Below are 72089 nucleotides of genomic sequence, written 5' to 3'. Positions count from 1 at the left end.
TTTACGGGGGGTCGACGCTCAGCAATACTCCACGCCAACACGGTCTCAGTATTGCTTGTCAATATGTTCGAGGGTCATACACACTCTCACTCTATTTTCGTGATATCGTTTCAGCACAAAAATTCTCTTTTCCTTGGACCATCAGCTCTAGGTTGGCTGTTATTTGGCATTAACGTACATAATTAATATTTCTTCGCTCTCTTCTGTTTCTTTATTGTCTCATATGATTCTTGATCATTATACATAACCAATCAAGAATATCCTCAGCCTGTTTTTACCAACCCTCATAGATATTATCTCTCTCCGGTCACCGAGTCTCTGCCTTCCCCCAGTTAATCTTGCATGTTTCATACAAGTAGGTCGCTCATAGTACATAACCTAATGGAATTCGTAAAAAAAATAATCCGCAATTATTTAGAAAAAGAAGGTGCAGATCACATGCTACTGATCACACGTTTCTATTCACTTGGGATGAAATATTATTATATTATTGTATCTCGGAAAATAACAAAGTATGAAATATACAAAAGCGACACATAATTGTATCCACATCCATACAAACATCTACAATTAAACTTAGACAAAATTAAAAAATAAATTTACCTGTGTGCATAAATTTACTTACCTACCTACAGTACACGTGGATACACATGCAGATACAAGCATAAACATAAACGAAACTAATATCCCCATCATAAGGACCATAGAGGAAGCAATATTGAAAATAACGAGCAACACATGAGACACATTTGTGGTACCTTGAGTAAACTGGTGAGTAACAAAGATGACACTTCCTTATATAGTCAGTTGTATGATTATCGACCTGGATTGACTGACTGACTCACCGAGATATTTTTTCCCCCGCCGAAGTCGATCACTACACACTGACGTAGTTAACGACTAACTCTCAGGAAGGTTGTTTAGTATCACTGACCTGCCATACCGGTATTATAAAGATGATGCAAGTAAATAATGTACTGTACTTTAACCTTGTCCTTTAACTATAATCACAAATACACCGTAATATTATATTTTTTTCTGAACTAGCGTCACAAAGATTATATTCTTTTTCTCTTGGATGATGTTAGGTGAACGTATCTTCCCCGGAAATAGCATCAGCGTAATTGTGAGGTTATTTCGGGAGTTATTGTTGCACTTCAGCTTGCTGTAATTCAGTCAAAGAAATATGATCTTATGTTTTCGGTTACGTGGAAATTACAACCTAAACTTTGGATCGTTAAATCTAGATTCTTCTGACAGTAATACCGGGAAGAGAAATGAGATAATTCCGTGTTGACATTCCTCCAAGTAGCTAGATCGACCCCAGTACATCCAGCTGTAAATCGGTACTTAACAATACAGATCGAAAAATGAAGGTGATCTAGTCAGTGTCGGTAACTCAGTCGTCTTCTTGTGTACAAAAAGTCATAATGTACTGTACTGAACACACTTATTTCTTGTTTCAGAATACTGCTTTTTCAGACTATTATTTCCGATGATAATAATTCAATATAGTCATTTCTTATGACCCCAGTACAGTAATTGGTTTTGGTTAATATAAAGTACAATTCGACTTTCAATTTGAATCATCAGTATAGGAATAATTTACTCTTTAATGGTGGGGTAAAATTGCATCAGAAACAAACTGGGGTGGAGGCTAACGATGACGGTGAGTTGAAGTAAGCAAGAGCTGTAGAAGTTCGCCACAGTGGTGGACATCGGTAACCTGAATATAATACTGTAATAAGCAGAGCCTTATCCTTCTATGTTAATGACGTTAATGTGAAAAATCTCGAGTGAGCGAAATACTAGGCAAACACTGAATGAATGATTCAGTACACAGCCGCGCTTGACTTAGTTATATAAGTTGTTATTGACAAAAAGAATCACTGATAAGAGGACCTGTAAAAGGAGCCTAACAAAATTTAACCTAATCTAACTTTGCCTAACATAGTATAATTTAACTTAACTTAAACGACCCCGAGCTCAATCTAATCAAAGCGAAATTAACTTAACATACCATAACATAACCAATGCCTAAACTAACCTAACCGAACTTAACCAACCACTCACCTAATCTAACTTCCCCAACCAACCACTAACCTAATCTAACTTCCCCAACCTAACCTAACCTATCATAACCCTACCAATTCTTAACCTAATATAACTTGCCTAACCAAACCCTAACCTAGCATAACCCCTACTGTAATTTGTTCTAATCTAACCAAGTCATTATCATTTACTGAGGTCATACACAATAAGGCGACAGAGTACAGGAATCTACTGAAATATGACGATCAAATCATTTATTATTCCTCTATGTAATCTCAGTCAAAATCAGTTAACTGAGAAAGAGATCGCGATTGCATGTTCTCCGGCCACACTAAACTACACACATTGACGATAAGGACTTGCTGTACTTGACTTATCTCCCCGTTACTCTCCACCAGCATCTCTTTCCAGTCTCTGCGCTCGTAGGCCATCTCTCTTACCCCTCAGGTCTCTCTCCAGCAAATCCATTCATCTTGTCCTCGGTCTTCCCAAGGGTCTCCTCCGATGCATCTGCTATCTCGACGCCCATCTGAGTCCTCTATACTCCTCCATCCTCTCCACATTCTCAAATCATATACACGTTAATATATATGAAATAAATCGAATTAATTAGTACCGGCGGATGACTGTGCCGCACTGTCTGATAAATCATCCACAATCTGCTTTCCTTATAACCACTGCATGACTGAACCAAATGCTCCGATAAACACTGTGCTTCATTACTGCTCTATTGATTTACTGAAATTTCAAGAAGTATATCAAAATTATATTATAATTAAATAACCATGAAAGTGTTTCCCCAGAGAAAATTATTCTATTCAAGGTGAAAATGATTAGGGAGTGAATTTGGTTGTCATTGAGGACGTGACTGCAAGGTGCAGTGTTGGATCAGGACGGGTGGCACATTCACATCCACAGAAAGACGACTGCCAAATCTGTAAGTCTTTGTTTGGCAGTAAGTTCTTCACAGTTTTCTCTTTGGTTATTGTCTGTTTGTTCGTTGGTATATTATATTTATTCTTTCCATCAAGATCTGGGAGGTAGGCAAACAGTACGAATGGTTCAGTCATAACTCACTCTACCATACTCACACTTGTACTTATCACACACCTGCTACACCTTCATTTTCTACTTTTCAATATTACACGTGATGTTGACATATTCCTTAATGTTATAAATTCTGATTCCTTACAACACATTGCGAATAAATAAGTAGAATCCCGAGACAAAATGGTAAACACATTAATCTTTGGTTAAATTCCAACTGGAGCCAAACGGGTAGTCGGTGACAAAGCGCATTAAATATAGTGAACTCACTCGCTGATCCCTGACCTCTGACCTATAGTAACGGGGTCACCATCCTATATCTGCAGCTCAGATGATAATCCAGTAAACTTGATATTAAAAATAATCGTTTGCCAGCACTCTTTGCTGCTTGTGAATTACGACTGTTCAAATGAACTTAACGAAAATTTAAATAAAAAGGGAGCTACGTAATCATGCACAGAGGCTGCCAAAAATAGGAAAGAAATTGGAAATTTCTTTACAGTGGTGACTGGCCAAATGGGCCAGTTATTAGGATAGTTGCCTCGTCCTACTGGGCCACAATTCTATGGTTAGGTTAGGCTAAGTTAGATTTGGGGCTATATATGGTACGATTCTATATCACCAGCGCGTGTTGCAACAAGCGATGTTGACAAAACTTCAGCTTTCTCAACTACATATCAGTGACAGATTGCCTTTTCATCAGTCACTATTACCAGCTGACACTCAAAGAACTCCAATTTGGGTGTTTCCTCTGCGTCGTGCTTTAGTGTGTGGGGCGGACTCTTCCTTCATGGAAAAGTTGACAGGCAACCACTACAAAAACACTAACATCTTTTAAAGATTTCCATATATTGTTTGCTGTACAGAGAACAGGATTTACAGTATGTACTGTATCACTCACCAGGGTTAGGGGTGATTGGTCAACAAAGGAGGCACTCTCATTGGTGTACAATCCAGCCAATAGGAGCCTCTGGACTTTTTATTTGGAAAATCTTGTGAGCTAATAATAATTTTTTATAATTAGTATAGCGAGCCCAAATGTACTCCTAACCACCCAACACTCCTCCCTCCACTAAATCCCTTATTCACCCCAACCATCCTCCCTCCACTAAATCCCTTATTCACCCCAACCATCCTCCCTTCACTAAATCCCTCTTTCACCCCCAACTATTCTCCCTTCACTAAATCCCTCATTCACCCCAACCATCCTCCCTCTACTAAATCCCTCTTTCACCTCCAACCATCCTCCCTTCACTAAATCATCCTCCCTCTACTAAATCCCCACCCCAACCATCCTCCCTTCACTAAATCCCCCTTTCACCCCAACCATCCTCCCTTCACTAAATCACCCTTTCACCCCAACCATCCTCCCTTCACTAAATCACCCTTTCACCCCAACCATCCTCCCTCTACTAAATCCCCCTTTCATCCCAACTATCCTCCCGCCACTCACTTCCTCCTACCATCCTTTTCTCGACCCCTCTCTCCCCCACTTCAACCACACTCCGACCACTCACTCCCTCTCCCATCCCAACAACTCACTCCCCTACCCGACTTAACTCGGTGATCCACTCCAACGTGATTGAAAACAGAGTGATTAGTACCAATCAAGTGGCACTGGAAAGGGATTTGAATGAAAGGAAAAACTGAAAAGGTATGAAACGTTTGGGAGGTGTGTTGAAAGGAAGATTCTGACGTGAATTTTTGGGGGTAAATTTCGTTAGTATTTCATTTTTTTTTTTTTAAGAATTTCCCACCCGTGTGCGGGGTGAACGGCATCTATGCTGTAGGCTGATTGTTGACATATACTACAGGATAAAATGCTGAAGTATACTGCAGGGCTGAATGTTGATATATACACTGTAGGGCTGAATGTTACAAGGAATTTATTCATATGTAACAAAAACGTATTGCCTATAGACTACTTATATATAAGAATTTAGTACCAGTACGTAGAAAACTAAATATAAAATCCTATTGCAAAAATAACATAATCCATGAGATTTTACAAAACAAATAAACAATACACTACAAACAAAAAGGCTGAAGCCGGTCAAATAAGTTCTCTGAGACCCAACAAGTCTAGGGTAAGGTTAACCGGTCTGGTAATAATGTAAAGGCTACTGGAGACGAGGAGTGGTTGAAGGGGGTAGGATATGAGGCTTTTACACCGTTACCAGATCCTTTGCACTACTCTATATTTGTTGGGTCTCTGCGAACTTATTTGGCCGGGTGTACGCACGCGCATGCACATACACAATACTACTACTTTGCTGTCACTCGGAATCCAGTATGACGATCATCTATCTATGATACAAAGATATGCATTACTAAGGATGTCACCTTCTTTCGTGAATGGACGAGTTCACGGTTCTGGGCAAACACAAGAAATACAGAGAAATCCATGACCTACCCCAGACAAGAAGCCTATTCCACCTTGAATTCCCACAGAAACTCACCATCCAGATATCCGGAGGTGCTTTAGGATTATGCGGGGCAAGTTGCTACAAGGTTTATTTTCAATTTAATTTTATTACGTGGAATTATACAAAATAATTTCTACACATTAGCTGTGATGGTAGATGTGTGAAAAAATTCTTAAGAAGAATACGGCAAGCAAAAACAGCATTTAATAATCTAAAAGACCTAATGAAAAGGTTGCGGAAAAGCTTTATATGGCAAGAACTGTTGCATGGGTCAGAAAGGAGAAATTTTTTGTAGACACCAAAAAAAGGCTGGAGGCCTTTGAAATGTGGTGTTATAGGCGAATGCTAAAAATAAGTTACAGTGACAAGTAAAACAAATTAAGAATTACTAAGGTTTATAAAAACTTCAAGAGAAGTAGTTGAAATGTACAGATTATGAAAACTAAAATAGATACTTTGGACATATAATTGGGAATGTGAGGATAATAACAGAAATATTAATGGGAAAAAGTTGAGTGGAGGCAGGCCAGCGAAGTGTGAGACTGTGATGGATAAATTAAATTAAGAATTTGGTCCCCAGAGAGATACAAAATTTTGGAGGATTAAAAAAACAAAACAAAAAAACAACAACAACGACAACACGAAAATGTTTAGCTTTGAGTACTATGGACTATGGTCGCCAGCCCCCAGAAATGAAGACGGTACTCTGATATGCCACACACAAGTACCAGCACAGTCCCGGACGAAAGTTCTTAATACAGTCAAGGTGGATGGTGCAAAGTCCTCCCCCACCCTTACTGGACAGCGGGTCGTTTTCAGTGATGCCACCCGTGAAAAAACAAGATTTACCAGATTCGTGCCTGAATCTTTCCAGATCGCTAAAAGAAATTCGAGGTATGACAAATATATATGAAATTACAAATATTTTTGTTTAATCAATAAAATTTTACAAAATGTGCAAAATGTATTAAATATACACGAAAATAAAAGATAATCAAATGCAAGAAGTCACTTGGTATTCTACAAGTACATTACAAAAAAAAGCGAAATCTATTCGTTGGACAGTTTGAGACGAGTCAAGAGACTAAACTAAAATTCTATCTGAGTAAATCAAAGCTTACCAAAATACTTAGCAAACTAAATGACAAAAGAACATTGTCATATCCAAGTTAACGATGATTCTTAAATATAAACAAAATAATTTCTTTTAGATTATTTCAATGTATGAGAGTTTTTATCAAATTTCTTTCAAGCTTTCATGGTTAAAGTAAAATTGTCAAGATCTAGCAACAAATTTCAAGCAGTGGCCCCACTGGTCGCTGTCCGGTCATAACCCCAACACACAAACCAGCACCGTAGCTGGATTGGTTACTGAATAAATAATTTTCGCGACAACATGTGTTAGGCATCATTGTTTTGCCTTTTTGAACTGCAAATAATTACAAAGATATTGAGTATAACTAATAATAAAACATGGTCATGCTGCTTTAGCTATATTTTTCCATCCAGCCCTAATCAATGATGCTGTGACCTACCTTTAGTTGCGACACACTTTAACATTAATCGTGTTGCTCATATGTCACCTATACTCCCATTATCCATTGCAGTGATAAATCAAGGTTACATGCGGTAGACTCTATGATAAGGCCATTATCACGGAGGGTGATAGAGCATTCTCTTAGGAACCATATTATCCCATTCATGCTTAATTTTTTGGCTACATTTCTTGGAGGATATAATCGTTGCGAATCCCCAGCCAACAACAGGTAGGAGGTAGTAAGCAGTTACCAAACAGGGAGGTACTACCGCCTGGGAAGATATTGGAAGCATAATGTGTTGTCTAATGGTAGACCCTGCTGCCATATGGCATCACGAAAATTGTGATCAAGTCCCAGGTTGCTTATCTGACTTTCTGCCTTATTTACACACAATTGCAGGGTCTCAATTGTTTCTCTTACTTGGACAACACAACATACTTAATGTATATCGTTTCTCACTCTTGATTTAATTTTTTTCGTTTTTGTATTTATTATTATTATTATAATTATTATTATATTTTCGCCTACTAGGCCCTGATGTGAGTCAGTGACCTGTGCTCGGGTGGGCTAATGCCCGTAAAAAAACCTACTCTCTCCACTGTGTCTTCTGTATTGTAACGTATATATCATGATTATCAAATAATACAAAACTTGATTGGGTAAATTATTTCGAGAATTTATTAAAGAAAACAATTGCATCTTTTACCAGTCCTTATTGAGAAATGGAAGTATCGAGAGCTGAATGTTGAACTGCTTGGGTGCTTGTTTGTGTGGTGTGGTGTGGACGATCAGCTACCGGCCGTCTAGTAAGGGTGGGGGCGGACTTTACACTCTCCACCTTGACTGCATCAAGAACTTTCGTCCTGGAATGAACATGAAAAGGAAGTGGGAACTTTGTCCACAAGTATACCAATAAGTTGTAATTTACTCTCGCTCTTTATTATACCATATGCTACACTGATCATTTAATTCGGAATATGTTTTCTCTCGAGCCCTTTCCGGAGAGTTTAAAGCTCTGAAAAGATTCAACCGAGTAATTACTGTACCGACGAAATATTAATTTTCCGGCAAAATAAGCAGTTTAAATTACAATGGGAGAGAGAGAGAGAGAGAGAGAGAGAGAGAGAGAGAGAGAGAGAGAGAATTAATTTGATCATCTTATGCTGAACCAGAATTTATAAATATAGAAATACTTTTAGTAGATAAACTCTAATCTTGTTTTAATTTACTTTACATAAAAAATTTATACAGCTGATAATGAATACATGAGGGCCCCCTAGAGCTCCTGGCATAGGGCCCCCTAATCTTAACTAGGCCCTCTGTGTGTGTGTGTGTGTGTGTGTCCCATTGAGAAAAATTACATAATATTATCGTTTCTGAGTTTTATGTTGCAAATAAACGTTTAATAACACGGTCACTGAACCTACTAACAGGTACCGGGCTCCTCCATATTCCCGCCTCACAGTAATTGGGCTTTCTACCACGTAAAAAAAAAATCCAATTCGCCTTTCAATGATGCGGGTTAAATTTAGTTTAATTTAATGATTATTTCTCACTTTTAAATCGACTAAACTGCTAGCGCCGATTGTCTATCATCCTATTCTCACTGTGTAATTAGTTATGAGCTTCGAACGTCCTAATTAACTAATTCTGACATTTGCAGGTGCTACCAGGCAATTAATTTTGCACATTAGACTGAGTTTCACGTTACATCCTCCTGATCAGAGTAGTAAATGGGAGGTATATTGACCTGGGCTAAAGTTATTGGTTTATCAATCTTTACAATGGTTTATTTTCTTTGTTTAAATAGATAACGCTAATAACAATAACAATAACAATAACAATAATAATAATAATAATAATAATAATAATAATAATGGGAGTGTTAGGTGTCTTTATGCCATACACCTGACGGGTAGCATATTGTGTACAAGAGAAATCGAAAGAGAGATTGGGAGAACAAAAGCGAGAGAGAAAGAGAGAGATAGCAGAGCGGATAACAGGTACAACCAAGCAAATGATCATACAAGCTTGAAATTTTGTATGAACATTCAATGTGGGTTACTTATTAAATCAATCTGATTGAACATTTAAAATTCCAAGATGGCGGCCATTCTCAAAAATGGCCGTCAAATTTGCCTAACCGAAATCTTATTTTAACATATAATAACTTCTTGGGCAATCAGTTCGCATAAGATGTCTATTCTTATGTTTTAAAGCGTGCTGGGGCAGATTATGATTGTTTTGGAACCCTCAAATATGTCTTTTATGCATAAAGTAACGGTTCTACACATACTTTTACATCTTTTCATAAAAAGTGTAAGCGATTCTTAGTTAAACAATGAGAAACATGTTTATATCTTGTTCATATCCTTGGTAGATATTGTTATAAGAATTCTTTCATATTTACAGTTGCTGCCATGCGCATCCACACAGAGCTGTACAAGTGAGACCAGAGCGGATACATTTACATCGCTGTTCACAGTCTTTCTTCTAAGACCACTTTGTCAGTTCTTGGCAGCTCGCTACCATTGGTGGAAAGTCTGTCCAGTGTATTCGCTACATATATCTTTTCTCTTTCAAACGCCAGTTAGCAGGACTTGGAATGTCCGGTTGGGCTACTGTTGCCTGCCCCCAAATCATCCCACCTTGATAGGCTGCAGACTTTGCATGTTCCATTAAGGCAGACCGTGTTGGTGGAATTGCATTATATGATCACTATCTGCGAGCAAATAAATCACGTCTGGCACCATTGACACATAAAGCTGGACTGGACCTGTCATACACCCCACCAAAAACCTTTCCAGGACACGGTGATTTTCTTCACTAACTGATGTAGGACACTGACTGAGTTTGCTGAAGGTACTGGAGACCTTGTTAAACTCATTTCAAGTTTACCATGCAATCTTTTTACCTTTACCACGGAAGGCTGACACAACATCACAACCATTGAATTCATAGACAAATGTGATTCCTGTGGTTTTTTCAGGCCTTATGTCTACTGCAGATGGTGTAAAAAGATGCTTTCTCAAAACACGTTGAGCAGATATTTCTAGAACCCTACCATAGGAAATGCAAACACCATGCTCATGGAGCATGCCAATTAGCAATCTTTTCCTCGTCCTTAGAAACACAGACATGGCAAGATACACAGCAAATGGAGTTTCGCAATCTTTACGCCCGTAATATTAAACAACATCTTCCTTTGAAGAGGGTCGTCGTGTTTCAACCCGAGTTTTAAACTAAATGAGTCCCGAGGGACACCGCAGTACAATACTTAACGGGGTGGTGTGGCGGTAAAATTAACTAATTCCAATAAAATTAATTTAAAATATTGGAATTGGTTAATTTTACAGCCACACCACCCCGTTAAGTACTGTACTGCGGTGTCCCTCGGGACTCATTTAGTTTAAAACTTGGGTTGAAACACGACGACCCTCTTCAAAGGAAGATGTTGTTTAATAATACGGGAGTAAGAGTGTCTGTGAGACTGTGCTCCTGCCTTGTATTTAGCAAAACAGTTGTACTGCAACAGCTGTGTCGTAGCAAGATTTGACTTGGATGTTCCATGTTGAATTTGTAATTTAATGTCTGCGCCATGTTCAATCATACATTTGAATTGGAGAAGAGATAAAGGAACCGCCGCTTCAATACTTCTAACATCAAGTATGGTTAGAAATTTTGACTTGTTTTTGAGCATATCCTGCCGTATTATTGTTGCAGCCTTGGCCAAATAAACAGCTTCACTGTATTTGCCAACCTCAGTCAAGATGGAGCCTACATCCTCTTGGAATACTAGCAAAACATCTTTTCCTTAAATGTGAGCTTCCAGTTGAGGAATATGTGAAACCAATTGGTCCTTAGATCTAGTAGAAGGAACTTCAGGTGATTCGACACCAATTTGTTCGAGTCTTTGCTTGTACAGTAAGACTGAGTCTGCTAGTCTAATTTTTTTTTGTCGATTAGAATCTTCACATGCAGTTTTTGTCTCATTGTCGTATGTCACCAATTCAGAGAAAGTCAGTGGGAATGCATCTTTTTAGTCAAGGTTCTTTGTATTTTTCTCATATTCCTATGCACTAAGATAAGCTCTTTCTCTATTGTATAGTGCAGCTAAGCAAGCAGGGTGATATTTTGAATCTTGTGCCACTACATCTCCTGCACTAAGTTTTAGCAAGGAGTCTTTTGTCACTGAGTGTCTTTGCACATTCATCGATTCTGTTTTTGAGTTTCATTGTCATTGCTTGTCTGAGAGCACTCTCTGGTGCTGGCTTGTCACACAAAAAGCATTCTGTTGTGGTTTTAGTGTCACTTGGCTTTTGTGGTACCTTACATCTGCAATCTCCACACTGCCAACTACAGAGGTAGTATTTTTTGGGGCTCTTTGCAACACTGAGCTGTTAAACCTAAATCTACAGCTGTCATGAGAGTTAATATTATTTTTCCTCAATGTCTCTGCAATACCATTTCCATCATTTAGTCTTTCCATATCAAGCCTCATTCGAAGGACATTGATTGATTGAAAAGAAGAATATTCTTGACTAATTTGCTGTAGCCATCTTCCTCTCTTCTAGTAGGGTTAGTATTGTGAGATCTAAGTTCTTCTTTCTTATCATCTTGGCCCAGTTTGTTTTCCTTTCAGGATTACTTTTAGGACCAATACTTATCGCCATTGTGGTACAGAGCCGAGGGTTTATCATTTTACTACTCTGTATCATATGTACTTTCCTGTATGGGATACAAATAGATTCAAGCAATTGTTCATCCAGTGTTATTTAAGTCCCGTAGGATCTGTTGATCTGGATAACTTTAACCCCATTATCTTTGGCTCGGCTTTCCCGCGTTGGCACATCCTGTCAATTCAGGTGCGGCTATCTAACCTTATTTGGGGCTGCTTAGGTAACATTTGGGACACTAAATAAATAAATAAATAAATAAATAAATAAATAAATAAATAAATATATATATATATATATATATATATATATATATATATAAATAAATAAATAAATAAATAAATAAATAAATAAATAAATATAATATATATATATATATATATATATATATATATATATATATATATATATATATATATCACTCTTTACTATGACTTTCGTATTTAGGTGACGCTGAACCCCATGCTGAGTTTCACAGCAGTGTTGTCACCAGTGTGCCCTGGTAGTACATTGACATTCAGTCTTTATAAGCATGTTTCCTTTGGATGCTCTCCAGTTCAGAGTTTTCAACACAAAATTCAGATTCTACATACTAAAGAATATGGAAATCAACACTGAATCATCTGAATTGATGAACAAAATTTATATGCCCAAAAGGAAAATCTGACATCCACATGTGGCGGCCATCTTGGAAAATGACCGCCATCTTGGAACTTTGAGTGTCCAATTGGATATATATGACAATTATATTGAATCTTCAAGTCAATTTTCAAACTTGTTTCACTAATTGCAAGATTCCCTCAAAAATGTACACTTAGCCGCTCTGCTAAGAGTTCTTGCTGTATCAACAACTAAAAAAGTCAGCCGAATAAAATATCCAAGACATTTTTTTTAGAAGTTTATAGCTGCTGTAAGACCTACAACGCACAAACTGTAATTAAATGACCGGACTTAAAGTTGTTTACAAAAAGCATTATTAACTATACAAAGGTCTTTAAGAGGTTTATTAATTGTCTTTTATAGAGAAAAAACCTTTTCTATAATCAATTACGTATATCCATGCGCCATAACACGGTGGTGTTGTTTTACTACAGAAAACTACTGACTTATCGAGAACAAAGAGAACTTGGTAAATTGATAAATGAAAGAAACTTTTAACCTTTATTCGTAAGATGGAACATCTTCCTCAGAAGCACCGTCTACACGTATTGTGTTTTTAAAGGAATTTTGAAGGTGGACACAAAGGACTGGTTCTAAGGTTTGTACACGTACGTAGGCGTGTGTGTGTGTGCGTGTGTGTGTGTGTGTGTGTGTGTGTGTGTGTGTGTGTGTGTGTGTGTGATAAGAAATGAAAAGGAAGAAGCAAGAGGAAAGAAGCAAGAAGAAAGAAAAATGAGGAATAAAGAAGAGAGAAGAAAGAAGAGAATAATAGGAGATGAGAAGAAAAGAAGGAAGGAAAATATAGAAGAAAGAAAATTAAAGAAATAAAAAAGAAAGAAAATAAGAAAGAATGGAAGAAAGAAAGAAGAAAATAAGAATGAAAGGAAGAAAGAAAGAAGGAAAAACAAAATACCACCATTTGATAGAAACGATCACAAAGTGAATATAAGAACTACATATTGCATGGAAGACACTGTATCGACTCCATGATAATACTAATGGCAGTTAATAAGGTAAAGGTGATCATAAGTGTGAGCTACCTGACATACACTCAAACCATGCAGGATCCGTCGAGTGATTGTGCGTTTCATAATTGGAAAACACTGGTAGCTATTCGTCACATAGTTAATCACGTGCATGCACACACAAATACACAGACTTACTTGTACACATACACACTCCTCTCTCTCTCTCAGTAACTATGTCCATATATCGACTCTAATGACGTGCATTCCTTTCCCTACACTCTCCTTCCATTCTCACCCACACTCACTATTTTCGTCTCTTGTAAACCCTCCTCCTCCTCCTCCTCTCCCTCCCACACATACTTAGGGTGCATCTCAACTTACAATTGTTAACTCCCATTACTTCTTTCCACGTCTCTAACAACTTATTCACCTTCTCCCTCATTTCTCTACCCTTTACCACACTCCTCCACCTTCTTTTACATTCCTTCAATGTCCCATAACCCTGCATCCTCTTCCTCACTCTCCACCTCTCCTACACTCCTCCACCTTCTACCATACTCCCTTACCATTTACTCTCTCTCTCTCCGTCACATACTGTACCTCACCTTACCACACAGACACACCCTTCTCCCCAGCGTCTGAGTTTTTGAGAAATATCCTAAATAAACATTACTCTTAAAGGGGGTTACATGAGTGAATTATTGCTCTAATATTTTAGATTCTCATTTCCCGAGGTCAGTGGGAAGGGGAAGTGAGAGGAGAAGGTGAAAGAGAGGGCTTATCCATCAGGTTTGTGTGTGGTGTTCGTCGGTTCTGTGGTGGGATGATTGACTGATACGAATTTGGAAAGACAAAGCATTATGTCAAGTGCTTGGAGAGATCAAGTATTTGATTACATTAGGAATTCTGTTATAATGGCTCCATCTAGTGTGATGTGGCATTAGTTAATTTTTCTATCAGTAACATATAGATAATGGCTCTTTGTTCTCCTCTCAGTCTGGCACGAAGGGGTCTCTCTCTCTCTTTCTCTCTCTCTAAATCTCTTATAAACATTCACATGCAAAAATCTTGTCCTTTCTCAGGCGCGCGCACGCTCGCACGCACGTACTCGCACACACACACACGCACGTAATCTTCTTTCTCTTTCCATACACTCTCACCAGCTCACTCCCATACAACACGTCACCCCTCTTCCACCTAACCTTCTATCAACATAAAACATAAAAACTTAAAACTTAAAACTAAAAACTTAAAACTTAAAACTTAAAACTTAAAACTAAAACTAAAACTAAAACTTAAAACTTAAAACTTAAAACTTAAAACTTAAAAACTTAAACTAAAACTAAAACTAAAACTAAAAAACTAAGTAAAAGTAAAAAGTAAAAGTAAAAATAAAGTAAAAAGTAAAGTAAAGAGTAAAATTAGAGAATTGAAGGAAAGTAAAGTAAAAGTAAAAGTAGTGGTAATGGTAATGGTAATGAGTAATAGTGTGTGTGTGTGAAGTAATGAAGTGTGTGGGTGGTGGTGGTGTGGTGGTGTGGTGTGTGTGTGTGTGTGTGTGTGTGTGTGTGTGTGTGTGTGTGTGTGTGTGTGTTGTGTGATGTGTGTGTGTGTGTGTGTGTGTGTGTGTGTGTGTGTGTGTATGTGTATATCATCACCGTGTTGGACCTACGTGACTGCTATCAACCATTAATGGCCACCCTAGTACCGCCACATTCAAGAATGATTCACTGAATTAATTACATCCCGGCCTACACGCTGCCAGAGTATCACATGATTAATGACATAGGGAGCCGTGACCACCACAGCTTAATACATGGGAGATGCATGTATGGGTTGACACACCCTCGCTGACGGTGAGGGTGTGACACGTGTATAGTAATGACCAGCGTTATTAAACATGGATGTTGTCTGTACAGGGAACGACCATAAGTTAAATGTGGGAGAGGGTGAATATGGTTTTATCTACCACAGGTTAAACACTTGATAGCTTAGGGGCTGTCATAGTAGACCTATACAGAAGCATATGAACATTGTAGCTCTTTCCGATATTAAAGTTGTGCTACGGGGATCTTTTTATAGTTAGTTAATTGTTTATATAAATCCGTCAATGACTACACTTATTTAAGACACCCCAGTCGACGTGAACAAAATATATATATATATATATATATATATATATATATATATATATATATATATATATATATATATATATATATATATATATATATATATATATATACACAAATAATACCTAATTAGTTGGGAATCGAGCCCCATGACTCTGCATGTGAACAAGGATCGCTACCACCGCGCCACATGACCAGCAAAGCAATCCTAGTCTTAGTTTTATTTCACACAAAGCCTGAACCGATGGTTCCTGAACTTTTTAACTTCATGGGCAGTGAAATTAAAAATAAATTGTTGACCGTCAATTGTAAATTTTTATATGCATACTTTACATAGTCCATATACAATAGACCATCGGTATTTCGCGAGACTGGGACCGAAAATTACAGCGAAATTTCGTTTTTACGACCTAATATTCAGCATACTATAATAGGAAAAATGGGGTACGGGCCCGGAGCCCCCACAATATACCAATAACAACACTTATTTAATCCATAATCAGCACCTAAAGAAGACATTACTGAAAATGCTACTCAAATACGAGGAAATTATTTATATTATATATAAAATAAGCAACGATAAAATAAAAATCCGACGGACCTGTAAAACTTAAGCGCGGGACTAGCACCGGCCCGCGGACCACAGGGAACCACTGGCATAGACAACTACTAATGGCAGGATAACGAGTATGGAAGGACTACCACAGCTAAATATTGAGAGTTTGGTTAAGGTAATGGAGAACAGACTAATATGAAACTAGTCACAAATAAGTAGGTATCATTTTTCAGTCAATAACATGGTGTACAGCATATAATGGAGATGACTAAGACAGCATGGAACGACTCCTATAAGTCGATGTAGTGGTGGTGGTTGGGGGTGGTAGTGGTAGTCGTGGTGGGGGTTGTGGTTAGATGGAAGAGAGCTTGGCAGGGATGGGGGGGACATTTGTGATTAATGAAGGAGTTTGGTAAGTATAGAGGAGTTGTCGTCTCAAGGTAGGAGTTCGGAAGGAGTGGGAGGGAAAGGGTGGGGCAAGGGAAGGGTGTGGCAAGGGAAGGTGGGGCAAGAGGGAGGGAGGGTGGGACAAGGGGAGGGAAGGGGAAGGGGAAGGGGAGGGAAGGGAAGGGGTAGGGGAAGGGGAGGGAAGGGGAGGGGAGAAATGTTTCGTTGCCTCAATTATTTCAAACTATTTTGGAGTATAGATAAACGTAGGGCTGTTTATAAGGAATTTTGTGAGCATCTCTCTCTCTCTCTCTCTCTCTCTCTCTCTCTCTCTCTCTCTCTCTCTCTCTCTCTCTACACACACTATTCAACGTCCTCACAGACCAGCGGTTAATCAAATGAAGCCCGCTGTGTATCTAATTACTTCCCAGAAGACAGAGCACCACCTGTCTAGTCCCATGAATTAGCAGGTGAATGAGAGAAGACCAACATTTAACACCATCCAGAGCACTGAGGTCAAGACTCCTCCATCCACTCCCCTTCTGTCTAAACACTGAGATGATAGGGGACAGTGTTTCTCGGTGGCTGTTCTTGTAGGTGACGTGTGTAGTCCTCCAATCATGACCAGAGAGAGAGAGAGAGAGAGAGAGAGAGAGAGAGAGAGAGAGACTTTCTTCGCAGTATATGAGAGTCAATCAATCAAGACGTCAAAATGATAGTATCAATCATTACCCAAAACCTCATTTATTTTTCTACTCACCGGAAAAACAACATACTATAAACAAACTTCGAATTATGTTTGCGACACCTGTGATAGTGGAGGAATGAATCGTTCCGTTTTATTTTTTTGTAATCCATTAAATATTTACTAACCACATGAATCCAATGAGGTAATCCCATTAAGTATGATGTCTTGACTTCTTTAGTAAGATGATTTAACTTTTAGAGGAAGATTTCTTAACCCCTGAGTACAATGACTTAACCCACTGAGTACGATAAATTATGCCCTTGAATACAAGAGCTTGATCCCTTGTGCATGGTTTTGCAACCCACCTAATATGATGACCAATTTCCTTGAGTACGACGACACTGTACACAGGAGATTATGTCACGATACTTGAGGATTAAAACCTCATGTCTGTAAATTAATGAACAATACATTTACAGTACAGTACTTACAGTATATTAAATTTTCATAATATACAGTAATTTGATAATTGTGCATTATAATTCTTTCGCTACCATTTTCGTTTGGAATGAACAGAGGAGATCAATAAGCTTTAAATTTTAAAAGATGGAGATAATGACAGATAGAGAAAGGGTGTAAAAAAAGTAAGGTGTCAATAGGAGGAGAGGTCAAATGAAGGGAAGTGCCCAATAGACACTCTCTCATATCTCTAACTTGTAAACAGAACATAAAGAGTGAATCCTTTAATCAATCTTCACTTGACAACATAAATATAATAGTGACATGTATTCAGCAACCTATTTATTTATTTATTTATTTAAAGCTTATATACTTATAACACAAGGCTGAAGGATTACAGAGAAATGGGACTTAACCTACATATACTTTAGCTTGATGCTGTACACAGGCCGGGTGACGGAGGCTTCAACACAACACCCACACAATATCCACGAAATGCAGACTGCCGGAGCCAGCAACTATTTTTCTCTGCCTGGGTCAAGGAAGTATTGGAAAAGCAAATTGGAATTGATATTGGCGTTGGAGGAAGTCCGGAAGAGAAATATTCTGTTTCTAGGTATTTTCTCACCCAAATTTCATATATATATATATATATATATATATATATATATATATATATATATATATAAGAAGAGAACCAGGGAAAACACAAACCTCTTGACTAATTTGGGTTTCTTTAATCACTAACGTTTATCAGAGCCTAGAAAACAAAGTTTTAAAAAAGTAAAAAAAAAATACAGGTGATATACAATAAAAACGTAACTTTATACCAAAATTTACATTCCACAAAATTAAAAAAAAAGAGCATTCTAATTTAAAACCGATAAAAATGACGAGACCTACGTACAAAGCTAAAATCAGAAAAAAATGTGAAATAAAAATATACAGGGGGAATTACCTTAATTTAGACGAGCCTTAGTGCAAAAAACACAACAATTCACAGGAAGCCATATCACAAATGGATGGCTTTACTTTATACGATGCAAGGCTTCCATAATGAGGAGGTCCGTCTCACAGTTGCTCCTGCCAAGAACTGAGAAATCAGACGGTGAAAACAGGTGGTCATGTTGCTGGGCGTGGTTACGGATAGCTGAATGTGGTGGTTGTGTGATTTACTGTGGCCTGTTCAGACGGAACGGCCCAAGTGCTCATGGATGCGAGTTATCAAATGTCTTTTTGTTTTACCTATATATGTTGCCCTACAGGTAGCACACGTAAATTGATAAACAACTGAGGATTGCAGGTGTGTGGGTATGGTGTCTTAATTTTAAAGAATTTTTTAATGAAACTCTGGGTTTTGAAGACTAGTCGAAGAGAAATTTGTGGATAGAATTCATTGAAAAGCTTCTTAAGTTTGTTTCTAAGGGTGAAACTGAGTGGGCATGTATATATATATATATATATATATATATATATATATATATATATATATATATATATATATATATATATATATATATATATATATATATATATATATATATATATGCTGATAACCACAAAGAAACAAGAAAACACGAAGTTCCCAAGCGCTTTCGTGTAATTCACATCTTGAGGGGTGAGTACAGACTAAGGAGAAATACTTGAAAAGGCTAATATATACACTCTTTCAAAGTTTAGCCTAGCTTCTTTTAATCTTAAGAGTAAACTGAGTTACCTTCATTCACGCTGAAGACTGAACTTAGTGTGCCGAATGAATTAACATACAAAGGTTTAAAAATACAGTAGAGGTTAAATAATCTCCTGTTATTTAGTGCATGCAAATTTAGGCTACTTGAGTCAACATGGGGAGTAATCCTTCGTGATGAATAAGTTCTTCCTGTTGTAATTTTATTCCTTGCTTGAACCTTTATAACACTACCAGGTATCTGAGTATACTACCTTATTCTGGAAATTAAAAGAATAATGTAATATACTCAAATATCTGATCGTGTTGTAAAAAAATATACACCATTCTTCTCTAACATCTCTCTCTCCCCTTTTTTGAGTCTTCTATATCCCTGATCTTCCTTATATAAACGAGGAATTAGAGTCTAGATTGTTTTCTAACTCACTGCCTCATTCAAGCCGTGGAACTGAACCATTTGAACCTTCTTGTTTTATGAAATTTCATGTATCATTCAGAAATTTTTAACTCGGTGTTCGTAGTTCACACAATGTTCTACACCCTCAGAGTGGGTTTGGTACTTCAGGGCGCTGTACTTTGAACTACTACTAACCCTAGACCGAAAAAATCGATATAATAGCATTCACTGAAACATGGATCAACCTAGACTCACGTGAGTTGCCGATCGAATACCAAATTGTTCCATACCGATAGGCAGACCAGGAAAGGAGGCGGAGTAGCAATCTATGTTAGGGATAATCTGAAGTGTGAAATAAATAAGGAAATAAAAACTGAGCGGAATACAGAACCAATTTAGATAGAATTAATCGACGGTAGGGAAAAATTAATCACAGGAGTAATATATAGACCTCCCAATCTTGATAGAGTCAATGAACGACTTATCTAGGATGAAATGAGCAGGGCTTCCATACACAACAAAGTCTGTATAGTAGGCGACTTTAACCTTGGCCAAATAGATTGGACTGACCTTACGGGTGACTCAGAATCAGAGGATTTTCTCGAGACGATCCAGGACTGTTTCCTAAGTCAACATATAACCGAACCCACCCGGGGTAATAATATACTCGATTTAGTTCTGTCGAACAGAGAAAACCTCATTAGCAAAGTCGAGGTAGGGAACGAACTTGCAAACAGCAATCACAAAGAAATCAAATTCCAGTTAGATTTTCAGGGCAGAAGTAAGGAAAATTCCACTAAAGTACCAGATTTCAGAAGGGCAAACTTTGACAGTTTAAAGAGGCAGCTGAGAGAGGGGGTGTCGCGCTTGGCCGTGAACCTGACAGATGACTCCGACGTGATAACGAGATCTGAGATTGCCGAGTTCCACGACAATTTAAATAATGAGTTACTTAATGCACAAAGGCAGAACATACCATACAAAAACCTCAGATCAGACAACAATGACCCTAAGTGGATAAATATTTATTTACGAACATCATTGGCCAAAGGAAGGCTATAGGTGGAAGAAAAAAGCGTGGTGAAATTTACCTCCGGGATTATTATAGGGTATTGGCGAGTAGGGTTAAAACCGAGATAAGGAAAGCCAAGAAGAATAATGAGATAAGGATAGCAAGGGAGGCGAAGACAAACCCCAAAGGATTCTACCACCTGTATCAAACTAAAACACGAGAAAAGATTGGACCAATACGGTCAGATACCGACGAGCTCACTGATAACGACGGAGAAATGAGCAATAATTTGAATAAATATTTTTCAACAGTTTTCACCACCGAAAATTTAAACATGATACCCGAGGCACCGACTCTATTCAGAGATAGTGAAGAAAACAAATTAAGTGAGATAGTAGTGACTAGTAACGAATGTTAGTAAGCAAATAGACAAACTAAAGCCTAATAAGTCACCTGGTCCCGATGAGATATTTGCCAGAGTATTAAAGGAATGTAAGGAAGAGCTTAGTATGCCCTTAGCAAAGTTGTTTAACATGTCCTTAAAAACAGGTGTAGTACCAGAATCCTGCAGGATAGCGAATGTAATACCGATTTTCAAGAAGGGGGATAGATCACTATCCTCTAACTACCTCCCAATCAGTCTTACATCAATAGTAGGCAAATTACTGGAAGCAATCATTTCAAACTCTATTCGAAATCACCTGGAGAAGCACCAATTGATCAATGATTCCCAGCATGGCTTCACAAGCGGACGTTCTTGTCTAACTAATCTATTAACATTCATTTCATCAGTTTTCGAATCGGTGGACGAGGGGCACAATTATGATGTGTTATATCTCGACTTTAGCAAAGCCTTCGACAGAGTCCCCCACGAAAGACTAATTAGAAAGGTAGAAGCACATTGCATCAAAGGTAATATCCTTAAATGGAGCATTAACGGCACTAAGTCCCATTGGAGCAACGTCACAAGTGGAGTTCCCCAAGGCTCAGTTCTTGGACCATTATTATTTATTATATACATAAACGACATAGATATCGGCATAGACAGCAACATAAGTAAATTTGCTGATGACACTAAAATAGGACGTGTTATTAAATCTGACGAGGACTCCGCAAAACTACAGGAAGATCTAAACAAATTTTTCGAATGGTCTGAAAAATGGCAGATGAAATTCAACGTGGACAAATGTAAAGTACTCAGTATAGGAGATGTAAACAGGGAAACCAGATACCAGATGAACAACGATGCCATAGAGAAATCCGACTGCGAGAGAGATTTAGGAGTAATGATAAGTAGGAACCTCAAGCCAAGTAAACAATGTGTTTTTGCTTGTAACAAGGCTAATAAAGTTCTTGGGTTCATATAAAGGAGTGTTAGTTATAAGACTAGCGAGGTCATCCTCAAACTGTATCTTGCGCTTGTAAGACCACACCTGGATTACGCAGTTCATTTCTGGTCACCGTATTACAGAATGGATATAGAATTCTTGGAAAGAATTCAGAGGAAAATGATAAGACTAATCCCGGGCATTAGGATCCTTGAGTATAGAGACAGGTTAAAGCATCTTAATTTGCACTCCCTCGAGAGACGTAGAGCGAGGGGCGACCTGATAGAGGTGTATAAGTGGAAGTCAGGGCTAAACAAAGGGGACATCACAAAGGTACTCAAACTATCCAACCAGGAGCGAACTCGTAACAATGGTTTTAAATTAGACAAATTTAGATTTAGGTGTGAAGTAGGTAAACACTTGTTTGGAAACAGAGTAGTGGATGAATGGAACAAGTTACCAAATATCATCATCAACTCGAATACGCTGAATAGCTTAAAACATAGGTTGGATGCTTATATGAGCAATAGGGGTTGGGTGTAAACGGGACTGCCCAGTATGGGCCAATAGGCCCGCTGCAGTTTCCTCCATTCTTATGTTCTTAAGTCTAATTATACCAAGTCAACCCACTTTGCGTAGAATATTTGTCATTCGCTGCGCATGACGTCATGTGGCTGGCAGCCCTGGGGTTTTAGTGGGGGGGGGGTCCTGGGTTGGACCTCACTCAATTACCAGCTGGCTGTTGTGGTGTGAAGGTCTATGACAAAGCCTGATAAATGCTCCGTATTTGGAAGCATATCAAATTACAGACTATACATGATCATAGTTTGAGATTTCATCGATTTCCAAAAGGATGTAAAACAAAGAAAAATGTGGATTTATTGTACATGCAGCAAATATATAGGGTGCAACAGGAGGAAGGGCAATACTTGAGAGACGCTGGCAAGTTTAAATTTAAATTCCTTAAGGTCTAACGTTCAGCCAGGAAACCGGATGTGGAGAGACAAGTGCCTGTTTGTTGTTTGAAACTGTTGTATAGCCTTGTCATTTGTAATACAGCTCGTGGCTATATTGATAAATTGAAAACCTCTACACATATATACTTGTATTCACTGATTTACTGTAACAGCTTGGGGAGAGAGAATGATGATAATTATAATCATTAGCAGATTTATTATTTTCTTTAACTAATTTATTTAATTCTTGTATTCTTTCTTCGCCAATTCTGGGATACGCGGAGGAGTGCTTGAAAGGGAACAACGCAGGTCATTTTCTACCTCTAATCTACTACGTTGCTTCGTTTTAATTTGCAACAGAGTTGAAAAGCCTGACTCACAAAGATATGTCGACACAAACGGAAGCAATGCACGGATAGCTCTTTCTGCCACTTTCGGGTAGGAATCGCACATCAAGGGCCAAAATTCTGTGATTGATTTCTCATCGAACATATCTCTTGCTCCCGAATCAGTTTCCCCCCCCCCTGAAAACCTGAATTCCCCCCTGGTTGAGAACCCCTGGCTTATAGTATTAATGATCTACCTGTAAAGAATTTTTCTGCAGCTAAAAAAGGAAACGATTAAATATACGAAATGGACGATTTTTAAACACCATGAAATTAAATTCTGGTACCATGCCATCTTGAATTTTAGGACACTGTTCCCCCCTCATTAAATTTGAGTAAGTTAACTTTCTTTAACGAATCTTCCTTTTTATAAAGTTAAGACTTTATACCACGCTTACCACTGTGCTCATGACTATATTCATGTTATAACAACATCTTGGTTGTATGAATAAGTTTTACATTTAAACAAGTCTATCACAACACCCAAACTTTTAATTCTACTAACAAGGTTACACAAAACCTTCAGTTGTAATTACATAGCAAAATAAAGTCTGGGAGCGTAATGATACACCGGGATAAATTTACTTAACTTATTTCGTGACTTAACATCTGGAAGCTGAAAGTCAAGTGTCCGGGGAGTCAAAGCGCTGTAACTTGTTGCTCAAGATATATTTATCGGCCACATAACTGTGGATTATCAAATAATTTAGTGCGCTAAGTAACATCAGGTATTTGATTCAAGTTTACAATATTGAACAGTCACATTATGGGTGCAAGGTTGACCTCACATCGTTTGGAACCAGAGCGTGTACTGTACGTGTGTAAAGAAGACAGTTAGGCACTTACAACCCCCAAATATTATATTTCCATACAACTACCTTATAGTAATTATTGTACCTTTGTTTGTACACGAGCTTCCACCTGATGTTGCTCCTGAATACAATGATTGGAATACCACGTTGGTGCAATAAGTGAAGAATAGGTGATGTTATTTATAGACTTGTTCAGCTCGCCCGCATTGCCTCTGGCACACGTTCATAAACCGGCAAGTAAAGAACTCAATTACCATTGTGATATTCTGCTATTAATCAAAGCTAATTCATGAATGATATGTGACAAGGATATTTTATATTGCGCGCAAGAAGTAAGTCAAATGCGAGTGAAATCTTGTTATGCCGTGTCTACTGGGGTTTACACACACACACACACACACACACACACACACACACACACACACACACACGCGCGCGCGCGCGCGCGCACACCGTATTTTCAAATATTTTACAACTCACTTTTTTAGCAATTTTTAACAATGATAGTTCTTTCATTCACATTTATTCAATGTATTTTTCACTGTCATTAGAGTAATCGAGGATTAGTTAATTATTATAATGTCATTAGTATCCTTCGCATATAACGAGAGGAATTAACATATCGTTGTTTTAATGATCTTTACCGCTGATGTTGACAATAATATTCACTGGAAAAGACGCTTTCTTTTCTATCTCTTTTAAATTTCACCTCTAAGAATGTTCAGTTTAATCACACTTGTTTCACTGAGAGAGAGAGAGAGAGAGAGAGAGAGAGAGAGAGAGAGAGAGAGAGAGAGACTGCATAATCACCTTCCAACAGATATAATCCTCAACTAGTTACAGATCTTACATTTCCATCAGATAATGTACATAAAAATTCCTTGAGTTAATTAGAACCTTACCGGAGGGAGGTGGGGTGGACATACCTCTTTCAAGGCTCACGATTAATTCTAATTAACTCTGCAAGGTTAGGAAGATGATTCTCCAAGTGCCGAACTGAGTGTCACTCCAGCACACATTCAGGATACAGTAATTATTTTTTTTCTGTATTAATGTTGTGTGAATTTATTATGATAGTTAAATGCAATTAAAACGTGTTGAAGAATATAGAGCATAATTGTTATTTTTATATGAAGAAGATAACATACAGGTACACTTTAACAAATCTAATTTCACGCTGCTGATCCTCTATAAAGTCCAATATGTCCTGCATGGAATGAGGAAATGTAGAATTATTTGATTTCATTAAACATTAAACGTTTTAGCGAACGTTATACTGGTATGAAGTTTAATACACGCAAGTTATACTCTGAATTATGAGATATCTGGAAATATTAGATTCTGACAAACCTGAAATGTGTAATATGGATTTCTATTTGGTATGTGGATCATATACAATAAAACACATTTGACAAAAATTATGTCTAAGAGCTGTTAAAATAATAAATCTCAAATTATAATGCAAAGTTTCCACACAATAAACAGCATTATTAAGATGAACTGATAATTCACATACTCGTATTATAAGGCCAAGCAGACTTATTTGAATAAAAAAAATAGAGTATATTCTGATCACTTATTCAAATTGGAATCCTAGCTACTCTGCTGGTTGGTATTTGCATATTGGAATAGTCAATAAACTGGAAAAGCCACTTAAACGATTAAACTTACATGTAACTGATAGGTAATCCCCATGGAGGCAAGTGAAAGACTAGTGTAGGATGTTGGTGTATGTGATCTGGACCGTAAACATTCATCCTCCATACCCCCCTCCCTTCCCCATCCACCTCCTTCCCTCCCTTAGTTTTTACATCACTCCCTCCATTCACCTTCCCTGAAAATTACATGAAAAGTTTAAAATTCCTCATCTAGAATGTTAACATCTACAACCTGTCTCTCACTCAAAATATTAACGCCTGCAGTTCCGTTCCTTTGTGGATTATCTCCTCCTCCTGCACTAATCTGCTCCCACAGTGAGGCGATACCGGCATACTATACATTCCCAACTACCAGCATCAGTACCGTGTCTCGGCACAGAGATAACACAGCCACCAGGACGTCAATCTCTTGGCGAAGGGATATAAAGTAACCATTTTTATTCATACCTCTCTGTACCTATACCTGTTACTATTTCCCAGCAGAAGGAGACAACACAGCCACTCTTACCATAGTCTTACAACCTTCACACCCTCTTCTAGGACTCACTAGAGGATGCATAGTCAGCCCATAGGTCCAATATATCAGAGGAGACTCTGAAATAACAGCTTCTTATTTCTGGATAACAACCTCCTGACAGCTGACAGGTGTTTATTTCAATACCACTGCTCCCATTAAAACTGGTTTAATCAAAACACAGCTTTAAAATTACAACAAAATAAATTTAACAATAAAATATAATAATGTGTGCTCTCCGCCCATGTGCATACAAAAGGCCACAAATCAATTCACTCAGAATAATGTTATCTCCACCAAATACAGTGCTCTCTCACTACTACAATACTCTTTCGACTATAATGAACATATTACACTTTAGTTAACACCATAATTATCCATGATTGCCCAGATAATAATAATAGATAAATGTGCACCACACAAGCTTGGCCCTCCTATCCTCCTCAACCTAGCTACCGCGAGTGCCGCCAAAACCAAAACAATGTTCCAATACTTTCTTGTTTCATCAACATAAAATTTGTAATTCATTTTTTTTTACTTCACACCTGCTTCTTACAGTCTTTCATAACTGCATAAAAATAAAAATGCATTCTACAAAGTCCACATAATGAAACAAATACTAGTATACATACTTATATAAATTAATCAAGACATTTTTTTAAAGTCTTTACCATAAGCTTGGAATTTCGATTCTAAAAAAAAACGGAAAACAACAGAAACTAAATACAATGGGTAACAAACAAATGTTGAGGGAAAGGGGAGATACCATATAAACCACCGCAACTCTGACAATAGGGAGAAAACACAGGTACCCTTACTATTATCTCTCAGCAAAGAGAGACAACATAGTCGTCATTATCATCAATCAACCTACAGTACTTTACAACAAAGAGAGATCCCACACACAAGGGTAACAGCATCCTCTCAACCTTCACTATATAGACCGTCACCAGCTTAAGTTTATCTTCACGAGACTCCCCCGCTACCAACATCTCGTCCCTGTAGCTAAATCTTTTAATCCAACTTGTTTCCTTTTAGATCAGATTATTTAATCCTATCAAGTTAACTTCCATGTACCCTGAATTAGTTAAAAGTTGCTTTAAAATTGTACTCCTCGCGTATAGCTAAGTGATAGCCTATAAGGGGGAGAAATTTTCCATTTTATACTGTAAGCTTTTTTCGAGGTGAGATACCGGGTGTAGAGGCAGGCGGTAATCTTCTGACTCGTAAAACTCAGCAGCTAGCGGGTTACTCTACCACCATGACAGGATGTTGATGCACCCAAGAGTTTTTCCATTATCAGCTGGCACACCTGGTAATATGTTGAGTTTTTCTGAGTGCACAAAGGTTATTGTTCAAAGGAGGAACCCAATTCTTCACCCAGGCTGGGAATCGAACCCGTGATTATTTGCTTGCGAAGTGAGCGCTCTAACAACTAACCCAAACTTAATAAGAACTGACGATTGACATCACAGCTAGTGGTGGTCTCCTTAATCCCGAGATGTTAAAAAATGTGTGGAGGAAAATAGAGTACCGTTATGACCTAGTCCGTGCTACGAATGGTGCACATGTTGAATGTGTTCCCTAAAGTACCCCAATGATATGTACCCAAACACCAAATGAAACTCACCCATACTGAATAAGAGCTGTGTGGATATTCCTCTGTTTGCATTATTCAATAGAAAATTATAAGGCTTGACAGTTGTTTTATTTCAATGTGGACGACACCCTGTACGGTATATCTCATCTTTGATAACGTCAGCATAACGGGGGTCGTTTAATATACAACACACTATTAATAGTTCAGTGTTGGTGTAAAACACACCAGCAATGAGTCAATATTGACCCAGCTTTAAGCAACAGGTCTCAAAGACACAAGATATTTGGTAAGTCAACATTGAGTTTTGCTGAAACCTGCAGCTCGCTGGTCCGTGTGAGTGAGGTAGTCATGTTTACCCAAGCTGATTATTAGTGTTTGTGTGGCGTGTGTACGTGAAGCTTACTGGCGGTGATTGTGCACACATGAAGCTTACTGGTGGTGATTGTGTATACATGAAGCTTACTGGCGGTGACTGTGTATACATGAACTTGATGGTAAGTATTGTGTGTACGTGAAGCTCATTACAACTAGCTGTATGATAGGGACCATAATCATTAGTGGTTGGTATAAGTGCAGTAATTATATTATACGATAATGATTACAGGTACTGGGGACGTCGTTGTGTAAGTTGATCTTTAGGGTGTAGGTTAAGTTAGGTTAGGTTAGGTATGTGTGCGCGATATATCCATTCCGAGAAAAACCCATAGGTGACAAAATGTAATGAATAAGGTAAAGGCACATAATTGATACTAAAACTACACTGTTTACGTCTTGGAGTGTCCCTCTGATAATCTGCCATCATTTGTTTTCGTATAAAAAAGTAACTGATAAGACCAACATCTAGATTCTAGAAGGTCATTACCCTCAGTTCTCTCAAACATATTGGCAAAACGAAGGAAAAATAATTTGGAAGAGATGACGAGATTTGTATGGCAGGTGACACAGGAAAGCGCACCGGATTAATGAGGAAATGCCGAAGATTGTTTCAGGATACAATGAGTAGGAAAAATCACAACATGTGCACTTTAGAAATATAGTAATGTGTTCAAAATTCTCCCCCACCACCTCCCCCTTAAAAAAAAAAAATAAATAAAAAAAATAATAATAAATAAATAATATATATATATATATATATATATATATATATATATATATATAATCATCAACCCGCCAGTATTCGAACCCATGGCCCACTAGCCCATGACTGTGACTGGGGAACGCTAACCGCTGGACCACCAGGATACTAAAAGCAGTCCTAGACTTTGTTATATTTCACACAAAGCCTGTTCAACGAGCTTTTGGCGCCATGAACCTCTAATGGGGACTACCCGTATCACGTAGGTGGTCAGAGTAACGTTTTACCAAATCCGGCTTGAGGTGTTGATTGTATGTAGAAGTCCGCGTGCTATGGATCCTCGTGTTTCGAAGCCGGATTTGGTAAAACGTTACTCTGACCACCTACGTGATACGGGTAGTCCCCATTAGAGGTTCATGGCTTTGTGAGAAATATAACAAAGTCTAGGACTGCTTTTAGTATCCTGGTGGTCCAGCAGTAAGCATTCCCCGGTCACAGTCATGGGCTAGTGGGCCGTGGGTTCGAATCCTGGCAGGTTGAGGTGTTGATTGTATGTAGAAGTCCGCGTGCTATTGGGCTAATGAAATATATATATATATATATATATATATATATATATATATATATATATATATATATATATATATATATATATATATATATAGTGTGGATTCTAATATACTATAGGACAAGGCGTGTTTCTGTATGTGTGTGTGTCTGTTCTGGGCAGCCGAAACGGCACAATCGTTTTTCATCAAACAATTCGTAGTGGAACAAACCTGCTCCTGCGGATTACTTGCGCACCTAATTAACCATGCAAATCTACGGACTTGGCGCACCCTAATTAACCATGCAAGTCTACGGACTTGGCGCACCCTCATTCGCTGTACTCTAGCCAAGTACGAGCGTTCAAACTTTCACTGGGCACGAACGTGCCCGCAATCACTTGTTGTTAAACTATGTATGGAAGTGACGGTATGAAAATAGCAAATTTAATTAAACCTCAGGTAGTTTTCAAAAGCAGCTGTCAAGAGAAGAAACTACAGATTAGTGAACGATGCTTAAACACACTAGTCATTGAAGTACATACTGTATCTGTTTGTCAACCACAAACTAAATTTGAACGCAACCTTCGAGTATGATCCATGGTGTGCTGAAAGTTTCATGGGCACGGGAAGATAGGAAATGGGCAGAAAACCCACCACTTGAAATAGTCTTCGTGAAACGATACGAAAGGTAAGGAAATGAAATCCTAGTGAAAAGGTTGATGATATTTGTTTCAAAAGATACGACATGAAATGAAAATGCTCTGAAACTTCCTGAAGTAGAACTGTTTGAACCACATAAAACTTATGAAGTTGACTGTGGGAGTAAACGTTGACAAGCAGGAAACTAAGACTCATAGGAAACTTGTACCCAAAGAAAATGTTATTCACAGGAAACATTAACTCATATGATACTCTGACTCGCAGAAAAACGTTGACTGAGTAAAAACATGAATAAATCAGGACAATTAGTCATCTGGTAGTCTGAATACCGCTTCACCGTAACTCATATCCATAAATTAGGGCACCTGGTATATTTCTATGCATGGTATATCAAGTCGTTCATCATGTCTAAAACGAACAAGAAAAAAGCAGCAACCCAATGCTAAGACCTTCAATGATTCAGGCAACACAGCAAGTCCATTATATTATGTTTTTGTTTTGTTTTTGGTTTGAGAGCAACAAGATCGCTTTCAGTCTTCCCTCTCTCTTTATTTTCTTCTTTCTTTTTTCTTTCTCTCTTCATTCTCTATTATTATCTTTCTTTTCTTTTCTCTCTCTTTCCACTCGCCATCTCCCTCTCTCTTCAACTAACATTTTTTTCTCTTCTCCTAAGTACAGGGAACTGACAGGGTTAGAACAACAAAGGAACTTTAAAACTGCAAACGACGAATTATACTTTCACTGCAATTTTCTTCTCAGGTTGAAGGTATGAATGAATGGCCTGGTAGACCTCTGAGAGAGAGAGAGAGAGAGAGAGAGAGAGAGAGAGAGAGAGAGAGAGAGAGAGAGAGAGAGAGAGAGAGAGAGAGAGAGAGAGAGAGAGTGTGTGTGAGTGAGTGTGTGTGTGTGTGTGTGTGTGTGTGTTTTATACGGATTGAGACTAGGTCATTGTTTACAATATTTATCAGGGCCTGGATGCACTAACATAATTAAGTCACTTAAGTTTTCGCTGGAGATCTTAACTATATGGTAGCGCACTTATGTCATTTGTCTTAGCTAAGACCATATGCACAAAGTAATTTAAGTGCGGTAAAGTCTGGAATCTTGGAAACTTAAGTTCACTCCCTGAGTTGTCTTTAGTGAGCAATCCAGCCCTGTGTTCAACTAGGACAACATTGCTTTTAGCACAGCATGTGTGGTCTTGTATGATTTTCTTGTATCATATAATACATCGGTAAGATATTTTAGATACAATCTACCAAAAATCCTTTCATAATTCGTTATTTTTCTATAAAATAAAATTTATATGAGTGGTACTTCGTACCACCGCCAACCTATTTTGTCACTCCCGCACATACACCACACTCCTCCTAGACCTACCTCTCTCAAAGTATGAAAAAAAGTCTAGAAATAACTAAAGAAAGATTAATAAAGAAAGAAAAGAATATGATTGATTGAATAATAAAAGAAAAATATAATTACAGATTAAACCAAAGAAAGTAAATAAATAGACATAAAATAATAAATAGAAAATAAAGGAATAAATAAACCTCAGTTGTGATTTTGTTGATTCGCAGGTAATATTATGTGGCCGTAGCATTGTGGTGAATGTGGTTTCCCATCATAGCATCCGTTCTGCGATTTGCTGAAGGGACAGAAACATAAATGTAGCATGCACTCTGATTGATTGACGGATGTCAGCGGACGCCGCAGAATTTCAATCTTCGCCACGCTACGGCAACCATAATTTTTTTTTCAGCATGTAAGCTTAAGTTTTCACTTTGCCCTCACTTATGATTATAAGCTATCGAGGCAGACTTAAGTCAGAAGTTAGTGCATCTCTGCCCTGATGCACATTTTTTCTTTTTTTCTCATTTCTCTATGTCTTTCCATTGGCTCTTGTATAATATAAATGGTTGCCCCTCGTGTAACGAGGATGGCCGGCCGAAGGGCCACCGAGGCGTGAATTTGCTTAATAAGTAGAAGCTGTTGCCAACACAGCAACCACGCCCTAAGTTAAGGAGTTCCATGACCCAGTGTAAAGGAATAGTTCGAGAAGACCGGAACACAATCAGCAAATCGGTTAACATCTAGGTTCCCAATTACTGGTTGGTAGACAGAGGCAAATGGCATAAAGAAACTTGCCCATTGTTTCACCCTGCCCGGGAATCAAACCGAGGGCCGTTCGTTGGCGGGCGAGCATGCTGACCATTCCACAATAGGTCGCCATGTCTCTTATATATTATCTATCACAGACCCTACCTATCTTTCCCCTTACACTCACTCTTTCTTTTTTCACCTCTTTCTCATTCAATCTGTCTCTCCAATTTAATATATCCTTCTATTTCGACCATATTTCAGAGATAGAGAAATATAAAATTATAACAAGTGTTATATAAAGAAAAAACATCGTATTTTGGAGCTAAAAGTTAAAAAAAGAAGATTATGAATTCCAAACAGAGAGGAAAACTAAAATTATTAAAGTCTAGTCATGCCGGGAAAACATGCAGGAATATTCCCAGATTCCCGTCATGTCGGTCATGGGGAAGAGCGGATAAGGTCCAGTTTACGACCTGAATGATAAAACTGGTTGAGTGAGATGGAGAGAGGGAGAAAGATAGAAGAAGAGAAGAAGAGGGAGGTATTAGGTGAGGAGATAAGAGAACGTCTCCCTATCTATCTATCTATCTATCTATCTATCTATCTATATATATATATATATATATATATATATATATATATATATATATATATATATATATATATATATATATATATATATATATATATATATATATGCAAATAAATAACTGTAGGTGCGCGTGATCCAGGTATATGCTGATAACCACAAGGAAAAAGAAAACACGAAGTTCCCAAGCGCTTTCGTGTAATTCACAACCTTCAGGGGTGAGTACAGACTAAGTAGAAGTTCGGAACTTGTTCTGAAGATGTGAATTACACGAAAGCGCTTGGGAATTTCGTGTTTCCTTTTTCCTTGTGGTTATCAGCATATATATATATTTTATTTATTTATTTATTTGTGTGTGTGTGTGTGTGTGTGTGTGTGTGTGTGTCCGCGCGCGCGCGTGTATGAGGTATAATGTGTCTAGTGTGGCAACATTATGTTAGTGTTAAGATGCAGGCACTGCTTGCTTCCTCTCGCTTTCAGCTACCGCCAGTACACATCCTCTTCATCATCAAAACGTCTGCTGTGCCTCCTCGTGGCAACACACGGTAACTGGGTGCCTCGTGGGCCCAGGCGAGACCAGTAGGGGATATTGGAACAGCAGTGGGCCCCAGAGGGACGGTGCATAGGCCACTGGTATGTGGACACCTCCTGGAGCCTACCAACCACTGCCCCACTGCCTTGTGAATTAACCTTGGGAGGTACAAGGCTACGGGAGTAAACGCCCTAACGAAAAATCTGCAGTGGAGCCCTGCATCAGGCAGACATGCTTACGAGTTCCAATAAGACCCCAACGGCGGTATAGGTGGAAGAGGTGACCAATATGTGAACACAACGGCTACACCGGCGGATGTAGGCAATGCATGATGGACAGTCTACTAAGGAGAACCCAAAATAACTGGGCTATAGGCAAACCATTGCAACTCTCCCTCTCCTCAGTCGTTGCAACACTTGCAACACTGGATCAGGAAAAGGGAAAGCCAAGATGCGTGGTTGCAGTCTATGCTCCTTCCTCACCACATAAATCAACTCATGCACATCCATCATCCAGCTGATCATAGTTCTCATCATCATCAAAACCCCTATACTTCCAAAAGGCCTATGGCGATGGACGAGTGCAGATGAGGACAGGTAGAGATGACTCCCAAGAGTCTCTAGTCACAATTCTGCACATGGTCGGCACAGATAAGATAGTAGTTTATGCACTGGGATCTAGGCAGCAGTACAATTTGGTCCTGTCTGTGCGACTGAGCAGCCCTTACTAGGAGCCATTCTGCTTACCCCACATGGGGAGGGGGCTAGAAAAGGTGCCATAAACATAGCCTGTCTAAAGAACCAAACTGACTGGGCAACCGCACCCACTAAGGTCATCCTTATGTGGTGGAAAACACAATCATAATCACAGATCAAAACAAAAACAAACCATACAACCTCTTAAGGTCGCTGCATGGAACGGCAACACCCTTCTGGATACTGGCACAAATGAGCATCCTGAAAGAAGAACCTCACTTGTGGCAAAAAAGTTGGCTATGTATAACATCGAAATAGCAGCCATTCGTGAGTCCCAGCTTCGAGATGATGGTCGACCACAGAATGAGGGTCTGGCTACACCTTCTTTTGGAAGCGTAAGCCTGCTGCAAAGAGAAACCGCATTTATGGAGTTGGCTTTGCCATCCACCAATGCATCTTACATAAGGCTAACTGAAAATCCTGTTGGGATCAACATGATGCTCCGAGTCCCACTGAATAACTCACGTCATGCCTTCTTCATCAGTGCATACGCTCCAACACTGGATGCAGAGGATAACACCAAGGAGGCCTTTTACGCCGAACTTGACAGAGTGTTAACTTCTATCCTCAGAGAAGATAAGGTTGTGCTCTTTGGTGACTCCAATGCCATTGTTGGAAGAGATGCTGACTTTTGGCAGGGAATCATAGGGAGAAATGGACGAGGCAAGTGTAATCCGAACGGCCTATTCCTTCTCATCAATACCTTGTTTAGGCAAGCAAACAAGTTAAGGGGTTCGTGGCAACATCCACCATCCAAACACTGGCATCTCATTGATTACATCAATGTCCAACAAAGAGATCGCCGAGATGGCCTCATCACCCGAGACATGCATGGATCAGACCACTGTGACACTGATGTTCGGCTAGTCAGAGCCAAACTCTCACTACACGTCGCCCCAAAACGGCGAAGACAACAAGCCTCCAGAAGAGGTTTTAACACTAAGCGTCTCCTGGATCCAGGGGTAGCACATTCTTTCATAGAGCATCTCAACCATGGGCTGATAAACAACCCGTCAACAAACAACCCAGTGCCGAATGGGGTATTCTCGAGCTGTCATGACAAAAACTGGTTGGGAGACCCTCGGCTAGATCGAAAGAATACACCAGGACTCGTTTGATGAATATGACGTGGAAATCAACGAACTTGTCGATGATCAATGTTCTATATTAACTGACAGGCAGATGAACCTTCAGTCTCTGATCAAAGCTGACATCTTTCGCAAAAAGAAAGAGGTGGTCCAGCGTGAACTTTGCAATCTAAAGAACGAATGGTTGAAAAATAACTCATGTGAAATGCAAAAAATTGCAGATCAACACAAGATGCTCGCAGCCCCCCTCTGCTCATCGAACGGTAATTCCCAAATTAAAGATGAAGAAGGCATCCTTTAGCACTGAAAAGAGCACTATCATTTGCTGCTCAACCGAAACACCGATGTGGATATCCTGACTACCCAGCAGGTGTCTCATCATCCAGAGCTGACCCACCTCAGCTATCCTCCATCCCTGGATGACATAGCTACTGCCATAAACCTTAGGGCCTGATGGAATCCAAGCTGGGGTGCATAAAGCAGAAGTTTCTCTGCTTACCAGCCGTCTCCACTCTCTACTGGAGAACGTATGGGAAAAGCAGGAAATCCCCCAAGCTCTTAAAGACGCCTCCATCATCAATATTTGTAAAAACAAGGAAGACCGGTCAGACTGCAGCAGCTACCACAGGATCTCACTGCTGTCCGTAGTTGGCAAGATTTTCGCCCGAATCCTTCTAAACAGACTTGTTCCTGAGGCGGAGAACTTCCTCCCAGAATCTCGATGTGGCTTTAGAGTTTAGACCATCACATGACACCACTGACATGATCTTTTCTGCCCGCCAGATACATGAAAAGTGCAGAGAACAGCATCGTGACCGATACATGGCCTTCATCAACCTAACCAAGGCTTTCGACTTGGTCAACAGGGAAGCCCTCTGGCGGACCCTCAGCTGTTTTGGCTGCCCACCAAAATTCATTGCCATTGTGAGGCAACTCCACGATGGCATGAACGGCAGTGTCCTGTACAATGGCACACAGTCTGAGTTCTTCCGCATCTAAACGGGGGTAAAACAAGAATGTGTAGTAGCGCCAACTCTCTTTTCCATTTTCTTGGCTGCCTTCCTTACTCGTTCCGGTGCCAATTTAGCCAGCAGGGTGGACATCCAGTACCGGATGAAGGTCCTTTTCAAAATAATATTACTCCGGTCAGGAACAAAGGTTTCGGCAGCTTCCATTACTGAACTTCAGTAGGCAGACGAGTTTCCCTTCGTAGCTCATACTGAACGCGACCTACAGGAGACCTTGAACACCTACGCTGATGCGTATGTACACTTTGGCCTTGAGGTAAATGCACGCAGATTCGCTTTGAGTCTGCCCCTGGTTCAGTCACACCTCAACCATCCATCCAGCTTAACGGTACTACCCTCTCTAATGTTACCCACTTTCATTATCTCGGGTTCCACCTGTCCACCACCGTGGACAGCAATGAAGAGATTCAACATCAGATCAGATGTGCATCTCATCCATTTGGCAGACTCAGTACCCTTGTCTTCAGCTGTAGGGAGCTGACACTAACTGTAGGAGCATCAAGGCTACAATTATCCATGAACAACTATGTTGGACTAGCCATGTTACCTGCATGGACGACCGTAGACTTCCAAAGAAGCTACTTTATAGTCACCTAATGAATAGTAAACGAAACGTTGGCGCAACTGAAAAGGTATAAAGATAGTACTAAGGCAAACCTGAAAAAGTGCCATATCGACTCTCTTACTCCACAGCGTAACGCTTGGAGGAGCACCACACGAGGTGTCAATACTTTCGATTTAGCCCGACTGCACACCAAGGCAGACAAACGCCAACGCCGGAAAGATGCTGCCGCCGCCACTCCCGCACTAGATGTAGTCCTCCCCATGTGCAACATCTGTGAACGACTCTGCCGATCCCATATCGGCCTCTCGAGTCTCCTCATAGCTCACCAACGAAGGTGACATCCTTATTATTTCATATAATTGTATCATAACTGGATGATCGTCATACTCGATTCCGACTGACAGCAAAGTAGTCGTAAATAATAACGATAACAATAACAATAACAATAACAATAACAATAATAATAATAATAATAATAATAATAATAATAATAATAATAATAATAATAATAATAATAATAATAATAATAATAAACGGTTTATTAAGCATAAGGAAGCATAGTGGTCCCATCTTGGTGCCTTGGGGGACGCCACAGGTGAGTGACTGAAAGGTGGAAACAGCCCCTCGGAAGCGTACAGCTTGGCGTCGGTCATTGAGGAAGTCTGTAAGCCATGGTATAAGACTTCTTCGAAACCCGAGGTCAATAGCTTTCTTGATGAGTAAATTGTGGTCGACTAGGTCAAATGCTTTAGTGAAGTCAATGAAGGCGACAGCTACAGACGTTTTTCGTTTCTCGAGATGGCGGTATATGCTCTTTCAATAAACCGTTAATTATTACTATTATTATTATTATTATTATTATTATTATTATTATTATTATTATTATTATTATTACACACACGCACGCGAGGCTTCTATCTTCATTTCGTCGATTGGTAAATAGTATGTTCACTTTCCTCTTGTCTGAGTATGAGTGGAGAGTTTCGGACTCCGTGGCGACACAAAGAGCGCCACTGCATGAAAAGTAGTTTTGTGCGGAAATAGTTCGTCGAAATTCCCTTAAAGATGCTCCTGTATGTATTTTTCTTCCTTCCAAAAGGACGAAGAAACATTAGTATTGTAGTTTTTTTAGTTACAACCCGTGTTAAAATCGACAGAAATTGAGAGTTGAGGCAATAAGTGCTAGTGTGATGCCGTCTTAACTGTCCTACAGGATATATTTAAGTGTTTCGTAAATTACATTAATCTAAACATATACAAGTTGCAGTATAAGGTTTTGTCAGTCTGCAAACTTTGCCCTACGCTTAAGCTATTTTAGCTTATATATGTTCCAGTTATGAATATACTATGAACTTAGATTTCTTTTAATATGTAAAGTAGCATTATATTCAGTTCACCATTCATAAATATTTGCTTGTTTGGTATATAATACTGATCAGATTTTAGCCCATTTGCTGTATATAATTTGATCTTTAATTTTTTATTTAATGAATCTTAATTTCTTTATTAATATTAATTTGGGATTTGTAATGCGAAAATCTTAATAAAAATTATCGTATTTTTTCTTTTCTTTCCCTTGTTTATTTAATTTGTCATTTGATACTTGGAAACATTGGCACCTCCATTTTTATCACGATTCCAAAGAAATAATGACAGAAATTCATCCTTTAAAAAAATGATTTTAAATTTCGTTTTATCTTTATCAGCCACAATTTCTTATACGTTTTTACCTTCCTCGTAACTCTACGATAAAAAGTGAAGGTTTTTGTGTCATAAAACAACAAGAGATACGAGCAGCGCCCCGGCCACTCACACCCTCCAGGCGAGAAAAGACTGACCAATAAAGATGAGGAAAGGGCACACAGTTCTCGAAAACAATTACTGAAGCCTGTGATTTGATACTGTTTATTGATTCTGAACTGCTGTAAAATTACAGTTAAATACAGACATGAAATCTCAACTGCTGTAAAGTCATAGTTAAGGAGTGATACTAATTCTAAACTGCTGTAAAGTTGTTGCTGGGTGGCAGTATAGATTGGTAGTGAAGGTAATGTTTAAGTTTACTGTTTCGTATTAAAACTTCTAGTTAACAGTATGGCGAATATCTTCAATACTTTCAATAGTTACAATACTTGATAAATTAGGTAAGTAAGACACTGACCAGAAAAGTTTCAATCGTGGCCAAGAGTTAGTGTTTTCAAGATAGTAATAGTTAATTCATTAGTTATCAGTTGAGTATCGTAGGGAATAGTTAAAACGAAGTGACAAATTTCTTTTCATACTTAAAACTTATTTATATTTATATTTATATTTATATACAAAAATAATAATACAACTTCATCAAGCTTAACATAAGTGTCTTCAATAAAGTAATCACTTATAAGAGTTATTAAGGAGGTTTCTGCATAGTAGCACCAAAACCACGTGCGTAGTATATGCAGGGGATTCACCTTCCAGAGTTCTATGAAGATTCGCGCTTATTGCTTACACATAAGTACATACATAAGTAAATGAATATATAGGTAAGTTTGTCGCGTCACTGGTTATCACTACAGTAGTTAAGATGGGCATTTCACATTCGTTAGAGATCACTTAGATTACCTATTTTCACACTGATAAAAATATGGCTGAATAAAAACCTAAGACGAAAATAAGAAGGTACGCGTAGGTAGTGTAAATAACAGCAGACACGTTACAGAACTGGAGTTGTAAAGGAACCTCAGCTCATAGGAAAGTTAATTAAGTGGGGAGGTATGGAGAGGGAATGTGTTCTGGTGAGGGCTACATGGGTGTTTATAAACTACATGGGTTTTATAAACTCAATTTGGGTCGAGTCTATTGTGATGTCACTTTTCAAATCTAATTGATAAGTGGTTAATAGTTTTTTTTTTATATGGGGATTACAGGTCACTGACCCACATCGGGGCCTAGGGGACGAAAATGTAATAATAATAGTAATAATAGTAGTAATAGTAATAATAGTAATAATAGTAATAATAGTAATAATAATAATAATAATAATAATAATAATAATAGTAATAATAGTAATAATAGTAATAATAATAATAATAATAATAATAATAATAATAATAATAATAATAATAATAATAATAATAATAATAATAATAATAATAATAATAATAATAATAATAATAATAATAATAATAATAATAATAATAATAATAATAATAATAATAATAATAATAATAATAATAATAATAATAATAATAATAATAATAATAATAATAATAAATACAATAATAGTAATAGTAATAGTAATAGTAATAGTAATAGTAATAGTAATAGTAATAGTAATAGTAATAGTAATAGTAATAGTAATAGTAATAGTAATAGTAATAGTAATAGTAATAGTAATAGTAATAGTAATAGTAATAATAATAATAATAATAATAATAATAATAATAATAATAATAATAATAATAATAATAATAATAATAATAATAATAATAATAATAATAATAATAATAATAATAATAATAATAATAATAATAATAATAATAATAATAATAAACCATACATAAATACAAAAATGAAAAAAAAAAGATCAAGAGTGAGAAACAATACAGTATATGTATGTTGTGTTGTCAATGGTAAGAGAAACAATTGAGACCCTGCAGTTGTGTGTAAATGAAGCAGAAGTCAGATCAGCAGCCACGGGACTTGGTCACAATTTTCGTGATGCCATATGGCAGCAGAGTTTACCAGTAGACAATATTATTATGATTCCAATATCTTCCCTGTTTGGTAGCTGACTACTACCTACAATCCCGCCATGCTAAAGGCTTGAGATGCACATCTGATCCGATGTTAAGACTCTTAAACGATTTCCGTGGTGGTGGACAGGTGGGAGCCGAGGTACTGAAAGCGGGTAACATTAGAGAGGGTAGTACCGTTAAGCTGGATGGATGATGGAGGTGTGGTTCAACTAGGGGCAGACTGAAAGAGAATCTGAGTCTTACGTACAATCACCTAAAGGCCGAAGTATGCATATGCATCTGCGTAGGTGTTCAGAATATCCTGTAGGTTGTGTTCAGTGTGAGTGACGAGGGTGAGGTGATCCGCATACTGAAGTTCAGTAATGGAAGCTGCCAACACCTTTGTTCCTGCCTGGAGTTGTCTGTTGTTGAAGAGACCCTTCATCCGGTGCTCGATGTCCACCCCGCCGTCTAAATTGCACTGGCACGAGTAAGGAAGGCAGCCAAGAAAATGGAAAAGGGAGTTGGTGCCAGTACACATTTTTGTTTTACCCCCGTTTGGATGGGAAAGAACTCAGACTGGGTGCCATTGTACAGGGCACTGCCGTTCATGCCACCGTGGAGTTGCCTCACAATGGCGATGAATTTTGGTGGGCAGTCAAAACGGCTGAGGGTCCACCAGAGGGCTTCCCTGTTGACCGAATCGAAGGCCTTGGTTAGGTCGATGAAGGCCATGGACGTAATCTTTGAGGCAAAACACTTAATCCTTGGATAATTTGGTCCCACACTGGAGCTCAGTTAATTCTAATTGAAGATGTTCTGGTACCTCATTAACACTGACAGAGAATGGGTTTTGAAAAATGGAAAAATCTTTCTCGTGGTATTTAAAGTGAGCAAATCTTTCTTGGAACTCGTACCTTAATTTGGAAATATTGATGTAGTACTTTTCTGTGTTGGTATCAACATGAAGCTCAGGTGTGCCTTGCAGGAACCTTAAGGTCGGAGAGTGTGAAGGATTACTCTGTGCAAGTTGCCTTTCAAAAAACTGCAGTTTCAACGCAAAGGCATGAATGTAGTCATAAAACCGTTACCAATTTCTTCCATCTTTGTGTTCAGGTAATTTAAGTGCTCTGTAATATCCACCATGGAAGTTAGATCTTGAACCCATTCACTATCTTTCAATTCATGCACATCCTTTGCTTTCTGTTCCATAAACATCCGAATTTCACTGTGCAATTCATTAAAACACTTCAGTACGAGTTCCCGACTTAACCACTGAACATCAGTGTGATATGGCAGTCCGTGTATGTTCTCATTTTCCTCCAAATAGCAGTTAAACTGTCTGTGGTTCAGACATCGTGCTCGTATAAACTTCACTGTTTTTATAACGACACCCATAACATTATCCATCTTTAATGTTTTACTGTACAACACTTGCCAGCCTCGGACAACAAAGAGATCCCGCGGTAGTGGCCCAGTCTGACCGGTCTCCCTTGTTCTTCTAAATATTGACGATGGAGGCGTCTTTAAGAGCTTGAGGGATTTCCTCCTGTTCCCATATATTCTCTAGGAAAGAGTGGAGACGGCTGGTAAGCAGAGCCTAATACAACTCGGCTAGGATTCCATCAGGCCCTGCTGCTTTGTTATTTTTCATCTGTCTGATGGCAGTAGTTACCTCATCCAGGGATGGAGGATAGCTGAGGTGGATCAGCTCTGGATGCTGAGGGACCTACTGGGTAGTCAGGACATCCACATCGGTGTTTCGGTTGAGCAACGAATGGTAGTGTTCTTTCCAGCGCTGAAGGATGCCTTCTTTGTCTTTAATTGGGGAGTTGCTGTTGGATGAGCGGAGGGTGGCTGTGCCATGAGTGATTGGCCCATAAAAGGTTTTAGTGGAATTAAAAAAAATCGCGCATCGTGAGTTGATTGGCATGTTTTTGTATTTCACATGCTATATTTTTCAACCATTCGTTCTTTAGATTGCGAGGTTCGCGCTGGGACGCTCTTTTCTTCTTGCGGAAGGTATCAGTTTTGATCCGAGACTAAGGGTTGCTCAGCCAGTCAGTTAAAGCGGCACGTTTATCATTGACAAGTACGTTGATTTCCGGGCCATTTTCATCAAACCAGTCCTAGTGTATTCTTTCGATCTGGCCGAGGGTCTGTGCAGGTTTTTGTCATGACAGTTTCGAGAATACCACATTCAGTACTGGGATTTGGGGTTTTGTTGTTGGGTTGCTTATCAGCCCATGTTGGAGCTGCTCTCTGAAAGCATGTGCTACCGCTGGATCCTCCAGTCGCTGAGTGTTAAAACCTCTTCAGGAAGTGAGAGTTTGGCTCTGACTAGCCGATGACCAGTGTCACAGTGGTCTGAGCCACGCATGGCTCGGGTGATGAGAATATCTTGACTATCTCTTTCTCTGACAGATGTAGTTAATGAGATGCTAGTGTTTGGATCGGAATTGTTGCCACGGACCCTCTTACTTGTTTGCCTGCCTAAACAAGGTATTGGTGATAGTGAGGTTGTGTGCAGCACACTTGCTGAGGCGGAGTAGCCATTGGAATTACACTTGCCTACTCCGTTTCTCCCTATAATTCCCTGCCATATGTCAGCATCTTTTCCAACTCTGGCATTGAAGTCACCTAGGAGCACGACCTTATCTTCTCTGGGGATAGAGGTTAACACTCGTCAGGGTCAGCGTAAAAGGCCTCTTTGTTGTCAGCCTTTGCATCCTGTGTTAGGGCGTATGCACTGATGTAAAAGGCTTGACTTGAGTGATTCAGTCGGACTCGGAGCGTCATGAAGCGATCATTGATCCCAACAGGCATTTCAGTTAGCCTGTGTAGGATGGATTGGCGAATGGCAAATCCAATTCCATAAATGTGTTTTCTCTCCTCAGCAGGCTTACCCTTCCAGACCCCCGTATCGTGAGCCGACCCTCGTCTGGGAGCAGGGATCATGGCTGCTATGTCGATGTTATACCAAGACAGCTCTTTGCCACAAGGGCGATTCTTCTTTCAGAACGCTCATTTGTGCCAGTATCCAGAAAGGTTCTGCATTCTATGCCATGACCATGAGAGGTTGTATAGTTTGTTTTTGCTTTGATCTGTGATTACGATTATTTTTGACCGCATTAAGATGACGTTACTGAGTGTGGTTGCCCAGTCAGGTTGGTTAATTTAGGCAGGATATGTCTAGGGCACCTTTTCTAGCGCCCTCCCCATGTGGAGTGAGCAGAGTGGCTCCTCGTAAGGGTTGCCCAGTCGCACAGACAGTACCGAATTGCAATGCTGCCTAGATTCCAGACCATAACCGACCATCTTATCTATGCCAACTATATGCAGAGTTGTGAGTACAGACTCCCGGCAGTCATCTCTGTCTGTCCCCGTCGTCATTCATCTGTCGCCATAGGACTTTAGGAGGTATAGGGGTTTGATGGTGATGATGATTAGAAGTATGATGAGCTGGATGATGGCTGCGCATGAGTTGATTTATGTGGTGAAGCAGGAGTGCAGGTCTTAACCACACATCTTGGCTCTCTCCTTTCCCGATCCAGTGGTGCAGCAAGCTGCAACGACTGGGGAGAGGGAGAATTGCAATGGACTGCTGATAGCCCAGTTTGTTGGGTTTCGCCTAAGTAGCCTGTCCATCCTGCATTGCCTTCATCCACCGATCTAGCCGTTGTGTTCCCATGGTGGTCCTCTCTTCCGACTATTCCGTCGTTGGGGTCTTGCTGGAGCTCTGTAAGTATGTCTGCCTGATGAGGGGCTCCACTGCAGATTTTTCATTCGGGGTCTACTCCCGTAGCCTTATACCTACCAAAGTTAATCTGCCAGGCAGCAGGGCCGTTGTTGGTAGGCGCTAGGACATATCCACATGCCAGTGGGCCTATGTGCCATCCCTCTGGTGCCCACTGCTGCTCCGAGATCCCTTGATGGTCTAGCCTGGGCCCATGAGGCCCCCAGTTACCGTGTGTTGCCACGAGGAGGCACAGCAGGAATTTTGATGGTGAAGAGGCTGTGTACTGGCAGGGGAAGACTTATGCAAGGTTTATTCCATGTTCACCACGAGCGCCAGAAGTATATGAAGCGGTAGATAATGATAAGTCATATGATATAATTTATTTAGATTTCAGTAAAGCATTCGATAGAGTCCCTCATGAGAGATTGATAAGGAAGGTAGAAGCACATGGAATAGGTGGATCAGTATTAAAATGGATCAGGTCATGGTTAACTGGTAGGAAACAAAGAGTCAGCATAAATGGATTAAAGTCAGACTGGGGTGCGGTCAAAAGCGGAGTTCCCCAGGGATCTGTATTAGGCCCTCTGCTGTTTGTTATATTCATTAATGATCTTGATTTAGGCATAACTAGTAGGATTAGTAAATTTGCAGATGATACCAAAATGGGGAGAGTGATAAATTCAGACAGTGACTTTGAACACCTTCAAAGAGATCTAGATACCTTACATGAGTGGTCAGTAGACTGGCAAATGAATTTTAACACTGATAAATGCAAGGTACTACAGATAGGGAAGACGAATACAAACGTTAAGTATAAACTAGGTAACACGGAAATAGAACACTCAGTTTGTGAAAAGACAAGGTGTATTTGTTAGCAACGACTTGAAACCTAGAAAACAATGTATTAGCGTTCGCAACAAGGCAAACAGGATTCTTGGGTTCATATCTAGGTCTGTAGAACAGAACTGCTGACGTTATCTTGAAACTTTACCTAGCATTAGTGAGGCCACACATGGATTATGCGGTTCAGTTCTGGTGTCCTTATTATAGAATGGACATAGATTCTTTGGAGAGAGTACAAAGAAGAATGACAAAAATGATCCATAATATTAGAAACCTTCCATATGAAGAAAGACTGAAAAGCTTAGGCTTACATTCATTAGAGAGGCGTAGAGTTAGGGGAGATATGATAGAGGTGTACAAGTGGGTAAGTGGGATTAACAAGGGTAAAATGGAAGATGTTCTGAAGCTCAGTAATAACGAAATAACTAGAACAAATGGCTTTAAATTAGATAAATTCCGATTCAGAAAGGATATAGGCAAGCACTGGTTTGGTAATAGAGTTGTGGATATGTGGAATAGGCTACCGAGTGCTATAGTAGGATCAGGACGCTAGGGAGCTTCAAGACGAAGTTGGATAGGCACATGGAAGTGCTGGGATGGGTGTGAAAGGGATCTGCCCTGTATGGGCCAGTCGGCCTCCTGCAGTATCCCACTTTCTTATGTTCTTATGTTCTTATGTTCTTAACACTAACATAATACTGCCACACTAGACGCATTACACCACCCTGGATGCACGCACGCTCGCACGCACGCATGCGCACACGCACAGGCTCTGGGTACCTCCCCTGGTGCTCTGGGCATTATGCTAACAGAGTATTGATTTTCATTCAGAATAAGCCTAGGTTATGATGATGGCCGCATCCTGCCTCCTGCTTCTCCATAATTCCACTCACAAAACTCGACATTATTATACTTAGCGGAGTTTTGAGAAGTAGATTGACCTTAAGATTATTTTTTTCGGATTTCCCGTCTGTCAGACGATCTTAACATTTTTATTTGATTGCCTGTTTGTTAATTAATCAGTCTGTCTCTTTCTGATAGATGCTTTATATATGTTCGTTTCTTAAGGAGAGAGTCCGGCTATACCACCATATTTCAAAGGCCTCCAACCTCTTTCTAGTGTCTGCTGAAAGTGTCCACTCTTCTGGCCTATACAACAGCCCTTGCCATGGGTAGCCTTTCAGCAGCTTTTTCTCAAATTGAAATAAATGTCCCTTTTCATTAGGTCCTTTATATTATTAATGCTGTTTTGCTTGGCCCATTTTTGTCATGATTTTTGCCGTACATCTTCCATCACAGGTAATGTTACTTCCGAAATACAGAGAATTTTAACTTGTTTAAGTTCCCTGTTGGCTACCATAATTTTTAATTGAAAATTTACTTTCAATTTGGAAACCATTACTGTTATTGTAATCACACACACACACACACACACTATTGTAGACAGACGTGTCTCTCGGCGATCCTATGGAATAGAATGAGGGGTCAACATTTGACACCTCTCCCCCATCCCCCCCCCCGAAAAAAGTGAAAACAATAAGTGAATAATCATGCTGCTGAGACAGTGAGGTAGACAGTCGAAACCCTGGCTGTAATCAAGTCAACGTTTACGACACAAGAGACCTACTGTGAGAACCAACCAGTGAGGCGGCCAACAAACACGCGTTTCCCTTACAACACCAGTAGGAAGCGGCCTACAATCATGTTTCCTCCCATAACACCAATAGGGAGTTTTACAACCACGTGTTTCGCCTACAACACCATCAGGGAGACGGCCTACAAACCCTGTAACACACACACACACATACACGACATGAACCACACACACACTACTACTACTTTTTTTTTTTTTTTTTTTTATAAATATTGGCCTCCAGCCTCCCCCAATAGCCACACCTTCGCCACCATTTATTTACCTTAATATTAAATATCCTAATACATAAGAAGCTATCCTATCTGTGTTAAATTAGTTGAGCCGCAGATCCATGCGGCATTCAGTGACTGTAGCCTCATAGTCAATATCTGCAGCAGTTGTCGGAGTAGGGGCAGAAGCTCTCGTTCCCCTGAGGCAGAGCAAAGCCGACCGAAGGAGAGAGAAGGACAGTCGACATCTCATCCAGGCTGTGACATAACTTCTGGGCTGCTGCTTCTGTTCGGAGATCAGCTCCGCGAGTCTGGCGTAGAAACATCTTGCACTTGGGCCCATCCCACCAGAGGTTGTGAACACTAGAGGAGTGAAGCTGCCTTGATCAACATTTTGAATTCTCTCCCCATATGCCCTTCTCTTGTCGTTCTCGTTCCTCCTATGCGCAGCATCGAGAGCTAGGTTACGGTGACAAACGGCCATGGGATCAAAAATCCTGATGTCGAAGAAAGCTCGCTGTCCCCGCGTCCAGAATCCTCGAGCACTGACGTCCACACGGGCTACTACTACTACTACTACTACTACTTTACGGTCACTCGGAATCGAGTATGACAATCATCCAGCTATGATACAATGATTTTAGTTATTAAGGATGTCACCTAGGTTGGTGAGTTTTTAGGTGACTAAAGAGACCGATACGCGCCTTACCGGCGTTGGCGCTTGTCTGCCTCTGTTTGCAGTCGAGCTAACTCTAAAGCATTGACACCTTCTCGTGTGGTGCTCCTCCAAGCGTTACGATGTGGAGTAATAGACTCCCAGGTGAGGAGGTCGATTTGGCACTTTTTCAGGTTTGTTTTACGACTATCCGTATACCTCTTCACTTGCCCGCCGGCATTACGTTTACTATTCGTTAGATGACTGTAAAGAAGCTGCTTTGGCAGTTTACTGTCGTCCATGCGGGCAACATGGCCAGTCTAACGTAGTTATTAATGGATAATGGTAGCCTCGATGTTCCTAAAGTTGGTGTCAGTAAGAATACTGGCATTTGTTCTCTTGTCTTCCCAGCGAACTCGGAGGATGGAACGTAAACTACGTTGGTGAAAGTTTTCAAGTGCCTTGAGGTACCTCCTGTATGTGAACCATGTCTTACTGCCATATAGCCGGGTGGGGAGGACCACTACTCGATATACGTGCAGCTTTGTAGATAATTTCAGCTCCCTACAGGTGAAGACACGGTTTCGGAGTCTGCCAAAGGCTTGAGATGCACATCTGATCCGATGCTGAATCTCTTCATCGATGTCTGCGGTGGTAGACAGGTGGGAGCCGAGATACCGAAAGTGGGCAACATTAGAGAGGGTAGTACCGTTAAGGTGGATAGATGGTGGAGGTGTGTCTGAACCAGGGGCAGGTTGAAAGAGAATCTAAGTCTTACGTACATTCACCTCAAGGCCTAAGTGTGCATACGCGTCTGCGTAGGTGTTTAGGATCTCCTGTAGGTCGTGTTCAGTGTGAGCAACAAGGGTGGGGTCGTCTGCATACTAAAGTTCAGTAATGGAAGCTGCCGACACCTTTGTTTTCTTACGTGGAGGCGTCTTATGTTGAAAAGACCCCTCTTCACCCGGTACTCGATGTTCACCCCGCTGGCTAAATTGACACTGGCACGAGTAAGGAAGGCAGCCAAGAAGATGGAAAAGAGAGTTGGTGCCAGTACACACCCTTGTTTAACCCCCGTTTGGATGGGGGAAGAACTCTGACACACACACACACACACACACACATGCAATACACGCACGCACCACCCCTACCTACCTTTGTAAATATTTTCAACAACTCGCAGTTAACCAGTGTGGTCACTCCTTGCCAACCTTAATTTTGCATTCTTACTACGTTGAAATTCCTTGTTAATGCCCTTCTCTCCTCTTGCTATTATTATATATTAGATATTTACAACTTATGTTACTTGTATATTATGTGTCAATCAAGCGACCCAATCCCGTATTATACAACGGTATACTTTCAGCTTTTTGGCCGCCATGGTATTTCAATAAACAGTTAACACTTATATTATTCCTTATTATTATTATTATTATACACACACTTGCCAGCACCCCTCCCCCACCACCCCACCGCCCACACACACGAGTTTTGCTTTATTCGTGTCACTCGTTCCTTTTACTGCTGTAATGAATGTGTCCTGCTATGGTACTCCCAGTGGACATCAACGCCCTTAAACTGGTTTACCTCTGTCGATTCAATAATACCTGCATCACCCATCACCATTATGTCCTCCTCTCTCTGTGCAAAAAAAAAAAAAAATACGCCATGTTCCCCTCTTATTCACGTACACTGATGCTGCATGGATTTTCATCAGCCTAACATCCTGCATCCTTCAACACATCCCTTCATCTTCATGCTCTCTCTCTCTCTCTCGCTCTCTTTCTATCATCTGTCTCCTTTAATCCTTATTCTCTCAACATATCCAGCCCACCTGAGTAAACCATGATCCACGCACTCCTTACCCAGTTTTTCCGTCATTTTTCACATTTCCCTTTATCTCTGTTATTCATATTCTCTGCATCGCATTTACGCAATATATTATTCTCAATCACATAATTTTCGTCATTGCTCATAAACTTTTCTTCTTGCATCTGTGTTTCATATTTCACACCAACGTAATAATGTTAACCGTATTATTTCCTTTGCACATAGCCACCATCTTTTACTGTACTTTCGATGCGATTCTGTTTGTACAAGTTAACATTTTATCCTCCCTATCTCTTTTCTTGGGTTATTTTCATCCCTTTTCTTTTCTCCTCATTCACTTGAAACTGGAAGACAAGGCTAGTGTGAAATGAGTAGGTGAGAGACAAGGTAAGTTTGTGAAATAACCAGGTGATTTGGCTAAATGTGGGGGGTGTAAAATAAGTAGGTGAGAAAGACGCCGAGAGAGTCAGCTATATAGGTGAGTGTGTGAAATGAGAGGTGAGAGAAATCCTGAAAGACAAGACCAGAGGGAAGAGTTTGAAATGAACAAGTGAGAAAGACGCTCAAGATAAGACAAAAGGCGAGTGTGAAATAACAGGTATGAGATAGAGAGAGACACTGGGGACAAGGTCAAAGGTAAGAGTATGAAATAAAATGCTGAGAACCCAATCTCCTAAAGTGCATATCATGTTATCTTGATATGAACTCTCTCTCTCTCTCTCTCTCTCTCTCTCTCTCTCTCTCTCTCTCTCTCTCTCTCAGATAAAACACCACTATTTTCCTATCTTTAAATAATTGTTTCCAATGTATTTTGAAATAAGTTCAAATTAGATAAGATTTTAATATTTTGTTTGAATATATTAGAATAAAGTAGCTCAATTGTCACACAATTTAGATAATTAAAAATATATAAATATCCATCTTCATATACAGTATTTCCAAACTTTCCCTCTATTGATAATATATTATTTTATTCTGGATACAAATTTTTAGTATTCTTAGGTAAATGTTTCTACCGTCTCAAGATAAGGATTTTCAGTGTCTCATGGTAAACATTTTCACGATCTTGAGATAAACGTTTTCACTGTGGCATTTCCCCAGAGGCAGAAAAATAAATGAAATATTAATATTCAAAAAAGCTCTTTACACTTCTAAGCGATCAGAATGAGTAGCCAACTTTGCATTTTTTTGTCACGTCTCTGTCTCTCTTATTAGGCCTATTTGTCCCATTCTCTCCTCCTTTCTATTTCACGCTGTGTCTTTAAAAGTGGAATTCCCTCTCTCTCATTCTGAACCTGTTTCTTTTTCGCTGTCACTTTCTTTGCTCACTGTCTCGTTCCTTTTTTTTCAGTATGTCTCTCTCTCTCTCTCTTTCTCTCTCTCTCTCTCTCTCTCTCGCTCTCTCTCTCTCATTTGAACTCTCTTTTTTTTCTCTCATCGTCTCTCCCTTTTCCTCACTGTCTCTTTATCTGTCCAACTGTCTTTTTCTTAGTGTGTCTTACACTTTCTCTTATCCTTACTTTCCCTTTTCCAATCTCACACTCTTTATCTCTAACTCTTCTTCTCACTGTCTTTCACTCCTCCCTCATACTGCCTCTGTCTTGCATTTTTTCTTTCCTAATCTACCACTCTCTATCCTTCCACTTTATCTTCTCACTCTCTTTCACCCCGTCTCTCTCTTCGTTTCTCCTGTCACATTTTATCTCTCACATTTTCAATCACACTCTTTTCTTTTATGTCTCACTTAACTCTCTCCCCTCGTCTGTTTGTTTGGTCAATGTTACCTAGTGGCCGTGTGCTGTGGTCTTAGTACCCAGGGCAAAAATATATAAGTCCCAACTCTAAATACACACATGATCATGACAGGAGGTCGATGACTGACTGATCATTTAGTCGGGTAAATAGAAATTATAGGTTGAACAATATTCCACTAAAAAGGTTTTTCATCTGGAATTTATACAAATCCAAAATAAAGGCAATAACAAGCTGATTGTAAAAAGCTTGAAAATAGTAAAGAACGGACAAAATGAGCTTGACCTTGACATATTTTTGACCTTGACCTCTGATTACCTCGAAACCATTTCCAATGGACCGGACACCACCAAACTATCCAGAAAGTACCCTCATTTGTCTATCTAAGATGCGGAGTCGCACGGCCGCCATCTTGGATTTTGTCGAAATGGAGCAGTTGCCATGGGTGGAATCGGGTGGGCTTTGACAGTGGTCATAAGAGGTGCCAAACAACCAATTCCAGCTGAAAAACCTCTTGGTGAATTTTGTCCAACCTTCACTAATGAAATTAATTACCCGACTATTACGCTGCGCGGATGACCAATGCCCGCTTACGGGTGATTATGATGCTCGCTGATGGGTGATCATTATGCTTGCTAACGGATGATCATCATGTCCGCTGACGTGTAATCATTATGCCCGCTGAATCTAAAACAGCGATCACATCCGATGGCGTGCTCATTATGCTCGCTGACGGACACTTTGTTTTCATTTATGGGTTGGCTGCGCATTTTCTCACTGACGGACACCCTTGATGTTCAGTGAGGCCTTTGACGTGTCCTCAAAGTAGCTATTTCACATTCTCAGACATCTATTAGATACTGAAACGACCTGTTTGTCTCTGCATATCATGTTCACTAAAGGATAAATTTTGTCGTCGCTAGCTTTCACTGATGACAATTTATGTCGCTGACAGTACTTATACGCTTATTGCCGGGCCTCAAGGTTTCAAAAGTACAGTAACCGAAATTAGACATAATCAAACTTAAACTTGACGAGCCTAACTTAGCCCAGTGTAATCATTACAACCTTAACTGCACAATTATGCCAAACTGTACAAAAGACGAATATTTATAGAGATATAAAGATGGTTGAAAAAGAATAGTGATTAGAAATGCGTATCTATGATTAAGCTGCGTTAATGTGAATAACACTGTGTTTGCTTTCCTTGCAACAGTCGGTCGGTCATTATTGTTCTGACATCAATAACAGACTCGTGAATACTAGATTTGTTCATCATTTCTGATACCTCCACTGATTTTTCTTTCTCCTGATTACCATTGACTCTTTACTCTCACCTTTCACTGTCTTTATCTCTTTCGAGTTCCTCTAATTACACCCTCAATAATTGTCTTGTGGCTACCTCACCAAGAGACAGGCTGTAGTAACGTTTCATAGCTATAATAGTGAAGTAAAGCTTTGCAACTTGTTATCCCCAGGGTGTGCTTTCCTACTCTGTTAAATTATTCTTTCCTCATTACTTGCTCTTAACACTGTCAGCATACTTGCTGACGATTGCAACTGCTACTAACAAGACCAGAATTTAAGCACCCCGTGCACGGCCCTCATGCAGATCTGAATCATACACCTGTAAAGTATAGATTAAGGCCACACTCAAGAACAGTGTCCAGAATGCGAGAAAATACAACATTTTAGTATTTCCTGTGTGCAGTGCTACATCAATTCATTCATGGTAGTGCGACATGATATTTTGCTACAAGTGGATAAGTTAACACCTATAAAGATATTGACGCTCAATCATGAAAATGCTTTTTAATGATCTGTAACACAATATTATTACCACAAGTGTCTGATACTAACTTTGTAAACTCTTGTGCCATTACCCACAGGTTGAATAAGGGATGCACAATAAACTTAATGCTCCCCAAGATAAATTTAAAAAAAACCTATTGCGATCACCCCATCTCATGACTCTTTTAATCCTGGTTATTATTCTCAAGGTTACGACCACACAATTCACAATTTCATTAACCATGACTTTTCCAAGACCACTCACTGATTTTCCAAGATAAAATAGCCAATAATCACGCTTTTGGTAACACTATCAAGTTACACCAATAAAGAATATACAACAATTAATATATCTAGCCTAACATAAGAGAAGTGGCCTCCTCGTTCCTTAGAAACCCGATTCATCCACTCTAAAATGCAAATAGTCCATAGAAAGCTATTTCAGTAACTTTAACAAAACGTAACATACCTGTAATAAGGGAGTTTAAGATCGATGATTAAGCACTTAAACTACCAGGGATTAGTTAGTTAGGTTACGTTATTGTTATGACAGTGTTGTGTTATATTAAATTAGGTTAGGTTAGCGTTAGGGGAATTAATCTAAAGGTGTAATTTTTTTCCGAAGGTCAGTTTTTACAGAATCAAACATTATTAACTACATCAACGTCTTTACCGAGAGTTACCCACGAAATCACGTCAACAATTACATTTGAATACCAATGGGACTAAATCAACATTTAAGAGGTTTCGGTATCTCATTTTTTTTTTTTTTTGAGAGAAAGGAGGGATTAAAAAGATTAGAGGTGGGGAAGGAAGCTATAGTTCGGAAATTGAAGAAATTTAGGAGGGAGTAAGAGGACGGGTTGACCGCTCAGCTGCTAATGGTGTATTAGGGTTGTGTCATGAAGATTGTCTGTCAGTATAGGCACTAGACATCCTACCCTCATATATGGGTTTGAGGGCCTTATTTTATATTCTGCCGGTGCCTTAGGGTGAGGTGTGGGGGTGGCCTGTTGTGTGGGGTGGGTGGCCTGGTTAGGTGGGGGTGTCTGGTGGGGTGGGGTGACCTGGTGGGGTGGGTGGCCTGATTGGGTGGGGGGATGGTTTAGTGGGGTGGGGTGGCCTGGTGGGGTTTGGGTGGGTTGACTGGTAGAGTTGGGGGGGCTGTAGGGGGGATGGCCTGATGGTGTAGGGGTGGGGCTTCGTGATGTTGGGGTGGGGTGGCCTGGTGATGTTGGGGTGGGGTGGCCTGGTGGTGTTGGGGTGGGGTGGCCTGGTGGGGTTAGGATGGTGTGGCTTAGGGTTGTGGGTTTGCCTGGTGGGTTGGAGGGGATGGCCTAGTGGGGTGAATAGGGGTGGGGTGTGGGGTGGGGGTGCCTGGGGGTGGCCTGGTGGGGTGGATAGGTGGCCTGGTGGGGTGGGGTGGGGTGGCCTAGTGGGGTGGACGGGTGGCCTGGTGGGGGAGTGGCCTGGTTGGGGTGGCCCAGTGGGGTGGACAGGGTGGTCTGGTGGGTGGATGGGTGGGGTGGCCTGGTGGGGTGGAGGGGGTGTCCTGGTGTGGTAGGGTGGCATATAAATTCATTGTCTCCTTAACACCCGGCACGTGAATAATGTATGGTAATTGTCTTCTGAAGGCTCTAAGGCGAGACATCTGATGGTGATTCTTTGTAATCTGCTTTCCCTTTTTTCTCTCTCGCCATTTTCTTAGTCTCTCCTCATCAGGTTAAAATAAAATATATAGTTCCGAGTCGTCCAAGTTGACATTGATCCCAATTGCGCGCTGTCTCCCCTCTCTCATCTAAAGTCAGGTACCTAATCACAGCTAGAACGACTTGGGGCTCCCAGACCGTAAAACAATGACCTTTGAAACAAGAGGTGAACTCTCCATTCAGCCACTACACTCCATTATTTATGACAAATATGGCTTAATATACTTTAATCTTAGCCATTGTCCATTGCTTTAATTCAATACTTCCATTATCAGCGTCATCACCACCACCAAGATGATCACCATCATCAATACCATCATCATCACCACCACCACCATGATCATCATGATGATTATCACCATCATCATACATCATCAATACCATCTTTATCATCACTGCCATCATCATCACCAACATAATTACTCTTCACTACCATAACCAAAATTTAAATAATCACCACCATCATTTCCATTATCAATACCATCATCATCACTACCACCGTGATTATTGCAATCACATCACCACCACCACTATCACCATCATCATCATCATCATCATCATCATCACTCCACATACGTGCCATTCTGAATAATGCATATGTAACAGTAGCTAAAACAACTATCTGTGCAGGTGGAGTAGATATGACCCAATTTTAAGTGTGACTAGTGACAGCCCTCATATACCCAAATTTATCGTTCATGGTCGCATATTGTTTCCCACAAAGAATGCACAGATAGGTGTTTTAGCTACAATACACCAAACAAACAATACCATTAAGAGTCATCATTACAGTTATGATCTACTTCTTTGACTTATAAGTGGAAAAATGATCAATACGTAATATATATATATATATATATATATATATATATATATATATATATATATATATATATATATATATATATATATATATATATATATATATATATATATATATATATATATATATATATATATAATACACACATGACACAAAAAAATAAAACATAAAGCATTTCTAGTTGAGCTGACACAAGCCATTATTACGGATGCAATTTTACATGCATTAAAAAAAGGATTCACTGGTATTTGTGATGGAACATAATGAACTGATTGATTCCATGCATTATTTTGACCACACATATAAAAATTAATTGCATGGTATTGTTACTATTAATTAGATTATGTGTATTGCACTTACACCCATTTTTTTCCGTGTTGACTATAGATCCAACCCCCGCAAAAATATATCATGGTGATATATATTATAGACGTACTGTACATTCCGCTGGTAATGGCCATTTCAAACTATTGCCACAGGAATGTGAACTAGAACTAGTAAATATTACTATACAATTGATATATAAAACAAATGAAATAAAGATGGAATAACAAGAGAAGTAGATGATAAACAGATTAAATGGTGTGTGTGTGTGTGTGTGTGTGTGTGTGTGAAGCAGAAATCTCATAGGGTGGGTGTTGTGGTAACTGTGTATGTGGTGGTTGCTGTGGTAAGATTATCGCTCGAGTCCTCCTAAACAGATTTCCTCCTGATGAGAGAAACTTCTTTCCAGAATCTCAATGTAGCTTTAGACCATCACGTGGCACCACTGACATGTTCTTTGCTGCCCGTCAGACTGCGAAAAGTGCAGAAAACAGCATCGTGAACCTGTACATGGCCTTCATAGACCTTATTAAGGTCACTCAACTCAGTCAACACGGAAACTCTCTGGCGCATTAAAATTCATTGCCAATGTAAGTCAACTCCGCGATGGCATGAACGGCAGTGTCCTGCACAACGGTACCCAGTCTGAATTATTCCCAATCCACGAAGGTAAAACAAGGATGTGTACTGGAACCAACTCTTTTTTTCCATCTTCGCGGTTGCCTTAATTACTCGTGCCAGTGCCAATTGAGCAGGCGGGGTAGACATTCAGTATCGGATGAAGGCTTTTTTCAATACAAGACGACTCGGCAGAAACAAGCTCGCCGGTCACATCACTGAACTTCAGTATACAGACGATCTCACCCTCGTCGCTCACACTGAACGCGACCTACGGGAGACCCTGAACACCTACGCAGACGCGCATGCACACTTCAGCTTAGAGATGAATGTACGTAACACTCCGATTTTCTTTCAGCCTACCCCTGGTTCAACCACACCTCCACCACCCATCCAGCTTAACAATACTACTCTATCTAATGCTACCCACTTCCAGTACCTTGGCTCCCAACTGTCCACCACCGCAGACATCGATGAAGAGATTCAACATCGGATCAGATGTGGATCTAAAACCATTGCAGACCTGTGCCCAAGCTGTCGGTAGAGAGCTGAAATTATCTCCAAAGTTACACGTGCATCAAGCAGTGGTCCTCCCCACAGCGCTGTATGGCAATGAGACATGGGTCACATACAGGAGGCACCTCAAGGCACCTGAAAACTTTCACCAACGCTGGGAAGACAAGAGAACAAATGCCAGTATTCACGATTGTAGAAGCATCGAGGCTCTCATTCTCCATGGATAACTACGTTGGACTGGGCATGTTAGTCGCATGGACGACATTAGACTGTCAAAACAACTACTTTACAGTCACCTAACGAATGGTAAATTTAACGCTGGAGGACAACGGAAACGGTATAAGGATAGTTTTAAGACGCCAAACGACCCCTCACCTGGGAGACGATCATTCCACACCATAACGCTTGGAGGAGCACCACACTAGGTGGTGTCAATACTTTTGAGTTAGCATGACTGCATACTGAGGCAGACAAGAGCCAGCGCCGGAAAGACGCTGTCGCCGCCGCCCCTCCCGCACTTGATGTAGTCCTCGCCACGAGTAGCATATGTGGACCCGCATTTCGAGTCACGTCAGAGCTCACTAACGAAGATGGCATCCATAACTCATATCATCGTATTATAGCTGGACATACACGATTCCGAGCATATTAGTAGTAGTAAGCGTGGTGGTTGTTGTGGTAACTGTGGGTGTGGTGATTGCGGAAACCGTGTGGTTGTTGTGATAATCGTGGTGCTGTGCAAGCGTGAATGCTGGTGCTGGGCGTAGATGTGTGGTGGTTGTTGTGATAACCGTGTGTGGTGGTTGCAGATAATCGTGTGTGGTGGTTGCTGTGGTAACTGTGTGTGGTAGTTGCTGTTGTAAGTGTGTGTGGTGGTTGCTGTGGTAGATGTGTGTGGTGGTTGTTGTGATAACCGTGTGTGGTGGTTGTTGTGATAATCGTGTGTGGTGGTTGTTGTGATAATCGGTGTGGTTGCTGTGGGTAATTGTGGTATGCTGTTGTAAGTGTGTGGTGGTTGCTGTGGCATCTGTGTGTGTGGTTGCTGTGGCAACTGTGTAAGTAGTCTGCTGATGTAAGTGTGTGTGGTGGTTGCGGCAGATATGTGTGGTGGTTGTTGTGATAATCGTGTGGTGGTTGCTGTGGTACGTGTGGTTGCTGTAATCAGTGTGTGTAGGTTGCTGTGGCAACTGTGTGTAGTTGCTGTTGTATGTGTGTGTGTGGTTGCTGTTGTATGTGTGTGTGGTGGTTCCTGCTGTAAGTGAATGGTGGTTGCTGCTGCAAGTGTGTGTGGTGGTTGCTGTGGCATATGGCGTGTGTGTGGTTGTTGTGATAATCGTGTGGTGGTTGCTGTGGTAACCGCATGTGCTGGTTGCTGGCAACGTGTGTGTGGTGGTTGCTGTGGCTAAATGTGTGTGCTGCTGTGGTAAGTGTGGAGGATGGTTGTGAAACCGTGGGTGTGGTGGTTGCTGTGGTAACCGCATGTGCTGGTTGCTGTAACTGTGGGTGTGGTGGCTGCTGTGGTAAATGTGTGTGGTGGTTGCTGTGGAAATGTGGAGGATGGTTGCTGTGTAGGATGGTTGCTGTGGTAAGTGTGGAGGATGGTTGCCAGTAGGATGGTTGCTGTGGTAAGTGTGGAGGATGGTTGCTGTGGTAATGTAGAGGATGGTTGCTGTGGTAATGTAGAGATGGTTGCTGTGGTAAGTGTGTAGGATGGTTGCTGTGGTAACTGTGTAGGATGATGCTGCTGGTAAGTGTAGAGGATGGGCATGTGGTAAGTGAGAGGATGGTTGCTGTGGTAGGGGTGTGGGGATGGTTGCTGTGGTAAGTGTGTAGGATGGTTGCTGTGGTAAGTGTGGGGGATGGTTGCTGTGGTAAGCGTAGATGGCTGTAGTAAGCGTGGAGGATGTTGCTGTGGTATGCGTGGAGGATGGTTGCGTAAGTGTGGAGGATGGTTGCTGTGGTAAGTGTGGAGGATGGTTGCTGTAGGCGTGAATGATGGTTGCTGTGATAATCAGGGAGATGGTTGCTGTGGTAAGTGTGGAGGATGGTTGCTGTGGGAAGTGTGGAGGATGGTTGCTGTGATAAGTGTTGAGGATGGTTGCTGTGGTAAGTGTGGAGGATGGTTGCTGTGGTAAGTGTTGAGGATGGTTGCTTTAGGCGTGGGGGGATGGTTGCTGTAATTGTGGTGTGAGTTGCTGGCTGTAAGTGTGTGTGGTGGTTGCTGTGGCATCTGTGTAGTGGTTGCTGTGGCAACTGTGCTGTAGTTGCTGATGAAGTGTGTGTGGTGGTTGCTGGTAGATATGTGTGGTGGTTGTTGGATAATCGTGTGGTGGCTGTGGTAACCGCATGTGTGTTGCTGTAGTAACTGCGTGTGTGGTGGTTGCTGTGGCAACTGTGTGTGGTAGTTGCTGTATGTGTGTGTGTGGATGCTGGTTGCGTGTGTGTGGTGGTTCCTGTTGTAAGTGAATGTGGTGGTTGCTGCTGTGCGTGTGTGGTGGTTGCTGTGGTATATGTGTGTGGTGGTTGTTGTGATAATCGTGTGTGGTGGTTGCTGTAACCGCATGTGGTGGTTGCTGTAGCAACTGTGTGTGTGTGTGGTTGCTGTGGCAACTGTGTGTGGTAGTTGCTGTTGTATGTGTGTGTGGTGGTGCTGTTGTATGTGTGTGGTGGTTCCTGTTGTAAGTGAATGTGGTGGTTGCTGTTGCAAGTGTGTGTGGTGGTTGCTGTGGCATATGTGTGGTGGTTGCTGTGATAATCGTGTGTGGTGGTTGCTGTGGTAACCCATGTGCTGGTTGCTGTGGCAACTGTGTGTGGTGGTTGCTGTGGTAAATGTGTGGTGGTTGCTGTGGTAAGTGTGTGGAGGATGGTTGCTGTGAAACTGTGGGTGTGTGGTTGCTGTGGTAACCGCATGTGCTGGTTGCTGTGGTAACTGTGGGTGTGGTGGCTGCTGTAAAATGTGTGTGGTGTCGTGGTAAATGGAGGATGGTTGCTGTGGAGGGATGGTTGCTGTGGTAAGTGTGGAGGATGGTTGCTGTGTGGGATGGTTGCTGTGGTAAGTGTGGAGGATGGTTGCTGGTAATGGTAGGGATGGTTGCTGTGGTAATGAGAGGATGGTTGCTGTGGTAAGTGTGTAGGATGGTTGCTGTGGTAACTGTGGAGGATGACTGCTGTAAGTGTAGAGGATGGTTCTGTGGTAAGTGTAGAGGATGGTTGCTGTGGTAAGTGTGGAGGATGGTTGCTGTGGTAAGTGTGTAGGATGGTTGCTGTGGTAAGTGGGGATGGCTGCTGTAAGCGTGGATGGTTGCTGTGGTAGCGTGGAGGATGGTTGCTGTGGTATGTGGAGGATGGTTGCTGTGGGTGTGGAGGATGGTTGCTGTGGTGTGCGTGGAGGATGGTTGTGGTAAGTGTGAATGATGGTTGCTGTGGTAATTGTGAGGATGGTTGCTGGTAAGTGTGGAGGATGGTTGCTGTGGTAAGTGTGAGGATGGTTGCTGTGATAAGTGTTGAGGATGGTTGCTGTGGTAAGTGTGGAGGATGGTTGCTGTGGTAAGTGTTGAGGATGGTTGCAGGCGTGTGAATGCTGTGGTAAGTGTGGAGATGGTTGCTTGTAAGTGTGGGGATGGTTGCTGTGGTGCTTGGTGATGTTGCAAGTGTGAGGATGGTTGCTGTGGTAAGTGTTGAGGATGGTTGCTTGTAAGTGTGGGGGATGGTTGCTGTGGTGTGTGAGGATGGTTGCTTGTAAGTGTGGAGGATGTTGGCTGTGGTAAGTGTGGAGGATGGCTGCGTAAGCCTGGAAGATGGTTGCTGTGGTAACTGTAGGAGAGTTGCTGTGGTAACTGTAGAGATGGTTGCTGTGGTAAGCCTGGAAGATGGTTGCTGTGGTAAGTGTGTAGGATGGTTGCTGTGGTAAGTGTGTAGGATGGTTGCTGTGGTAACGATTTGTGGGTGCAGACTAACATACATCTGAGGATCAACAAGACAAAGGCGATGTCGACGGACTTCAGGTAACAGTTGATCACTCTCTGAAGGTTAATTTCACTCCTTTGACTAGCTGTTATTAAGTCAGCTTACAGTATCAGGTGTCAGTTTCCAGCAATTTACAGGACTATTGCTACGGTCTAGATGGATAGAACATCGTAAGAAAGGTAACAGACGTGAACAGGGACATATTTAAAGGAAATGACAAAACCCGCGATGTAGTTCACTCCATACACCACAACCACTACATGTTATCGCCAAACTATATTATAATTGACAGTTTGGAGGTAAGTAATATATACCATTCACCTATCTATTAACTCCCCCACACGAGGTAAAGAATACTGTAGCTTCTGCAACAACTCCGACGCTGTTCAGAAGTGTTCATTTTTTACACATCTATATTTTGTCGTCATTCGTAAATCTGTGATCAGTTACTCATTTCATATCATACTTGGAATGTAACGTCATCGTGCAATACAGGCAAGTTAGGTTCTCTTCAGGCATCATTTGTTCTTGTCAAAGGTCTGTTGCTGTTAACAGGACAAATATTCAACCTGTACTTAAAACTGATCCGGTGAAAAACTCGTGAGGCGTTAAATACGACAATACCGTAAATCTCACTTGAAAACAGTGAATCAAGAAATATGTGCTTTTGTCAAGACTGTTTAACATGGTCCATTTCATTTCAATACTTGGGAGAGGAAGAGGCAGCACCTTCCTCCTATCAGTACTGGCTTTCTGGCGTGGCGAAAAGAGGTTGGTTGGTGTAGGAATATACTGCCACGGAGGAGGGTAATGTAAAGTGGTAACTCCACCTCTCATAAAGGACTGGCTTTTACTAGATAGTGTCGCCTAAAATGTGTGTGTGTGTGTGTGTGTGTGTGTGTGTGTGTGTGTGTGTAACCTAACCACATTAAAGTTTTATACAGTAAAATCAATACGATTATCACTAAATTTCGGATTCATCTATAAAATAAGACCACAACTCGCGACAGCGACTGAAAACATTGGAACGGCTCAGAGCTTAGTGAATCCAGGTCATGGCACCTTAAGAACTTTTCCAATGATAACGTAACGTTGGTGTACAGTGACGGTTGTGATAACTTCTACAGCGATTTTATTTTCATTGCACATATATTTGAGTAGTGGCAGGGGAGAAAAAGGGAGATTTCTCTTATGAGGAGATACCAGAAAACATATTTCTCCCCACCATCTCATGCCTTCTCTACACTCAACTTCCTCTGCTTCCTTCTACCCTTTCCTCTACCCTCTCCTCCCTAGTATGTTAAACATGACTTTACTGCCGTGGTTGGCGTCTCTATGGGCCGCCACTACAATACACCACCGAGGTAATGTTGGAGGTGGCGGGACGGAAATGTTACATACAATGCCTAGCAGAATACTGCGGTGTGGCAGATGTTGATATTATGTTATCAGAAAGTGTCGGGGACTCTTGGACAGTGTTGAGTATACCGTCACCACCAATCGATGTTCACTGACAACTAACTGAATTTACATGACCATTAGGTTGTATTAAATCTTTCGTCAACTTGTTACTAAGTCTTGAGAGAGGTTGTAAGAATCAGTTACCTTTCATGAGTGAGGTTTTGATGTGTTCTCTCTTTACTCCTCACAATATTGTCTTGAATAACAAATAGTGTGTCTAGAACTTTGAAAATTCTTTGTTATGTTCGTGCAGGCTGAACTGTCTGATAGTGGGGACTAAAATTGGCCCATTTGAGAGGTGACTTACTAAAGCATCTCTCCCCCAAATATCTATTACACATACTTTTCCATGTTTTCCAAGAAAATTCTAATTTTAAACCTAATCCATGTCAATGAAGAAATAAATGATAGATTTTTTTTTAGAAAGATAAAATATCTTGGATTTAATCCAAATTAATAACATCGTCCATTTGGCTGCCCGGACCGGCTACCTGAGAACCCATCTTGTAAAGCAGCGGGAATCCCCTATAGTTCCTCAAGGAAGATTAAAAGGGACCTCAATTACGCCTAGAGTCTAAGTTAAGACAATTACAAGAGGATCATATTACCAGTAGCCTGTTAAGTCTCGTATTCTTTACGTGGGATCTTCTCTTTTGATACCTGGGGAGACTAGATGACACTGGAAGTTGTTCTGGGTAACGGAAGCAAACATGGAAATCTTTGGTCACCTTTAGAGATGTGAGGGAGGTGGGTGTGGGTGCGAGGGGTGTAAGTGAGAGGTGGAGGTTGGTGGGAGGGTGGGTATGAGTGTGAGGTGCTGGGTGTGAGGGTGGTGGTGTGTGTGGAGGTGGTGTGGGTGTGAGGATGGCGTGGGTGTGAGGTTGGTGGGAGGGTGGTGTGGGTGTGAGGGTTGTGTGGGTGTGAGGGCGGGTGGGAGTGAGAGGAGGTGCGGTGTGAGGGTGGGGTGAGGTTGGGGAGGTTGGTGTGGGGAGGGTGTGGGTGGGAGGGTGGTGGTGTGAGGGTGGGTGTGGAGGGTGTGAGGGTGGGTGGTGTGGAGGTGGTGTGGATGAGGGGGATGTGAGGGGAGGTGGGGGAGGAGGTGTGGGTGGGAGGGGTGGGAGGGAGGTGGGAGGGAGGTGTGGTGGGGAGGTGGGGTGTGTGAGGGAGGTGTGGGTGTGGGAGGGGGTGTGAGGGAGGTGGTGTGGGAGGGGGGGGTGTGGGGAGGTGTGGGTGTGAGGGGGTGAGCGTGACGGTGATGTGGATGTAAGGGTGGTGTGATGTAGGTGTGACGGAGGTGTGGGTGATGAGGGTGTAAGGGTGATGGGGAGGTGTGGGTGGGTGGTGTAGGTGGGTGGCAGGTGGGAGGTGTAGGTGAAAGAGGTGTGAGGAGGTGTGGGTGTGAGATGTGTGGGTGTGAGGGATGGGTGTGAGGGAGGGGGTGTGAGGAGGTGGTGGGGAGGAGGGGGAGGGAGGGGGTGGTGTGAGGGGGGTGGGTGTGGGAGGGGAGGGGGGTGTGAGGGAGGTGGGTGAGGGAGGTGAGGATATAAAGAAGGCGAAGAGTGTGTGTGTGTGCGTGTGTGTGTGGTGACGGAGGTGTGAGGTAAGTGAGGGAGATGAGGAAAATGAAGGAGGTGAGGAGGTGAGAGAAGTGAGAGGGAGGGGGATGAAGTGAGGGGGAGGGGAGGGGAGGGAGGTATGAGGAGAAAGAGGGAAGGAGGAGGTGGGAGGGAGATGAAGTGAGGGGTGAGGGAAGTGTGAGGGGAGTGTGAGGGAAGTCAGGAGAGGGGAGGGTGAGGAGGAGGGGAAGTGAGAAGAGTGTGAGGGAAGTGAGAGGGGAGGAGGAGGGGTGAAGGTGAGGGAAGTGAGGGGAGGAGGGAAGTGAGGAGAGTGAGGGAAGTAAGGAGTGTGTGATGGAAGGAGGGGAGGAGGAAGTGAGGGGAGGTGAGGGAGGGGAGAAGTCAGAGAGGGGAGGGGAAGTGAGGAGGAGGGAAGGGAGGAGAGTGTGAGGGAAGGAGAGAGTGTGAGGGAGGGGAGGGAAGTGAGGGGAGGGGGAGGGAAGTGAGGGGAAGTGTGAGGGAAGTGAGGAGAGTGTGAGGGGAGGGGGAGGGAAGGAGGGAGGTGAGGGAAGTGAGGAGAGTAGGGTGAGGGGAGTAGGGGAGGAGGGAAGTGAGGGAAGTGGGGAGGGAAGTGAGGGGAGGTGAGGGAAGTGAGGGGAGAGTGAGGAAGTAAGGAGGGAGGGAAGGAGGGGAGGAAGGAGGGGAGGTGAGGGGGGGGGAGGGAAGTGGGGAAGGAGGGGGAGGGAAGTGAGGGGAGGTGAAGAGAGGAGGGAAGTGAGGGGAGTGTGAGGAGATGTGATGGAAGGAGGGAGTGTGAGGGATGTGATGAAGTGAGGAGGGAGGAGAAGGATGGAAGTGAGGAGGAGGGAAGTGAGGAGTGTAAGGAAGTGAGGAGTGAGGAGAGTGTGGGGGAAAGGAGGGAGAGAGGAGGTGTGTGGGATGGAAGAGGGAGTGTGAGGGAAGGAGGGGAGGGGAGGGAAGTGAGGGAGGAGGAGAGAAGGAGGGGAGGGAGGGAAGTGAGGGGAGTGTGAGGGAAGTGATGGGAGTGTGAGGGGAGTGTGAGGGGAGTGAGGGAAGTGAGGGGAGTGTGAGGGGAGTGTGAGGGGAGTGAGGAGAGTGTGAGGGAAGTGAGGGAAGTGTAAGAAAAATGAGAGAGGAGTGAGGGAGGTGGCAGGAGGCACCATAAATAACAAGTTATCGGGGGTCATACACCATTACCAGCCAAAAGGTGTCATCATGTGTGAAACATCCCAACAACTGTGTCCTGACGCTCACTAGATGGATGGGATGAGAGAGAGAGAGAGAGAGAGAGAGAGAGAGAGAGAGAGAGAGAGAGGATATATATTTCCATTACGTATTCATAGCTTTTCTACATCATTCATGAGTTCAATAAACAAAACTATTCACGAGAATATCATACTAAATATAATATAATGTTAAATACATACAGTAAAAACATATCAACTCGACCTATAACTTTGACTTCCTCGGGTTAAGCGATCACTTAAGTAAGTAAGTAAGTAAGTGAGTGACTGGAATGAGTGAGTGAGTGAGTGCTCCCTCGTTTCACCTCGTTGTAGAGCGAGTCAACATACAATTACAGTACAGTAACTCATAGATGACATAAACACACCTTAACAAGAACCACCACGACAATATTTTTCACCCACGAAACACTGAACCAGCCTTTAGTCTGTGCTCCCGGGCTAACATATGCAAATTAGGGCCAATTACCTACATCTGGTACTGTCTCGTGGCCAATTACGCCTACCATCACGACTTGATTAACCCCGAACAGAGACAATTGCCTATCTTATAGCTTCATTAGCATCCAAAATACGTCCTTTATCCGCAGATCCATCTCAATGATCTACCTTTTATTGCGCTGCTTACTCGCCGTTAATATGTTTGAGGTGTGATGAAAGAGAACCATTTGATTATGTAAATGTTAAGGGGGGAAGGTGAGCGTTGTATCCTGCTCTTGGTGCCGGGTAGAGCAGGTCACCTTTGTTCAGGTCCCTTGACACTCACAGCTTGTACCTCACCCTCCAGGATAGTGTAATTCTGAGTGATTAGTTTTGTGTGGTGAAGAGTGTTACTGTTGACATTATGGTCTCACAGAGGTGCTTCATATATACAATAGAACGTTAATATTACTAAGATCAAGCTATTTTCAGTAGAGCGGGGTGGTGGTACGCTAAATTGTTCTGCTTTTCTGTCAAGTGTAGTGCTGTAAGGCGGTATTCAGTAGTGTATTACCGCAGTAGCGTTATATTACCTCCAAACAGTGTCATTTCTCACACTAGAATATGTTGTTTTATACAGTTTGTGTTCTTATAGTCCACTGTATAACACCGTTTACATAAAATGATCTCGAATTCATCTCTTTTTCTTACGTCGTAGAATTTTACATTCTGGCCAATAAAGACGACAATAATACTCTCAGTGATCTTGAGGGTTTATAATTTGTTCATTTTACTTAAAGTACATAGTAAAAATGTTACATAACTGAAGCTACGAAACAAGATATTGCATATTCGAGTTGTGAGGCTGACCAGAGTGATGGTGACTTCAGATAATTTATTCATGCAAGCAAGTTTTATGTATTTTTTTAACCAGAAAGCTTACAGTATCGAGACTTGAATCACGAAACAGAAACTTTGCGACTTCTCTATCTTGGTTTTAATACAAAGCTTCATATTACAGTACTAGTTACAATGTTTGTGGTGAGAATCGGATTTTCTATCTCCATATGGTAGATGTTTCGTACAGTTTATGATAATGCTTCTCGTATGCCAAAGGGGGTTTCAAATCATGACACAGAAGCCTGGTATTAAATAGCCTCAAATATCCGAGCACCTGTTTAACTCGAGGTGCGTAGCGTGAGAAAGCCGTAGGGCACACAGGCTGTTGAAGCCTTAATGGTCGACAAAGTTTGTGTTATTATAAACATAATTAAAATTATATCAGCTAGTATAGTGAAATAACAAGGTAAGGTAAAAAATTGATATTTGGCATGTAAATTGTATGTATGGTAATTATGGAGATTACTATTGAGGTATGGTTGCCATTAGTATAGTGGTATAAAGCTGTGGTGTGCTTTAAATTATAGCTATTAGTATAATTGCTGTTGAGGTACAACTTCTTGATAAGTGTGGAGGTTCTATTTAGAGATGAAGCTTTACATTAAAATGCTAGCGATGGGGTTTATAATAACTATAATGGTATTAGTATTCATAACCTTTCAGCAGGTTCTAGCTTTGCAATTGGAGGTTCAGTATTTTTAAGTGGCTGGGTATTATTAAGAAAGGTGGATGGCCAGAAAGTTAACAGGTGGCTGACATGACACGAACATTTTTATGGTGCAGCATGAGGACTCTCAACCACCACCTTCAGTCAACACTCAGCAACTACCACCTCACCCAGGCAACATTGTCTATAACTGCCACCACTCTCAAGCAACAATGTCAGCAACTACCACCATTCTTAGGCAACAATGTCAGCAACTACCACCATTCTCAGACAACAATATCAGCAACTACCACCATTCTCAGGCAATAATATCTATAACTACTATCACTTTCAGGCAACACAATAACTACTACCTCTCTCAGACAACATTATCAATATCTTCTCACACTCAGGCAACACCGTCTCGGGGTAGGCGACGAAAAATTCATATGATCGTCAAAGAGGTTTGCCTTCGTGGTGCGTGACAGATAAAAATTATTTTTTATCTGTCGGTCTCGACAATCCACTGTCAGGGATATGTCAAGGCCAGTCATACCGAGTTTATTTTCAGTAAAACTTTCTGCGTCGCGTATCATCTGACCTGAAGGTTTCTGGCTGGTTCTTGAAATGAATCTGAGAATATTCCTTTCCAGGTGATAGATTGTCGGGGGATAAAGTCCTCTTTTTGCTGTTTTTAGATAAGCAACTTGTCAGGAGAGAGGTGGATGTGTATCTCGGAGTTCTGTTTTACTTTTTATATGTGTCTCGTTTTTGTTTACGATTTTTAAACAATATTTCCTCAAAACGGAATGACACTCTAATGACACTGATAAAGAATATATGCGTACGATATTTTCTTTTTTACTTAGATCCTGTAACGTTATAGGAATAAGAACTAAAATAAAATATAATATCGCTATATAATCCGTGGATATAACTCATAATTATCCCCAGATTGTCGCTATTGTGTCCTAGAAGTTCTCCCACTATACCTCTGATAATGTGATTAATTTATGAAGAAGAAATAACTCTATCACATAAAATTTACGATTTTTATGCAGTGGTGAAAAAACTAAACACATCAATGCTCAAGGTAAGTCATGCAGGTATAATTTCACAGGAACCTTCAGTACATTAACTAGTGGAGCTCCTGTGAGACGTTCCCTTGTCTATGATGAGAGAAAGACTTTATTAGATAATTTTGTTCTAGTGTGTTATTAAACGCTAATAATAACATGTTGAGACAAGAAAACTCTAAAACACGCACGAGTGGATCTCCTTAACACAGGTAAGTAAAAAGTATATTAAGTTGTACCAGTGGAAGCAGTATATTAAAAACTCCCGGCTAATTTTCATCAGCACATATTAGCGTATTGTGTAAATTTTCGTTTGAAATATATATTGCGGTAGCTGGAGTTTAATCCTCTTTTCATGAGAAGTATTTCTTAATAAGATACACGGAAATTATTTAGTTTCATAATAATCTGGAGCGAAGGTACGATTTCCGTCGGTACATGGAAATATCTGGTACTTATATTTAGGTCTTGTTTGTGATAGGATTATAGCTATTGAACGCTGCATCTCATTAGGAATTATATCAAAATAACATCATGAATAAATACACCACAAAGGAAAAAAAATTTCAAAATATATATTGAAATACTAACCTCCTTTACTTACATGACCTACCAATACATGCAAAATCGTGCCTAAAGTGTCAGGTGAATTTCGTCCTCAAATGTATATACAGTACTCTACTGTATATGTCTATTGCCAATGTGTTTCGCTCCAGGTGATGTGTTAAAATTTAATACGAAAACTTGGGTTAATATTTATTATGGATAATTTGCTCCTTGTGTTTTTTTTGTGTATATTTTCCAGTACTTTGATTAATTCCCTCTTCATGTTGTTGCTTCACTTAATATATCACTAATCTTCTCACCGTTCCATTAAAACGAAAACAAACATCAAGGGTAACCTAACCTAACCTCCTTTACACTAGCTTCGTGCATTAGCGTCCACCATCAGGCAAGCCACCGGTGATAACATATTGGTTGATGTAAGATAGAGATTGAAAACTAGATAAGCACCTGCAGTAGTCAGTCACGACAGGTTGACTACACACGCAAACGCTCAAGGTTCATGTGCCTTGGTGGTGGGTACACCTCAGAGCTACTACAGGTGGCCGAGGTGGAGATAAATTATTATGTACAGACTTAGGTATATTCACTAGCAGCAAGCTTCATGTATACATACTAAGTACGAATGAGCTTCACGTACACACAATACTTACCAGTAAGCTTCATGTGTACAGTCACCGCCAGTAAGCTTTACGTACACACGACACACAAACACTAATAATCAGCTTAGGGTAAACATGACTACCTCACTCACACGGACCAGCGAGCTGCAGGTTTCAGCAAAACTCAATGTTGACTTGCCAAATATCTTGCGTCTTTGAGACCTGTTGCTTAAAGCTGGGTCAATATTGACTCATTGCTGGTGTGTTTTTACACCAACACTGAACTATTAATAGTGTGTTGTATATTAAACAACCCCCGTTATGCTGACGTTATCAAAGATGAGATATACTTTATGAAACAGCAATATGAGGATGGTCTATGATAATAAAAGAACGTGTCTGTCTGATGTAGCCATAGCTCCAATGCAGAAGCAGTTAGAGACCTGAAACATTACACACACATATATTACACGAGTCCCAAGGCTGTGCACTTTGATATTACTATTGACCGTGGACCCCCGAGTGGTCCCAGCAATAACGAAAAATCTTCCCCGACTGAGATATCGCCACAGCGATTGCGGGAGGTGCCAGGGAGGACAAACTGTTACAGTCAAGGGTATACCGTAATATACCTAACCAATTTTGCTAGTATACAATAAGAACTCCAGTTGTTGAGCCAGTCCTTTAAAATTTACAATAACTTATAGCTAGATACTCCAACCATGGATTTACGTTATCAAACTTACGTTTGAGACGTAGTGAACAAGAGTATTGTTATAGTGCGTGATTACGTTCTTTGTGGTTCACTCTTCCAGTCAGCCACATCTTCCTAAGAGAGGAAAACAACCCACCAGACATGTGTTACAACACTCTCACGACCGACCTTCACTACTATCCAACGCCACAATGGTAGACGTGTGAGGGAGGGAGCCAGCGAGGGGCGGTGTCGCTCTTTACTGCCGAATTCCCCAGCATCGATATCCTGTACGTCACTCTAGGCTTATAGTTATAAGTGACTTTAATAATTCATACGGCTTTTCCAGACCAATTAAGGTTTCAGTATAAAAATAGTCAAAAGCTTTTATAGGAATCGGATATTACCACCAATAGATTTATCTATGCAACCATATATATATATATATATATATATATATATATATATATATATATATATATATATATATATATTTGATTATTTATTTCCATGATACAGCAGTTTAGACTTTGTTATATTTCACACAAAGCCTGTTCAACGAGCTTATGGCGCTGTGAACCTCTAATGGGGACTACCCGTATCACGTAGGTGGTCAGAGTAACGTTTTACCAAATCCGGCTTCGAGGTTAGAGGTTCACGGCGCCATAAGCTTGTTGAACAGGCTTTGTGTGAAATATAACAAAGTCTAAGACTGCTTTTAGTATCCTGGTGGTCCAGAGGTAGCGTTCCCCGGTCACAGTCATAGGCTCGTGGGCCGTGGATTCGAATCCTGGCGGGTTGAGGTGTTGATTGTATGTAGAAGTCCACGTGCTTTATTGGGCTAATGAAATATATATATATATATATATATATATATATATATATATATATATATATATATATATATATATATATATATATATATATATATATATATATATATATATATATAATGTATTTCTCGCACTATTTTCGCACCATATTATGTATTTTATTTTTTAGGAATAACTTCACAAATATATTAGAATCTAACATGACGTAAATTTGACACAGTTTTGCAGTTTAATGGGAGTAGCCCTACCAAATACACCATTTTAAGTCTGATATACCGTAATGATGAGCCAACGAAGGACATCAGGAACACTCAGCGATAATTCCTGACTCTCCTATTACATGCGTGATATAACTAGCTTAACATGTACAGTAATTATCATGTCTCCCATCAACTGACTTTTTTGTTGTGAGCGTCAGCAAACAAATTAATATCAGTTTTCATTATTTTATTGTCTTATATCTTTTGTGAACTCAAGCAAAAATCAATGGACTCTTTCTTGATATAACATCATTAAAATCCCCGAGTTGAACTTACTGGGTCATTAAATCTCAATGAGGCGAGATGGAGAATCGTAACAACTGTTCTAATAATATAATATAATAACAAAATATACCTGGACATATTTAAGAATTAACAAACATATGCAAGGTACAAAATTTCAGAAATAATAATGTATTCATAGGGGGACGAATATATACTGTAAAACTACACAGCAAACTTTGTATTTCGACGCTTAAATAATTAATTCATATAAAAAACACTGAATCATAGTTTGTAAACAGACTGTCCTCGAGCACTTAGTAAGGCCTGAAGGACATACGAGTTTTCTTATGCAACTAAACTACAGGTATTGTCACTTTCTCCTTTCCTACAAAGAAAGTACAGTCCTGAAATGGGAAAATTAAATCAATTAGTCATTGTATTATTTTTCTCTTCTCATTAAAACGAAATTGAACTCCTCTTTCAACCCTCTATTCGGGAAAGTGTCTCGTGGTGGTTTTCGAATCTGTGTACCGGAGATTCTGATGGCATGTCGTATGGGGTTG

Source organism: Homarus americanus, unplaced genomic scaffold, assembly GCF_018991925.1.
Source record: "Homarus americanus isolate GMGI-L3 unplaced genomic scaffold, GMGI_Hamer_2.0 scaffold51859, whole genome shotgun sequence".
NCBI lineage: Eukaryota > Metazoa > Arthropoda > Malacostraca > Decapoda > Nephropidae > Homarus > Homarus americanus.
Note: the sequence above shows the minus strand (reverse complement) of the source record.